Source organism: Coffea arabica, chromosome 11c, assembly GCF_036785885.1.
Source record: "Coffea arabica cultivar ET-39 chromosome 11c, Coffea Arabica ET-39 HiFi, whole genome shotgun sequence".
NCBI lineage: Eukaryota > Viridiplantae > Streptophyta > Magnoliopsida > Gentianales > Rubiaceae > Coffea > Coffea arabica.
The window spans coordinates 33,121,419-33,193,507 of NC_092330.1; the positions used below are offsets into that span (position 1 = coordinate 33,121,419).

The window sequence follows — 72,089 nt, forward strand, 5'->3', positions numbered from 1 at the left end:
CACCAGTCATTTTCACACTCCGCTTTCATTTCTTAAGCTCTCCCTGCTTCTTAGTCAGTTTGTGCTTCTTTTCCTCGGTTCGCTTGGCTAGTTCGTGTTGCTTTATCTGTGATACCCCGAAAAGTATGAGTGTGAGAAACCGAAAATTTTTATATATTTTCTCGATATTATTTTGTTTTCTTGTCTATAAGTTTGTTTTCTTCAATATATTAATTTTATATACATTTTTATAAGAAAATATAGTTTTCAAATCATTTTCTTGATCCAAGTCAGTCCACGTTAATTTTGAAGTGTATTATGAACGTGGGACCCGCTAGTGCGGTAAATGCGATTGTTTTTTTTCAACTAGTTGGTGAACCATGAAGTTAATTGCAAAGACTAAAAGTTATTGGGGCCATAGTGTGAGACTTAGCAAAGTAAGATATTAGTAACCTTGAAGCTTCTAAGGTCTTCCTAAGCTTAAATTTGATTGGTGGAGGAAAAGTAACCTTTGACCCAAGTGAAGACTAAGTCATCTTAAAGCCATCTTGGAGCTTCATTCTTCTCCATTTTTTTTTAGCTTGTTGGCTGAACACAAGAGAGAGAGTGAGCAAGAGAGAAACTTCATTTGTTCTTCAATTTCTTGCCCAATCTTGAATTCTAACCAGAATTTTTGCAAAACCCTCCATCAAAGTTGTTTACTAAGGTAGATTAAAAGATTGAGTGGAGTGATTTTGAAGGGCAAGCTCCAAGCTACTACCTTTCTTGTGGTTTTAAGGTATTTTGCCTAGAACATCCTCTTTACTTCAATTCATTGTTTATTAGTGGTTTTTAGTTGTTTTAGATGTTGTTTTGTGGAAGATTAGCACTTGAATGCATGAATTCCAGATTAGGGTTCCAAACAGGCCTGTTCTGTCCGAATTTTTTTGAGCATACTAGAGGCCGAATTAGCCTTAGGTTAAAACATGAAAGTTGTAGAGAATGATATTTTATAGTTGCCTGTAAAATTTCAGCTCAATCTGAGCTCGGTAGCCTGTGAAAAGTCGGAAATACCCAGACTGGTCTAGGTAGGAGTTCAGCAAACAGGGTTGTCATTTCACCCAATCTGATGTGAATTTTCACCATGCTCCTTACCGAATTAGATTTTGGCCAAAACATGAAAGTTGTAGCCAATGGTGTAATATAGTTGCCTGAAAAATTTCAGCTTGATCCTAGCACTGTAGCTTGTTAAATGACCGAAATACCCTTGACTGTCCGTGAAACCTGTTTCGCGCCCAGATTTCTGTTTTCGTGTAGTTTTCCATTTTTGACCATGAAAATGCATGATTTGGCCTTGGATTAAAACATGAAAGTTGTAGGGAATGATATCTTAGAGATGTCTGCAAAATTTCAGGTCAATCGGAGCAACGTAGCTTGTGAAAAGACTGAATTACCCCTGCTGCCCTGTTTCTACCCGAATTTGATAATTGCGTCTGTAATTCGTTATTTTGGTTGGGAATACTTAGGAATTGGTTGTTGAGGTCTTCTTATGAATTGTAGCCGTGTATCTTAGCTTTCGGATGGCTTTGGAATCACTTGATTTGGACTTAGGGAGCCTGACTTATGATGTTTCAACCAGAATGCGGTTTGTGAACCTATTTTTGCGGTTCTGGTGTAGTATCTTGCATTTTTTACCTGGTTACACTCGAAAATGGACTGAATAGCCTTCTTCAACATTGTATCCCTATCTCTTAGCTTCGAAACGGTGTATCTTACACCTCGATCCGATAATCGTAGTGCCAGTGGTACCGAAACCGCAAACTGATGTCAAAACTGTTTTTATGGTTTAGAACTTAACTTTTCATTTCCGGACATTTCCCTAGCTTGAATTGTACTTGTACTACTTGGAGCTCATTGAACGGCTATTGAATGAATTTATTTGTGTGACTTTGGGACTGGCTGAGGAAATAATGAAGCCTTGACGGCTGGAAAAGTAAGCAAATTTAGTGGAAGTGCTGTCCGAACTTTGAAAGGACTTGATTGCATTGAGTTTGTGATCTAAGACTTGGATTTGAGCAAGGCAATGATATATGATGGTTGGTTCCTGAGCCGTGGAGGTGAGTGACCCTAAACTGTTTCCAAAGTTATTTATGAATCGTTTCTTGCACTATTTACTTGATTGCATAGCATGAGTGCTTGCATGTGGCCCATGACATGTTTTGGCTTAAATGAGTACTTGGAATTCGTGTGCTGAACACCAACGTCTCCACCTCTGTGTACTGTTCATCTGGAGCAAATGGCTCCCCCTCTGACTGTTTACTGTTAAATGTTTGTTTGGAGCGTTGGGTGTTTAAGTACAATGATTTCACTGGCTCACGAGAGCAATAAATGTACATTTGATCTTGGAATCATGACATCACTGAAATGAACGACTGTGAAACTGATTTGCTTACTGATTTTATTGGTTACTCGCTGAGTTTTTAGCTCACCCCCAAAATGTTTTATTCCCCTCCACAGGGCTCGTGACGAAGGAAGGGCTTGTAGTACTTACTCATGCGAATGGATGGCTTATATTTTGTACAATTTTGATTTGGAATTTCCTCTGTATAATAGTTGGTATCAAGGATCGGAGTGGCGCAGCGGAAGCGTGGACGCTTCGCTTATGACATGTAATTCTTGGGGAATTTGATGTAATATTTGGGATTTATATTGCAATTTAATTGAGGACTGTAGTGAACGACTAATGTAAAATTTAAAATTTTAATCATATATACATGTTACCATTCAAATTTAAAATTTGAATTTGTGGAGATAAAATTGAAAAAAAAAACACACAAACATCGCAATTAAACCACTATTCTTAAAAAGTTAGATTCTCGAAATATGACTAAATAATTGGGATGGAGAGTAATATATCTTCTACTTAAAATTTAGTGTACAAGTTTACTCGGTCTTGTTCTATTCAAATATAAGCAAATTCTATTATCAAACTAGTTTAATAGGAAAAAAAACCACTTGATACATTATTTTTAAGTATTTGATGAGACGTGGTTATCAACATCTCTAAATTTGGAAATTTACACTAATCCAAAACACAGTAGTAACATGAATACATGGATAATCTAAAACTTGATACTTTTTACGGGATAGGTGGAGAATAGAGTTATCAATGGATCAGATCTTGGTCTAAACCCGATTTGTTTTTCCAGATTCAAAATTGGTAGTAGATCCGTTTACGGGATGCGTGGAAAATAGAGTAATCAATGGATTGGGTCTTGATCTAAACCCGATCTATTTTTGCAAATTCGGAACACGTAATAGGTCCATTTTACTTCAATTGGTTTTATTTATAAGCTAAATGGACCGGATATGAATATATATGTTGTCACCCGTTTGGATCCGGATTCAATTAGTATAAATATTTAATTAAAAAATTTATAATATTCATTAAAATTTATTGCTAATCCACTCATTTATTTACTGAAAGAGATTTTCTATAAAACAAATAATTATTAGAATTAATCCAGTCGTATTGTTAATGTTGTGCTAATAAAGTTTATGTTGAAATAAAACCTTGAAATTATTAGAAAATTATTATATGAAATTAATTTCAAAATCTAGATACACTGGACCTGGATCTGGATCTAGCCAAGTAAAGATCCTAAATTATATATCGAGACCCGTCTATATCCAGCTCCTGCTCCGCATCGTTTATTACATGTTGGAATCGAGTCCGAAATTACGTCACGAACTAAATCTATTAGCTAAGAAAAGTGCAGAAATGAATTATCTGGATTTGTTAGTAGAATAAAGGGAAAGAATTATGAAGATGAATAAGAAGAGCAATAGGGAGAAGGGGAAAAGAAAAGATCTGGCAAAGAGACAGGAATTTGGTATTGAAGATCAGGAAGAAAGATACAAATTCGGCTACAACTTCGCTATCCTTTCCTACTAACTGACAATGGGTATTTAAAGAGCCCGCGCTGGGTTGATCTGCTGGTGGAAGTAACCTCCTTAGGTGAGTTTCATCTGGATTCGATTCCGGACAGCAATCCAGTTGTTATCTTCTTCAGCATCGGTCGGGCTTGCTCTGCTGAAGTGTTGTGGGATTAGTCGGGTGTAGATTCGGATACTCACAGTGATTACAAAAAAAAAAAGGCAATGGGTATTAAAAGACCAATCCCATACCTACACGTGGTTTCTTCCACTAATAACTATTATAATGATCAAAATGCATCCCTTATTAGTCCAAACGACACCCTCTCCTTCTAATTTTTGACAAATTATTAATTCCGACTCGAATCCAACCTTGACATCCCTAATAGGCAGTAAATCACTAGATCCTTAAAAAATACCAAACAATTTAAAGAGTGGCTTGTTCTATTCTGTACCCTTAAGACACAATATAAAACAATTTAAAGACGTGGGATTGAGCGTTGCTCGAAAAAGTTTAAAATTTTTTAGCTAAATTTAGAGGGAGATAATAATGTTTAAAATTTAAAGTGGATTCATTATTTGTACTTTGTATGCTTATCCTATGCCCTAAAAGTACATAACAGAAAAACCTTAAAGAGTTAAACTAACCATACTAAAATAATAACATCTCTAATTTCCATGATTAATGAAACATTAGTATCTCTCTCTTCTTTTTTAATTAAACGATAATATAACATCTCCAATCTCTATGCTTTCACTTTCTTTCTTTCGAAATAAATATTATTTAACTCGAGAATGATGACGCATAGGCATGCGAGAGCAAACTAAAAGAGCTGTTAATCAATCTCTAAAATACTACGGTATATAGTACCTCTAATCTCTGGGATTTATTTATTTAACTATGTCGTGCCTCTCTTTCTAATTAGTCAAACTAATCAGCTGATAAAAATTCATCAGCCTTCTGATTGGAAATCGTGTGAAAATTTGATTCTGAAGCCCCCCACAAATCACATCTCGTTTCTTCTGTCAAATGATTCTAATCTTCTTATTCCAATCTTCCCAACTTTTGCTATAAATACCACATCTCCCAAAACCCACCACCCGGGCCCCTCGGGAGTCTTATCTTCATCACCTGAAGACCGATCCAACTCACAAGCCTGAGACAAAAGGAGTTGCTGTTTTCCACCCATCAATAGCTAGCCAGCTGAGCTCCGATGTAAGTCTTTTCCGGTATTCATTTTTTGGTTTTTGGTGTGGTATTTTACGTTGCTCCATGGAAGATTATTTCTCCTTTTCTTGTTTTTAAATTTTCCGCTAAATTTATGGAAGATTCTATTTTTGGCCGAATCTGCTGTTTCTGTTTTTAGTAATTTGTATTGGTGAATAAAGGAGAAGGGCAGAGTTAGTTTTAGGCTAAGAATAGAAAAGCATTGCGGCAGTTGAGTGATCTGGAGTTGCTGTTTTCCTTGTAAACCTCATTATGGATATGGTCTTTCGTCATCTCCCCTCATTTGTTTGGTTTGGCATTGGAATGGATTTCATTCTATTGAAGAGTTAACTCAAGTTGAAACATAAGTGGGAAATGATAAGGGATAAAATTTAGGGTACATTACGTACAATCCCCTTGGTTTTGTCTATTACTATATGATCCCTATAATATTTCAAAATGTCCACTTTACTTTCCTACGACTTTATGTAAAGTGGAAAGTTAACAGAAAATAGCCTATGTAACGTCATTAATTGGAATACCAATAGTGCCCTTGCTTAAATGTTAAATCAATCGATGACTTAACTACTTTGTATAAAAGCATAGGAGGATTATGTGAATAAATGCTAAAATCACATAGGGGTAAATAATCATAAGGGGGTTACAAGGAAATTAAAATTTTACCACACACACTTTTAGAGCATATTTAATATAAATGCCGTAATTGATTATGCATTCTGTCCATTTTTCACTTTACATAAATCTATAGGTGAGTTATGTGGCTATTTTAAAACCTTAGAGGAGGCCATCTAGCACATGTAAAATCATAGGAGGTATAATTAATTTACCCAAAATTTAATGATTTCATTTTGGTTTACCGATCACTAGGTAATTAGGTATAGGTATCCTTAATTTTAATATACACTGTCGATCCTTAGACCCATTTACCAAAATGAACAATCTTGCTTCCAGCTCAAAATGAGCAACCTTCGTTGGTATCATCATTATTATGTCCTTTGCCCTTCTGTAACTCTACCAATTTTTTTCAAATAATTGTTATTTTGGACTTCAATCATTTGGGGTGCAAACCCTGGCTTGGAACCTAGCTTGGCCCAACCAGTTAAACCCTCAACTCCTCTGCCTTGAAAAATTGTTCATCAATTTTGGTAAACTCGGAAGAACCGCTGCTGGTTCAGCTGTTAACCTGATTGAACCGAGATGATTTGTAGTGAATTAATCAGGTCAATGGCCCAATGCAATTAAGACCAAATTCCTTAAAATTTGCTGAAATTACTCTTCGCTGCATGAATGACTAAGTTTGAATTGTATACCTTACCGGTGATGCTTGTCTTCGACTAATTAAAAACACAATTATTGAGTTTACCTTACCATTTCTCCCGTGAATTCTCTACCTAGAAATCAGTTCAACGTTTCTTTCTTTCTTGTTTTTTTCAAATTTTCTATCTAACTTGTCTTTTACTTTTAGGTAAGCAAATATACATCTATTGATTTTTACTAATTTATTCCCTTTGCTTGTTTTTCAATTTTGACCAATTCAAATCTGCATATTTGACAGCATTGGAGTTATGTTATTTTCTACTTGTTCTAACATTTCAGTCAAATAGCTTTTCCGTGCAAAAAAGTGAACTGCAAAGGAGATGGAAAACAGGGAGAAACAGTACAAAGCTCATGTTTTGGCTATTCCATTTCAAAGTGCGGGCCACATAAATCCTATGCTTCAGTTATGTAAGAAACTCGTACGTAAAGGGCTGAAAGCCACACTAGCCATCACCAAATTCACCTCCAAAGTTTCGTTTCCAAAATCAGACAAAGTCCAGATTGACATAATATCAGATGGCTATGATGAAGGTGGCTTCTTTTTCACTGACCCTGTCCCAATCTCCATGGCTCGCTTTAAAGAAGTTGGCTCACAATCAATTCTTGAACTCCTGAAGAAGTATGAATCCTTAGGGACTCCAATTGATTTCATCATCTATGATTCATTGCTACCTTTTGTGCTTGATCTTTGTAAAGAAATTGGTTTACCTGCAGTGGCTTCCTTCACTCATCAATGTGGTGTAAACTACATAATGCACCAGTTCTCTCATGGAAAGCTGACTAATCCAGTCACTGAGTTTCCAGTCTTGATTCCAGGATTGCCACCACTTGAACATCAAGATCTTCCTTATTTTGGCAGTAATATACCATATCATTTTGCATACGTATGTACGCAGTTCTCAAATGTAAATCAGGCGGATTATGTCCTTGTCAACACATTTTGTGAGCTGGAAAAGGAGGTGAGTCTTGTAATCAGAAATTTTGTTTGATTCAGGTTCCTTTGTACTTGTATTTGTATCTCTCTGTGGCTCCATCACTTTCTTTTCTTCTTTATGTTAAACATATATGTCTGCTTGTTGTCTTCTTTAAGGAACCAATCTTAGATGTCTTGGTGTATGAACTAAATTCAGTATTTCTCATGAGATAGACTAGATACTCAGAACAAAACAATTTGTGGCTTAACAAAGACATGTTCTTTGTTGAATTTCTTCAATCTGAAGGGTGTGCTTGATTTATTTCTGTGCTGGAAATTGCACAAGGCAGTTCCAGAGAAATGCAGGTGGGCTTTTTACCGCTTTTCAATGGGTTCCTAGTTAGGCCATAAACAGAATCTTTTGACTAGTTGAAGCTGCTGACGGATACTACTCACTAAGGAGGTTCATTAAGTGAAAATTTTGCAACTAAAATCAGACAAAGTTTTCAAACATACTATATCAAGCATAGGACGCAGATCATTCATAGTCTTTAGAGTATCCAGAAGTTCATCTAGACTGATGAATTTGTGATTTTGATATTCCTTAGCTTCATGGAATGATGATGTATGAATGGTTTGACATTATCCTTCGTTGCTCATCTAACTCATTCAACGCAGAATCATGTTGAAGCTACAAATAATTGTAAAATTTGATCCCCCCTCTGTTATATTTGGCACAGGTGGTGGATGAATTTTCCAAACACTTGCCAGTTCTGACAGTAGGGCCAACAGTTCCCACTTTCTACCTGGACAGGAGAGTTGTAGATGACAAAGAATATGGAATCGCTTCAGCAGACAATGACCCCTCAATATGTTTAAATTGGCTAAATAGCAAACCAGCCAGGTCAGTTATTTACGCATCGTTAAGTAGTGTGAGGTCTGCCAGTTTTGGCGAAAAGCAATTAGAGGAACTTGCTTTGGCTTTGAAGAACAGCAACTACTATTTCTTATGGTCTGTCAAACATTTTGAGGCTGAAAAGTTGCCAAAAAATTTTAATGAAGAAGCATCCGATAAAGGTCTCCTTGTCCCATGGACTCCGCAATTGGAAGTACTTTCGAGCGAGGCTGTGGGGTGCATTCTCTCACATTGTGGTTGGAACTCATCACTTGAAGCTATAAGCCTAGGAGTGCCAATAGTGGCAATGCCACAATTTATAGATCAACAACCAAATGCTAAGTTTATCCAGGATGTTTGGAAGGTGGGGATCAGAGTGAAGCATGATAGGAATGGACTTGCAACAAGGGAAGAAATTGGACGATGCATTAAGGAGGTAATGGAAGGAGAAACAGGAAAAGAAATAAAGGAAAATGCTATGAAGTTTTCCAATTTGGCTAAAGCGGCTGTTAGTGAGGGTGGAAGTTCAGATACAAATCTCAATTACTTTGTAAGCAAGATGACGAGTTCCTCTTGATCATCTTGTCATTGAGAACCCTATGTGGGTTGTATTGTTTATCTATTTAATCTTCATTGACTTGTATTTCGTGATATTTACTATGAATGAATTTTAGCTAGCATTTTTGTCGGACTAGCAATGAGATGTGCATTGCCATGTTAGTCAAGACATAATGCGCAATGGGTCTTCTGCTTTACTCTTATTCCATTTTTTTGTCTCATTTTTGTTATATTGCTATGTTTTCTTTATAAACATTATATTTTAATTCTTTTTCATTTTCTTAAAATCCAATAACTGATAACTGAGTAGTGACATTTTTTAATGAATTTAACAAAGTTAAAAAATCAAATACACAGAAAATGAGTTTTTTTTAAAAGAATTTTCTGCTGTATTTTGTGGTTTCCTATTATATATTGCTTTTTGAAACCGTTGTATTTTTTTACGGTGTTAGTAGTTACTCCTTCCGTCCCATTGTTAATGTCATATTTTCACTTTTTACTTATCCCAAAATTTGAGTCACTTTGAAAAAGGCAAACCACTTTTAAAATTATTTTTCAGTTATACCCTTCTATTGAAAAGTCAAGATTGCACTAACCAATATTGATGGACCCAGCCTAGGGATGGCAATGGGGCGGGGTTGGGGCGGGGGACCCCTCCCCCGTCCCCCGCCCCGTTGCCTATTAGTTCCCCCCGTCCCCCGCCCCGTTGCCTATTAGTTCCCCCCGTCCCCCGCCCCGGCCCCCCCTCCCGCTCCCCCCGCCCCGCCCCGCCTTGCCCCGCTTCCCCCGCGGGGGCACCCGTGGGGTTAATAAAATTTTATTATAATTAAAATTTAATAAATAATCAAGTACTAAAATATCAACACATCACCAAATTATTATTCATTGTAATTTTACAATTGAAACTCATAAAAACAATCAAACAGAAGTTATTTGAATACAATCCAATATGATGAAATAATTAAATAAATATAACTAAAATAGTCAAATTTTCACTTTTAGTACAAATGCAATCACTAATTCATCATTGTGTTTGTGCTTTTTTTTTGAGAAAAAAGTGTTATTCTATTAAGTGTAATTAGAAATTTAGTATAAATGTATTAGTAAATTTAATATAACTAATTAATAAATTCTATTAGTAGACATGTATAATTATTCATATAATTGATAATATCAATTATATTACATAAATTAATATACATTATATAATACATCTAACTAATAATATCATTATCATAATTTTATAACTAATTAACTTACATATAATATATAGTCATTTATATATATATATATATATATATATAATTTTTTTTTTGCGGGTGGCGGGGCGGGGGATGGGGCGGGGGAGTATACCCCCGCCCCCCGGCCCGTTTCTAAGCGGGGGGAAAAAATTCCCCCCCGCCCCAACCCCCGCCCCAACCCCCGCCCCGTGAGCCCCCCGCGGGGCGGGCACCCGCTCCCATTGCCATCCCTAACCCAGCCATAACACATCATCGGAAGTTATACCCTTCTGATTGTCTTTGCCTTTTAGTCAAAGTGACTTAATGGCAAGTGGTCCCCAACAGTTTGTTGTTTTACTTCACAAACAACAAAAGGTACGATTGGAAGAGTCAGATAAGTGTATCCCCATAATGCTATTGTACATAAAAAATATGTTTTCCAAAAAACGTTCTAACAAAAGGTACGATTGGAAGAGTCAGATAAGTGTATCCCCATAATGCTACTGTACATAAAAAGTATGTTTTCCAAAAAGCGTCCCAAATTTTGGGACGGAGGGAGTGTTTCTTTAATAAAGAAATACTCCCTCTGTCCCAAAATTTGGGACACTTTTTGGAAACACAGTGATGTATAGTAGTATTATGGGAACACACTTATCTAACTCTTCCAATTGTACCCTTTGCTGTTTGTGGAGTAAAACAACAAACTGTTGGGAACCACTTGCCATTGAGTCACTTTGACTAAAAGGCAAAGACAATCAGAAGGGTATAACTTCTGATGATGTGTTATGGCTGGGTCTATCAAAATTGGTTAGTGCAATCTTGACTTTTCAATAGAAGGGTATAACTGAAAAATAATTTTAAAAGTGGTTTGCCTTTTTCAAAGTGACTCAAATTTTGGGACAAGCAAAAAGTGAAAATATGACATTAACAATGGGACGGAGGGAGAACCAGTATACTATAAAAAATGGGACATAGAGTGGAATATGACGTGAGATAAAAGATCGGTTACACATCATCAAGAGCTGAATTTTAAGGGAATCACAAAAGGTGTGTGAGGGCTTTTTTGAGCAAGTATTATTGTACGTTCAACAATTTAGCAAATTACATATACCTTCCACTTAAAATTTTGTATACAAATTGAGTCAGTCATATTGTAATCAAATGTAAGCAAATTCGATTATGAATCCAGTCTAACAAAAAAAAAAAAAAATCACCGAATGCATTATCTCTAAGTATTTAATGAGGTTATCAAACACTTCTAAATTTTGAAGTTTTCACTTTAATCCAAAACACAAGCTAGTAGTAATATGAATACATGGATATTATAGTCTAAAACTTGATGCTTTTTATGAAATGCATGGGCTGTAAGGCTGTTAACAGATTGGGCCTTAACCTAGATTCGATCCGTTTTTTTAGGTTACAAATAGGTGGCATATCCATTTACCCGAATTTGTTTTGTTTATAAGCTGAATGCGCTGGTTATGGATTTATATATTCCGATTTATTTTGAATCAGGATTCGATTAGTATAAATATTTTAATTAAAATACTATGTATTAATTAATTTTTATTACTAATCCACTCATTTTTTCTCAAAAAGATTTCTATAAATCAAATAATTGTTTGAATTAATCCGATTGTATTGTTTATATTTAAATAAAACTTTAAAATTATTAAAGAATTATTGCATTAAATTAATTTCAAAATCTGAAAATACCTAACCTGAGTCCCGATCAAGCCAAGTTTGATTTCTAAACTATATATTGAGACCTGTCTAGATCCGATTCCAAATCGTTTTATTACATGTCGGATCCAAATTTGGAATTACCAATTCCAACTAGAATCCGACCTCTTGACACTCTTTCGTGGGTAAAAACCAATAGATCCTTAAATAATATCAAAAAAATTATAGAATTAAACTAACGATAGTAAAATAATAACATCTCTAATCTCCCTGATTCGTAAAATATTAGTATCTCTCTCTCTCTCTTTTTAAATTGAATAAAATTAACATCTCTAATCTCCATGATTTCAATGTCTTTCTTTCGAAGTAAACATCATTTAATTCGAGAATGATGACGCCTTGGCATGTGAGAGCAAACTAAAAAAGCTACTATTAGTCAACCTCTAAAAGCCTTAGATACTTAAGTATCTATACTCTTTTGGATTTAACTATTGTTTTCTCGAAGTATAGGTCACTTAAATCGGGTCTCTTTCTAATTAATCAAACTAATCAATTGTTAAAAAAATCATCAGCCATCACCTTCACAGTGGAGTCCGCTGACCGTTGATGATTCAAAATCGCGTGCAAATTTGATTCTAAAAGCCCCACCAATCACATTTCTTCTGTCAAATGACACTAATCTTCTGATTCCACTCTTCCCAACTTTTCATTTAAATACCACATCATCTTCCTGACTCTCTCCCCTGAGTCTTCATCACCGAAAAAACCGATCCAAACTCACAAGGCTGAGACAAAGAAGGAGTTGCTGTATTGTTTCACAACCATCAGAAGCTAGCTGAGCTCCGATGTAAGTCTTTATATAGCTCAATGGAAGATTACTTCTCCTTTTCTTTTCTTCCTTTTAAATATTCTGCTAAATTTATGGAAGATGCTATTTTTGGTCGAAGCTGCCGTTTCTGGTTTTAGTAATTTGTGTTGGTGAAGAAAGGAGAAGAGCAGATTTTAGTTTTAGGCTAAGAATGGAAAAGGTATTGCGACAGTTGAGGTAGTTTGCGTCAGATTGTTGGCGGTCCGGATTGGGTTGTGGTTCACGCGAAAAAAAAAAAAAAAAAAACTGAACCATTTGTCTTTTGCTTTAGGTGGGGGTTAAAAATTTGAGTTAAGTTACTCCATATGTGAATCGAGTTCGATTTAATAAGAATTAGTTTGAATTTGATTTGTTAATTAATCAAACCAAACTTATATAATGTTTTGTATTTTATAAATTTTTAAATTCGACTCGAACTTGATTTTATTAGCATTTTTATGCTAATTTTATTAACATGAAATGAGAATTTATAAGTAAAAATTACAGGTTATTGGAGCCTGATTTGATCTCGATTCGATAAAAGCTGGCCTAAGTTTGGTTTGAAAAATTAATAAGCTAAACTTGAACACATTTTCAATATTATTAAAATAATCAAATAAATTTAAACATTAAATTGTTGTACTTGGTTGGTTAGACTCATTTATTGTGCTACTTTTGAGAGTCATCTAAGTTGGGCCACATTTGGTGCGACCCATTTTAGGCCCAGATCTGATTGATCTGGAGGTTTTTATATCTCCTTAAGAACCGGCTTCTATTTAGCTTTGGGCCACGTTTGGCTAAGTCTTGATAACAATAATGGGTATCTACATACAGACAACGCTTGACAGTTCAATTATCCTATTCCTAATATTTTGATTAGTCCTTATTAGGTGTTTGATTCGTATTTCGGAATCAAAATTGGAGCCTCAATTATAAACCTCATCATGGATGTGGTTTTTGTTCATCTTCCCTCATTTGTTTGATTTGGCATTGGAATGGGTTTCATTCCACTGAAGAGTTAATCAACTTTTGTTTTTGAAGCAAGAGTTAATCAACTTGAAGCACAAGTGGGACTGTGGGACACGATAAAAGATAAAATCTATTACTTTCCATTTTGGTCTACCGAACAATAGGCATAGGTATCCTTAACTTTAATATATATTATTGATAGAGATAGCAATTAAGGCGGGTGCCCATGGGGGCTAATAGGGCAGGGGCGAATTTTTTTCCCCGTTTAGAAATGGGGCCGGGGGGGGAGGTAGTATACCCCCGCCCTATCCCCCACCCAACCACCAATTTAAAAAATTAATAAATACACATATATGTATATAATTATATATAATATTTAACTTAATTAGTTACAAACTTATAATAATGATATTATTAGTTATATGCATTATATATTGTATATTAGTATATGTAATATAATTGATATTAGTAATTATACTAATAATTATACATGCCTACCAATAGAAATTATTAAGTAGTTGTAATAAATTTACTAATACATTTATATTAAATTTCTAATTACACTTGAAACAATAACACTTTTTCTTAAAAAAAATATAATAATGATTTGGTGATTGTATTTATAACAAAAGTAAAAACTTGATTACTTTAGTTGTATTTGTTTTGTTATGTTGGATTGTTTTCAAATAACTTTTGTTTGATTGTTTTTATGAGTTTCAATTGTGAAATTATAATAGATAATAACTTTATGATGGGTTAATATTTTAGTACTTGATTAATTGTTAAAATTTGATTGTAATAAAATTATATAACAAATTTTTATTAGCCCTGCGGGGAGAGCAGGGCTAGACGGGGAGAGCAGGCGATGGGGACGAGGGGAATTAATGGGCAGTGAGGAGGGGGGCGGGGGAGGGGTCCCTCACCCGAACCCTGCCCGATTGCCATCCCTAATTATCGACCCTTAGACTAATTTACCAAAATGAGCACTCTTAATTCCAGTACAATTTTGTCCTTTTGTAACATTACCAATTTTTAGGGATAATTATTTATATTGGACTCCAATCATTTGGGCTGCAAACCATGGTTGGGAGCCTCGCTTGGTCCAACCAGTTAAACCCTCAACTCTTCTGCCTTCCTGTCTTGGTAAGTACAAAACCTGATAGGGTTAAAAATTGTTCAATTTGGGTAAACTCAGAAGGACTGTTGCTAGTTCAGCCATTAACCTATTGAACCAAGATTATTTGTAATGAATTTGGTATTGAACGTCTGATCCCATTGAGTTTAAGTCGGAATTATATGCCTTACCAGTGCATGCTTGTCTTCCACTAATCAAAAAGACAATTATTTTATTTATCTTGTGATTTCTCTCGCAAATTCTCTACTTCACTAAAAATCGCTTAAACTTTTATTTGTCTTTTTCAGTTTTCAATCTAGCTTTTCTTTTACTTTTAAGTGTGTAAAGATACATCTATTTATTTTTACTAATTTATTTCCTTTGCTTGTTTTTCAGTTTTGACCAATTGAAATCTAAACATTTGACTACATTGGACTTGTGTTAGACCTACTTATCCTAACATTCCTGTCACAACTTTTAGAGTACAAAAAAGTGAACAGCAAAGGAGATGGAAAACAGGGAGAAAGACTACAAAGCTCATGCTTTGGCTATTCCATTTCAAAGTCCGGGCCACATAAATCCTATGCTTCAGTTATGTAAGAAATTCATACGTAAAGGTCTGAAAACCACACTAGCCATCACCAAATTCACCTCCAAAGTTATGTATACAAAATCAGACAAAGTCCACATTGACATAATATCAGATGGCTATGATGAAGGTGGCTTCTTTGTCGCTGACCCTGTCCCAATCTCCATGGCTCGCTTTAAAGAAGTTGGCTCACGATCAATCATTGAACTCATGACGAAGTATGAATCCTTAGGGACTCCAATTGACTTCATCGTTTATGATTCCTTGCTACCTTTTGTGTTTGAATTCTGTAAAGAAGTTGGTTTACCCGGAGTGGCTTTCTTGACTCAACAATGTGGTGTTAACTACATAATGCACCAGTTTTATCATGGAAAGTTGTCTAATCCGGTGTCTGAGTTTCCAATCTCGATTCAAGGATTGCCGCCAATTGAATCTGCAGATCTTCCTTATTTTGGTAGTAATGTACCATACCATTTTGCATTGGTAGCTGCGCAGTTCTCAAATATAACTCAGGCAGATTGTGTCCTTGTCAACACATACTATGAGCTGGAAAAGGAGGTGAATCTTGTAATCAGAATTTTTGTTTGATTCAGGTTCTTTTGTGCTTGCGTTTTTGTCTCTCTGTGGCTCCATCACTTCTTTTCTTCTTTAATACTAATCATAAATGTCTTTTTGTTTTCTGTTTTAAGGCAACCATTCTTAGATGCTTTGTTTTCTTTTTATTGACCACTGCAAAGTTTAGTTCATTGACAATAAACTGGTACTCATGAGTATTTTGGTGCATATATGTCTCCGTGTATGCACTAAGTTCAGTATTTCTCGTTAAATAAACAAAATATTCAGAGCAAAAACAATTTGTGGCTTAACACAGAAAGGTACTTTGTCGAATTTACATCAATAAGAAGGGCTTGCTTGATTTAATTCTGTACTGGGAATTAATATTCAGAGAAAAAACAATTTGTGGCTGAACACAGAAAGGTACTTTGTTGAATTTATATCAATAAGAAGGGCTTGCTTGATTTAACACAGGCAGATTGTGTCTTGATTTAGTGAAAAATTTGCAACTAAATCAGACATATTTTTCAGACATACTATATCAACCATGGGACGCAGATTGTTGGCAGTTTATAGAGTATCCAGAACTTTATCCAGACTGATCAATTTGTGATTTTGTTTTTCCTTGCCTTCATGAAATGAAGATGTATGGATGGTTTAACATTATCCTTCCTCCCTTTTTTAACGCAGAACAATGTTAAAGCTACAAACAAGTGCACAATTTGATCACTTCCCTGTTTTATTTGGCACAGGTGGTGGATGAATTTTCCAAACACTGTCCGGTTCTCACAGTAGGACCAACAGTTCCTACTTTCTACCTGGATAGAGGAGTTGTAGATGACAAAGAATATGGAGTCCTTTCAACACAGAATGACCCGTCAACATGTTTAAATTGGCTAAGTAGCAAACCAACCAGGTCAGTTGTTTATGCATCGTTAAGTAGCGTGGGCTTCGCCAGTTTTGACGAAAAGCAATTACAGGAACTCGCTTTGGCTTTGAAGAACAGCAATTACTATTTCTTATGGTCTGTCAAATCTTTTGAGGCTGAAAAGTTGCCAAAAAATTTTAAAGAAGAAACATTTGATAGAGGCCTTCTCGTCCAATGGACTCCGCAATTGGAAGTACTATCGAGTGAGGCAGTAGGATGCATTCTTTCACATTGTGGTTGGAATTCAACACTCGAAGCCCTGAGCCTAGGAATGCCAATAGTGGCAATGCCACAATTTGCAGATCAACAGCCAAATGCTAAGTTTATCCAGGATGTTTGGAAGGTGGGGATTAGAGTGAAGCATGATAAGAATGGACTTGCGACTAAGGAAGAAATTGGACGATGCATTAAGGAAGTAATGGAAGGAGAAACAGGCAAAGGAATAAAGGAAAATGCTACGAAGTTTTCCAATTTGGCTAAAGCGGCAGTTAGTGAAGGTGGAAGTTCAGATACAAATCTCAATGACTTTGTAAGCAAGATAACGAGTTCCTCTTGATCATCTTGTTCCTGAGAACCTTATGTTGATTGTGTTGTTTGTCTATCTAATCTTCACTGACTTGTATTTCGTGATATTAATTACCAACAAAATTGAAATAGCTTTTTTTTTCCCAAGCTGGCAATGAGCACTTGTATTGCACATGTTAGTCATGACAAAATATATTATTTTCTTAGACTTAACTGAAGGGTTAAAAGATTTATGTAGAGTTTTAGGTGCATGACAAAATTATAAGTATGGATGTTATATCTTCTACAAGATTCATCTTTTTGTTGTACACTTAAATTTTTGCATTATAAACAATGTTGACCCATATGTTCTTGAGTACCCTAATTTGACTGCAAGAGTCTCAGTGTAAAACTCAGTTGTAGCCCAAATTTGACATTAGCAATAACATATTCTGTCTATATTAAGCAGGCACTAATATATTTGATAGTAAAAATCTACCACAACTATGCTTTTTCACTATAGGGGCCACAAATTCATTAAAAGTTGGTCACTTAAATCAATCTGTTGGTTTAAAGCATTAGCCACAGCCATTTGTTTAGTCCAAGGACATTTAGGTACTATTCAGTACAAACTATTAAGCTTTCATGACCACGACTCAAATATTGCAGATAACCCTTGCGCAGCTCATTAATTCTTAGAATGTTCAACAGTTTTTTGAAAAAACGAAAACGCCATTCAAAAAGGGCTTAAGCGAAAATTTCCATTTGTTGTATTCTATATGATCGTTCAATTATTAGCTTAGGAACCTTTACATCCATAGAATGCATATCCTAGAATGAACTATAGGTATACATTCTAGTATTGACTAAAAATATTAAAACACTCCTTCCCTTTATTAGCAGTTAAATTAGAATGGTGTGGCTATAAACTTTTTGATCTGAAAATAAATTAAGGTTCTATTTGATAAAGCAATTCAGTACTTAAACTTAATATATTCAGACGCGTTTGATAACAAAATATTAAACATCTGAATTAATTAAGTGGTATTGAATTTTTTTAGGTAAAAGTTGTTTTCAAAAATAAGTGATAAACTATTCACTCATCAGTGAATGTGATATACTCTCAAATGTATTTGATTTAATACTCAACAAGTCAATAATTTAATAGATTCAGATTTCAAATTTCAGTTTTCAGATTTCAGTTTTATCAAATGCACCCTAAGTGTCTTAAAACGAAACCGTCGAAAGCTAGCTAGAAATACTAGGGTGTGAGAACTATTTGCTTGTAAGGTAGTACATCAAAAACATGAAACTTGACTATTCTCAACGGATTTAGTTCTTCAAACTATCTAATTAAGAAATATGTGTATGATGACCGTCTTTTTATTGATCTAATAAGAAGCCGTAGAAGTCATATTTTATGTCAAAACCCTCAAGTTTTTGTGTGTATGTGATGGTATGGGCATCAAAATCAAGGCACCCATGTCAAACACAAAATTTATAAAAAAATTAAAAACTAAAAATACAATTTCAAGCAATAAAAGGAGCATATTTTCCATAAAGGCTTTCATATGTTTTCCACAGTGTGATTCTTTTCAAACTTACCACATTTGTATAGGGGTCGCACAATGATCTGTTACTCATTATTACTCACATATACTCTTAAGAGTTAGAACAATCACTCGGATTGAAAGACGGACCAAATTACTCGATGCTTAAATCGAATTCGATTTAGTAAGCGCTTGTTCAAGTTTGGTTCGCCAACTAATTAAATTAAACTTGAATAATAATTTCTATTTGATAAATTTTTAAGTTTAACTTGAGTTCGGCTCGATTAGCATAGAAATGACATTTACATGTAAAATATTTAAACCATTCGACCTTGACTCGATAAAAGTTCATTTGATCTCGATTGGAGAATTAAACAAGTTAAATAAAATTTGAAATTCGTCAACATAATCAAACAAGTTTCAATAATAAAATGTTCGATTTGTTTAGACTTATTTATACCCTCGCAATCAGGGGATTGTAAGAGATGCTCTCCCATGCAGCTGTAGTATATCTCGTGTTGTCGGAAATTTTTTGAGTCAATGCTAGCTGCATAAGGAGTAACTAATTGAATGAGACAATGATTGAGGCTGTGTAATTAATTAATTGGTTGCTAGCTCCTTTTTGAATTTGAGAACTTGTGCCTGTAATCTTTTGTGCCTCATTTTGTCTATCTTCTTTTTTGCCCCCCTTCTCCTTTCTCCTTATGCTTCCATCCTCTATACTTAGGGGTGTTCATGAATCAGGTAATCAATTCATTTATAATTTCGCTGATTTTTAATGGTTGAAAGTAAATGATCAGAAACTCTTTCCTAGCACTCTGTAAGCACAATGGTGGGCGGGAGCTTGTGATTTTAGTTGGTTTTCTGATTCCAAAACTCAAAAATTTGTGGCTTTGTCAAAACACAATCAAGAACATTTTTGTGGGCAATTTATACTGTAAATCATGCATCTCCTTTGTTTAGATCCTTAAAAACAGCGCTCATTTTCTAGCTGCTGATCTCAAAGCATCGATAATACCCTTGATTCCCAGTATAGTTGAATGTACAAATATCACAAAATTGTCTTTGATTAAGGAGCATGTTACTTGTTAGGACAAGAGTATCCTTGTTTTTTTTTTTTTTCCCCCATGTAGGGGTGTCCTGATCTTGTGGATCAGACTAATCCCCTGCGGCTGGCAAAGCCCTGCCCAAGGATACCAGCACGTTACCAACGAGGGTCAAACTGAGGACTTGCCGCTAAAGAGCGGACGACGGAACTAGACGAGCTGCCCGTTGGGGGGGACAAGAGTATCTTTGTAGCTTCTGCTAAATTTATGAGTGGAACATTATGCGAAGGCTAGGTGGTAAGTGGATTCAGGGCCTCATAAGTTCCATTTCACTCCATTTGAGAGTAAAATTGTCATTCCAAAATTTTGTTTTGTACCATATTACAACTTATTTACATATTATTTATAAGTTATTTATACCCTATTTCAACTTATATACATCAAGACAAATTTGTTTGAAATGAAACTTGTGACACCCCATCCCCGTAGTGGGGGGCATTGGTGTTCTGCTAGCCAGAGCATCAAACTTGGGAAGGCATCTGCACAACATGATAGGCAAGTAATTGGACAGATATAGTTTATGTAAATCATGTGATTCAAATTTTATTGCACTATCTCATCGTCTCACCAATTCAAAAATTAAAAATATGACAAAATTTGGATCACACGATCTGCAAGACACGAGTTTGTTTGGATAGGAGTTTAATTGGATGATTTATTTGAGATAATTACTATAGTGCTTTTTGTAATGTGATATATGTGAAATAAAAAAGTGATTGAAATTTGTGAAGTAAATTTTTTTATTTCCAATCTTCCTAATCTAAACACACCCAGTCTATCCAAGTTTTTGCCAACATTGAAGGAGGAAATACAAGAAGACAAAGTAGACGATTCTCTTTTGAAGAAGGGGATCGGGTTTTGCCTTAAAACTAGTTAAATTGGTACTATTGACACTCTAAAATGAGTTTGAGGCACCCCACCATTTTTTTTCTATTGGTCAACACGTGCCGCCACATCTGACAATGGAGATGCCTGGAAAGTCAGAATGACATTTTTTTTTTTTTATGGGAACAAAGAAAAACGCGTCTTTTTTTTTGGGTATAAGTCACCTTTGTTCGTTATGGAATTAGAAAACTTGAAAGTCACTTTGACTCAACAACCACAATTTGGGAATATTTGGTTCTATTATTCTTTTCGTATGTCAAAATGATGTGAACGGAGATTTTATGCTCAATCCAGGACAATAAAAGATTCAAGTATATCTTCCAAATTCCAGCATAAAGTTCAAAATATTTTAACCTTGGATGCAAAATTAAATGCAGATGTGATCAGAAAAATTAAAACAACATAAATTAAATAAGAATAAATACCACTCCATTCAACAGATTTACTTAATAAACGGATTAAATAACTTCAAGTGTATTCAATAGATTTACTTCTAGCTTGTTTGTGGTTCCCTTTCCGTTTCCAATGGATTACTCAATCCTTTCGCTGTTTTGAATTTGTTATTTGGGAACTCGTTAATACATTTAATTTACACCAAATTTATCAATGGATTCGCACATTCACATTTTTTTTACACCTCCTGTATTTAGACATTTTTTTAAAAAAAATTAATAATACTCTTCTCACTGAGCATCATTAGACAAACTTTTATTATCTTAGTATATTTATAATCGGTGCCCACTATTCATTCATTATTACTAAACCAATTTATACTAAACCAATTTATTCATTCATTATTACACCAATTCATTATTATTACTATTCATTTACTATTTCAAAGCAAAAACTTGCATTTACTAATTCTTGGATGAGGACACTTTTCCGATTCAATTTGCTTTACTAATAAACTAACGTGTGGTATCCAATTTTAAGTAGTGTCACACTCCTTAACAAATCATTTTTTGTCATGTTATTATGCATTACTCCCTCCGTCCCATTTTATTGGAATAGAAAAGAGATTTTGGCTAAAACAATCTACTTTGCAAAAGAACATTTTTTTTGCTGCCATTATTTCTCTCTAGTATTATTATTGATTGTTATATCAAAAGTTCCTTTCGTTTTTTTTTTTTTTGTTATTTGCAATTTTATGCATGGTGTTCTCCTTACTTTGTACATTTTAAAAAGTTTGCAAAAATTCAAATTCTTTGACATAATGACCATAGTTTATCTAACTATAAAACTTCCACTGGAAAGCAACAAAAAAAATTTTAAAAATAATTCTCTTGCAATTTTTAACGCATCAAAAGAGAATGCAACCCTTTAAAAAGAGAGAGAGAGAGAATATGGCTAGATCATTATTAGTACCAAAATTAATTATTATATCTTTACATGAATTACAACAACAATATTGATTTTGCACCATTCAAGCCATAAATTAAAGTAATTATTAGCTTAGACAGCTTGTATTCACTGATAATAAAGTACATTAACTAAGACTATTTTAAAAAAATTAAAAATTAATTATATTCTTTGATCGGAAAGTAAATTATAATTTGAGACAGATGAAAAAAATAAAACTATCAATATAGAACGAAGAGAGTACTATTAGTTATGCAATTTTGGTTAACTCATCCTGAATTTTAGATGGTTGGCCGGTTTAATCCCTGAATATCTGGCAGTAATTTATTACTGGGCCAGAAATGACGTCGGAATGTTGCATAGTTGGCTTTGAGAGGTCATAATAGTTGCCGTTATTGACTTGCCTCTGGCGGACAGGAAGATGGGGCAGCCAGGCAGCGTAGTTAATAAAAACCACCCATAAAAAGTCATTATTGATAGCTTTGATTTACTCGGTTTGAGATCATAAGCTTAACATTAGTTAGCTTACCATTTATCGCTGACATGGAATCAATTGACCGAATAATTTGTTACTCCTTCCCCGTGTTAAAAATATCATACTTTCTATTTTAAAATATTTGTCACGGTAAAAAAAATTAAAATATTTTTTAGTCTTTTATTTCAATACAATCCTTCCCTTTAATCATATGTATGTCGCAATTTAAATTTAAAATTTGAATTAGTGGAGGTAAGAGTGAAAAGAAAAACACAAATATTACAATCAAATTACTATTATTAAAAAATTGAATTTCTAAAATATGATAAAAATAATTTATTACGTATAGAATGTAGCCATACATCCTTGTAAGCGTGTAAGGTAGATCCCTCATTTGGTACCCATAAGACGTGATAAAATATGATATGGTTAAAATACGCCATGTAGCAATGCCATGTGGTATATTAAATCAGTCATGTCTCATTAAATAACTAAATCAAATATTGTCAAGTATGTATTAGACATGAACAATCCACTTTACTTGGTGGGATAAAATTCAGCGGTGGATCTACTCTGACCAAAGAAAAATTTCATTTCTATGCACAAAATTTTTAACAATTTTTTTTATCTTATTAATTTATAAATATGCTCCAAACACACAATACTGAAAGCAGAGTCCATCACTTTAATAGTGACTAAATGTAGAGTTGTCAATAGTAAATGGAATTTAGTCTATTGGTATTTTTTCTATACACAAAAAAATTTGTCTTCTAATTTAGTAGCTTCCTTACATCCTAGTGTCTTCTTTGTTTTTCCTTTTATTAATAATGTGTACCGCTATACGTAAATCTTATACACACTAATAAATAAATAAATAAATAAATATATATATATATATACTATCACCATTTAATCCATGATATATGTGTAAAAGTTGAAATTTAAATTTAAATTTTACATAAATATCATTTATCCAACGCTGACAGTATATACATTATTGGTGTAGGAAAGATTAATCCATTTCAAATTACTAATTTTGCCTATAAATGATTGTCCAAGACTATTTACAAAAAACTGTGTTTTGATTGTGCCCCTACTGAAAATTTCTCCTAGCTCTGTCATTGATATTGGTAAACCACATGGTACTGTCACATGGCATACCATGATTAATACCTTCTCGACACTAGACCTGGAAAAAGGCTGGTGGCCACAAAAAAAAGCCACATTTACGTGATTTGTTTCAAAAAAATCCAGATAGGTGTGTTGTGCACTCGTTTGATTCGATTGTGGTTTAATTCCCTCCGGTTATCCCTCGGCCTTCTTAGATCTGCCTCTTCCCCTTTAGTGTAGGATAGATTAGGTTATACATCTATCGTTTTTGAAAAAAAAAAAAAAAAAAAGACACTAGGCCTGGAAGGATATAGTAGTTGATTTTGGGTGATGGTTTGAACTTTGATGGCATAGATAGGGCTTAAACATAAATTGACACCGGCTAATACACAAATAAATTAATATGCCGATTCGTTGGCAAATATGTCAGGTAGTACGTAGACTATTTTTTTATGACCTTCACAGTTCACGCAATCTTAATATTCTTTTGATTTGGTAGGCTCCAATTCCAACTCCGTTTTTGTTGCTATCACTTTTGTTCTGCATACAGATCAATCACTAATCTGCTAGGTGATCAGATGGGGCAGACTGCTTCTTCTAGCTCAGCATATGGTTCTGATCGCTATGTGTCTGCCTGTCTTGAGGTGTTTGCAAGACTACAAAATCTGGAGGAACAATTTAAGAACAAGAAATTCAATCTTGCCTTCCTTCTAGAGCAACCCAATGGTGATATGTTCAGCAGTGTCAAGGATCAAATGAAGACCTTTGCAGACGAGTATCATTTCTTGACCATGTTTATCAAATGCTTCTGCAAGTTCAGCTATGAAGGCAGGAAGGAAATGGAATCCCAATTTGCCAAAGTTGCAGCTGAGTATCAAGAGATTGGAAATGAGATAGTCTCTGTTCGTGGATTTGTTAAGGTTTCGAAACTGGCTGATGTGTTTCCCAACTTGTTGGAAAAGATTCAGGTTTTGAAGCCAGAGATCGCGGAAATCTGTGATTACCTGTGGAGACACTCAGTTGAACCGGAATCTAGCTCAGATTCTTATGATCTGCCATTCAATGAGTTACTATATAGTCTGCAGATACTCTTGACGAAAGCTGACCTGATTGATCCTCCCAAGGGACAAATCAAATCCCTCTCAAACAAGCTAAGCAACCTTGTTGACTTTCTCAAAAATTGGAAATTGGATGATTTCGAGCTGAAATATCTTCTTATTTGTGCTAGAGTTACATCTTTCCAGGGATTGAATCTCTGTTGTTTGTGCTGGCTCAAGAAAACGGATCCAAACGTGACAGGAGAAATTGGAATTGCTTTTTCAAATTTGAAACAGAAGATTGATCCGGCTAATCCGGAGTTCTTGAAAATGATGATCAATATCCTGGACTATAAGCTCGACAAAGTGAACGTGAGAACATTCATTTATCATCTTATTCAGTTAAACTTTGATGTATATTTACTTCCCGAGAAGCTGAGATTCCTGATATTAGCCTTTTTCAAGCTAAGAATGGATCCTGTACATTCACCATTTTTCAAGCTAAGAAAGGATCCTGTATATTCACCATTGGTCTTGCCAGATATTGCTGCAGTTCTTGGGGAAATTGAATCTCTGGTGGAATCACGGAGTAAAGGAAGCGGAACTGACTTTCTGGCTTTCAAGATTGCTGCAAGGATTTGTCTTCTTCGTGAAGATATTTTCTTCATCCAACAACTTCTCACCAGCAGGTCTGAGTTCCATGAGATCGACTCTTCTGCTAGGTCATACTTTCTCAATGACACCAGACGTCGAGTGGAAGACATTCATCAGACTTTGGGATTGCTAAGAAAAGGTCTTGAAGGTCTACCAGAAGGAGACATGGAAAATGGAAAGGAAACTGTCGAGTTCATCGAAGAAGAGGCTAAGGAGCTGGAATCACTCAAAACATCCTTAGAAGCCAGGAAGATATCACCGGTTGCAGCAGGGAAAGTGATACTCAAGCTGCTCGTGAGGAGCTTGGTTTTCAGGGCAGATGCATATTTAATGGATTTAATGTCCAGTAATGCAAATTTGATTCTCCCTGCAAAGGATCAGATTGGAACTCTCAAGTCCCTGATTGCATCAATCAGAAATGTGCCAAACAAACTCATTTTCTCGAATATTGCTGGCAAAGTCACGGAGGATGAAAGTCTAATTATGATACATATTCAAGAAGTGGCTAGGGAGGTGATACATTTCTATCATTCTTTTCATGCGGCCAACGTCACAGAAGACCTGGAGAAGGAACTGAGCACTTGGCTTTCTGGATTAATAAAAAAAACTATGGGAGCGGTTAATGGCATTGATATCCCATTACCAAAAATGATTTTTCCCGAAACAAATGGACTGGGATTCATTAACTTGTTCTTGAGAAAGCTGACAGAGTTGCTTAGAAACAGGTGTGATTCACTTGTATCTGTTGAGAGACAAATTGAAGAGATTCAAGAGAATCTAGGATTCCTGAGATCTTTCTTGGGAATGCAGGACATTAGGGATCAAGAATGGAACGATATTGGTAGACGTACAGTGGATGCAGCTTACAGGGCGGAATTCGTCATTGACTCTATTGTGGTGGGAAATGGTGCTGAGCTAAAACATTTTATCAGGCTTCATCTTGTCTCAGAAGACATTAGACTTGTGAAGATGCAGGTTGAGGAGAAGGCCATTGGTGTTGGAGTCCAGAATGCTATTGAGGGTATAACGCGTGAGATTCCACAGACTAGTACAATTGGAGCTGATGAAGACGTGTTGGTTCTCAAGGATCAGCAACAAGTGATTGTTAATCGACTTACAAGGGGATCATCGCAGAGAGATATCGTCTCGATTGCTGGAATGGCAGGAATTGGTAAGACTACTTTAGCTAATAAAGTGTACAATGATCCTGAAATTGTGTCTTACTTCCATGTTCGGGCATGTTGTTGTGTTTCGCAAGTTTACACAAAAAGAGACCTGTTGCTTGAGATTTTAGGACACATTATTGAGCTTACTGATAACATCCTTGTAAAGCCCGTTGAAGATTTGGAATTGCTGTTGTCACAAAAGCTGAGGAGAAATCGTTATCTTGTCTTTATGGATGACATTTGGGGTATTGAAGCATGGAATCAGTTGCAGAACTCATTTCCAGATGACAGAAATGGAAGCAGAGTTCTGATAACAAGCCGCCTCCAGGTTGTTGTTTCAAAGGTCACAGATGAAAGCCATCTTTTGAATCTTCGTCCACTGTCAGATGATGAGAGTTGGGAATTACTGAGAAGGAAGACATTTTTCAAACAAGGCTGTCCTGAGGCCTTGTTGGAAATCGGGAAGGAAATTGCTAGAAAATGTAAAGGATTACCGCTTTCTGTTGTTGTGGCAGCTGGTTTCCTTAAAGCAAAAAACATGACACCCAAATTCTGGAAAGAAATTTCAGACAGTATCAACTCGCTCAAAGATAATGATCCACAGAAACGGTGCATGGACATATTGGAACTTAGTTACAATCATCTGCCAGACTACTTGAAATCCTGCTTCCTTTACTGTGGAGCATTTGAAGGAGACAAGGAGATCCCAGTTTGGAAATTAATATGGCAGTGGATGGCCGAAGGGTTTGTACAGGAAAGTGATCTGAAGAGTCTGGAGGATCTTGCTGATGATTACTTGAAAGATCTGATTGGTAGGAGCTTATTGATGGTTGCAAGAAGAAGATCAAATGGCAGAGTCAAAGCATGTCGAATTCATGACACGGTACGCACTTTGTGCGTGTTGAAAGCTAAGAAAGAAAACTTTTTGTCCTTGATAACCACGGATGATGAACCTTATGCTTCTTTTGACGATATTAGTGATTTTGATGATTTCGATCGTTCAAATTCTGTGACATATGAGGAATATCGACTAAGCTTTTCTGTTAGTCGAAAGCTCTTTCTCACGTCAAATCCTTCAGGCCCAAATGTCCGTTCCCTACTGTTTTTTGCCACCACAGATATGGATCCAAGATGTCTTTATGATGTATCATTCATTTTCAACAACTTTAAACTTCTTAAGGTGTTGGATTTGGGTTGCGTGAATATGGGCAGTTCATTTGCAGCAGGAATAATGTTGCTTCTTCTGTTGAGGTACATAGCAGTTGCCGGTTATATGGACTCCATTCCATCATCATTAGCCAAATTACAGTATCTGGAAACGTTTATTGTGAAGGGATGGAAAGGTAAGGTTTTTCTTCCGATTACCTTCTGGAGCATGACAAGGTTAAGGCATGTTCATGTAGATGATCATGCTGTCTTCACCTTGCCAAATGAAAAGGTTGGTGGTTCCTCTCAATTAATCAATCTGGTGTCACTTTCCACACCCTCCCTTTCTTTTGGGGATACAGAGGAAATCATTGCGAGGTTGCCTAACCTTAAAAAGTTGAGTTGCATCTTTCCAAAATTGAGGAATCACTCCACAAGCTGCTATGAATTTCCAAGATTGGGAGATTTAACTCTGCTGGAGTCACTCAAGATACTTTACCGTGGCAAGACTCTTGATACAGGGGAATTTCACTTTCCCGTGAATCTTAAGAAGCTCTCTCTATCAAATTTTTATTTGCGGTGGGATCACATTTCAACGATTGGAGCACTGGAAAATCTTGAGGTTCTCAAGTTAGTTTCAATAACTTTTGAGGATACTACATGGGAAATGGGGGATGACGAGTTCTCAGAACTCAAATTCTTGAAATTAGACGCTGTTAACATTGTTGAATGGAATGCCTCCAGCGATCACTTGCCTAAGCTTCAGCAGTTGGTGCTACGGAAATGTGAGAAGCTCAAGGGAGTTCCCGTTGATTTCGTGGACATATCTACCTTGCAGATGATTGAAGTGCAGCTCTGTTGTGAAGCAGTTGAAAAATCAGTTGTGATACTTAAGGAGGAGGAAAAGCTTCGATTTGGAACTGAGGATCTGAAGGTCCTCATCAGTCACTAAATAATGATTCCAGGTATTTCTTTATTTAACCAGAGAACTTCATTTTATTTATCATATTTTTGCAGATGTACTTCCTGCAATTGGTTGAGGATTTTGGCTTCTACTATCTGGTTTAGTTTACTGAATGCTTCTTCAGGCTTCAGAAACTTTTGGTTGCTAGTCTCTATGTGATAATTTGAGTGTTGAAACAGCCATTTAGCGGTAGATTTTTGCTCCAGTACAATTTTCACAGATACACAGTTTTGTCCTTGATCCTTCAATTGCTACACTCCCTAGACTTGCCTGCAAGAGCGTCCTTGTGTCATTTCCCCATTGATTTAGTTCCGGAGTGATTTATGGTTCTTATTAGTGTTTCCAAATTCATTGATTGATAATTTTGGCAGAAACTAGCTCTATACTGCAAGGACCTGAAGGAAAACTAACATGAGCGTGAAAAATTCAAATTTAATGAGAAGAAACAGAGGTATACAGAGATGGTAGGATTAGCTAATGTTGAAGAGAATGCCGTATTTTTGGAAAAGTTCTCTTCTGCAGGTTCGATGAGTTGTCAAAATCCAATAATCATCATCAACTGTACAAATAACCATTTTAAACGAAATAAGATTCCTTTGAGAGTTGGTTCACCAAAATTTAAGATGCAACTCTTTGCCAGCAAGAATCCCAAACATATATGACCAAATTAGGCCCTGATTTGCGGCAGAAAATCAGCCTTAGATTGTTCAAACGTGTCTACACGTAAGCGCATATGCTAGACGGACAAACTTCATCTCAGGCTAAATGGCATTTGTCCCTTGTTTGCACACAAAATAGTGGACGAATACGGTGAATACAACTTACAATCAGATGAGAGATGTATTGACTTGTCAGAACAGTAGCCACAAAGTGATGGACATCTCTTTTGCTTCACATTCTTTGGCTACATGTACTTTGATATGATGCTAAAAGCTGGAAATGGAAAAGACCAGTTGCAGTTCACATATAAATCTCTGAAACCATAAAAAGGAGAAGCCAAACGACTCAACTTTGAAGTATCTTTCATTTTCACAGCATCAATTTTTGTTTTTTATTTGCCCTCAACTTTGATATGATGCTAAAAGCTGGAAATGGAAAAGACCAGTTGCAGTTCACATATAAATCTCTGAAACCATAAAAAGGAGAAGCCAAACCACTCAACTTTGAAGTATCTTTCATTTTCACAGCATCAATTTTTGTTTTTTTTTGGCCCTCCTGCTTTTCTTGTGGGAAGATCAGGAAGTTTTTTGATTGAGCATTTCAGCCTTTTAGGCCTAATTAGTGCGCCAATATTTGTAGTTGATGAAGCCCAGAAGGTGATGATCAACAGAGAAACAGGAGTCTTAGAAAATCCTGGAACAGAATGGGTAGACAATATTACCTCAGGTTCTGGTAAGAGCCATAGCAATTTTTCTCTATTGTGGACATTGTAGGGTTCAGCTTTCTCTTGTACTAAAGTAAAAAATTGATGTTCCAATACTTATGTGAGATTAAATTGAAATCGCATTTCTGTAAATATTCATGTTTCATCGTAGTTTGGAAAAAAAAAAAAACATAGACATGCTTCTGTATTTTACTTTATCCGTCTTCAACGTTATAGTTTGATAAGCTTCCAGTTGAGCAAATCCCTCAAACAGTCCAACTTTTTTACTAATTCATGTTAGGTCCTCCATCTTAAAAATAAGACATAATGGGTCTTTGAACAAAATTTTTTGGGTTAAATTGGTCCCTATGTGGCAGAACAGTCAAGAAAATTCAAATCTCACCACTACTTTGGTCTAATTTTTACTAGGCTACTCCACCATATAGGGACTAACTTGGCTCAAAAAAAAAAAATTTGTTGAAGGATCATTCTGTCCTATTCTTAAAATAGAGGACCAAGCATGAATTCGTGAAGTATTTGGGGAATTTGCTCCTTCCAATTAAAACAAATAGCCAACTTATATTATTAATTGGGCATGTTGATAGATTATCAAGTTGCTGCTGCATACAACAACTATTTCAAGGCCAAACTTAGCATGGAAAAGAATCCAAATTAACTGTATCTGAAGACAATAATATGAATCCAGAAGCTTGCATAAATTTCAAGCCTTGAAGCTACTTTCTTGATAGTAAATTCACATATGAAAACTTTTCAATGGAATAAGAAAATGTCTCATTTTGTAACATGGCAGTCATAAGCCATAATGCTGCATTGCAAGAACAAGTTGTCAACAAGATCCTTAACTAGAATACTGGGTAAATAACTGCATACTGCTTATGGTTTCATTTATTATCACATGATTCCTTTAACCTTTCAAAATATTCACATAATCTCCACTATAGTTTTATATAAAGTAAACATTTGACACAAAGGAGTCTTCATAGAGTCGTTATTTGAAATGCTAGTATTGCCCTTATTCAAATAACAAACAAAATTTTTGGAAAGGACGGGGAGGAACAAAGTTTCATAAAATTAGAGAGGAATTTTGTTGATACACATGAAACAATAGGGGGATTAAGCAAATATTATAATTTCATCACACATGTCTTGGAGCGTGTTTAGGTCATTTATTATGACTGGAGTTACATTCTACTCATTTTTCATTTCATATAAAACTATAAGGATTTATATGGTCATGTGATAATATATGAAATCGGAAAGAGAGAGAGCCGAAGGCTTTTCTGCAAAAAGCACATTCTTATAGCCAAGTTCTTCTACAAATGCCTATAGAAGTTTTCCTCAATGACATTTCAAATAGTTTAGTTTCCAATTTCTATTGGCATTTGAAATGAAATATGAAGTGGTCATTATCATGCTAAAATCCTTATAATTTGTAGATCGTCTTTTGGGTATCAACTTTTTTAATTTCAACTGTTTTATTTAGAATCTTAGCTATGCATTTGGAAGCCAAACAAAATAACATAAAAGGGGAGTTCAACATTTCTCAAGAATATTGTTAGATTGAATACGACAAATACCTTGCTTTCCACCTTAAGTAGTCAAAATTTTATCTTTGCATTTCTTAGCAGGAGAATATGTGTTCTCATATGCTTGACCCATTTCCTTGGTTATGCCCAATATGCTTTTCGTAGCAAGTAGGCAAACATTTCATTTTTTTTTTAATTACAATTACTTTATGTTACTTTGCAAGTATCAAAGTGTCAATTTCAAGAATGATCTTCTTTGAAGTTGGTATCATTTTTGGATTGAATATATTATGTAACACGCATCCTTTATAGGCCTAAAAAATATATATTTTTTCCAAGACTTGTAAATGGAAAGAGATAAAAAGAAGGCATAAAAGTCAAATCAGAAACCTTATGTTCACCTGGTTATGGTTATCGTTTCTACCAATTAAGATAGCATATTCTTTTTTCTATCTAGTAATTTTACTTAGAATCATAGCTAGCCTATTCTTTCTAGAGCAAATTAAGAAAACATTAGAAGGGAACTGAACGCGATCTGAAGATTGTTAAATTTCACTAGACAAATACCTTCCTTTCCAACTTAAACTATCTAAAGAAATCCAAAAATTTCTCTATGCCTTTCTTAGTCCAACAGAATGGTTATTCTTTACCTATTTCTTAGATTAGGCTCTACATGCTTTTTCTTCCAGGTAGACTGACATTTTGCTTTTTCACTACGACAACTTTTAGTACGTGCTACAAAAGGCCAAATAAAACTCATCGTCTATGCTACAAAAGGCAAAAAAAACATATGTTCCCAAATTCATATCATTCTTGAATAGCTATTCTTTCAAATTCATATCATTCTAGAATTTGCTAGCTCATATAAAACGCATCCTCTATAATACAAAAAAAAAAAGAAAAAGAAAATAGCATAGTTTTTGAAATTTGCAACTCAAAGTCTTCTTGACAAGAAAACCGACTCTTGAGAAATTTGATTGAGCATTATGGCAGAGAGTGTTGTAGGCTTTTTGATTAACCAGCTCTCAACCTTACTTGCCCAAGAGACCACACTTTTGGGGCGGCTTAAACCAGATGTTCAATTTATCAAAGATGAACTCAGCAGTATGAAAGCTTTCCTCAGAGAAGCTGAAGCAAAGGAAGACAATGATTCTCAACTCCAAGAATGGGTAAAGCAGGTTCGAGAAGTTGCTTATGATACAGAGGACGTTCTCGATGATTTTACATTCCGCTTTGATCATGGTTGTGCGGACGGATTCTGTGGCCAGGTTGAAAAGATCTATAACTCAATAAAGAATCTGAAAGCAAGCCATCGAATTTCTTTGGAGATAAAAGAGATCAAGGCCAGAGTTGGAGAGATTTCAGCAAGGCATCAGAGGTACCAGTCCCTGTATGGTACTCAAGAAAGAGCCTTCAGCACTTCTCGTCAGGCGAATGCAGATTTTGACATTCGTGCTCAGTCACTCTTCATTGAAGAAGCTCAACTTGTTGGGATTGACAAGCCAAAAGCAGATCTCATCTCAAAAATCCTTGATGATCATTCCCAATTGAAAGTAGTTTCGGTTGTGGGAATGGGAGGGCTAGGGAAGACTACCCTAGTGAAAAAAGTCTATGATGACACTGCAGTGAAGAAACAATTTCAAAGCCATGCCTGGATAACTGTTTCTCAAAATTTTCAGTTCAATATCATCATCAAGGACCTGATCCAACAATTGTACAACGAAATCAAACAACCAATCCCTCCCCAAGTGGAATCCATGAATGTTATTATGCTGAGTGAATTTGTCAAAGACTTCCTCCGAGAAAGAAGGTACATCCTTGTCCTTGATGATATGTGGAGTATAGATGCTTGGGAAGCTATCAAATGTGTATTGCCTGACTACAATACTGCTAGTAGTGTTGTATTGACAACACGAATAGCTGATGTAGCTTCTGCATCTTGTTTAGGATCACTTGACTTCGTCTATAAGATGAAGCCTCTTTCTGATAAAGAGTCTTGGACTCTTTTTTGCAATAGAACATTTCAGAGCAATGACTGTCCTCCAAATCTAGAAGAAGTTTCTAAAAAAATAATGAAAAAATGTGAGGGCTTACCTCTTGCAATTGTTGCAATGGGTGGTCTTTTGGCTTTGAAGGATAAGGGAAAGACAGATGAATGGGAGATAATTCTTCGTGGCTTTGGTAGCGAAGCAGATGGTAGTGGTAAGTTTGACAAAATTAGAAAGGTACTCTTCCTTAGCTACAATGATTTACCTCACAATCTCAAAAGCTGCCTATTATATCTAAGCATCTATCCAGAAAATTATTCAATTATTGTGGATGATATACTTGTGAAATGGATAGCACTAGGATTTGTAGAAAGGAAAGAAGGAATGGCATCCACTGATATCGCTATGAAATATCTGAAAGAACTTATCAATAGAAGCTTAATCCAAGCTCAACAGATACGGGAAGATGGCAAATTGCAGAGATGTGGTGTTCATGATTTTCTGCGTGAAGTCATTATCTCAAAATCTAAAGAACAAAGCTTCACAACCATAGCCACTGGATATTACACAAGATGGCCTGACAAAGTTCGACACCTAGCAATCCACAAATTCACTGATAATCCACAAGACTTTGGCAGCTTGAAGTGTCTTCGGTTTGTGGAAATATTTGGGTATGAAGATCCTCTCACAACTTCATTTTTATCCAAGTTTTTACGTGGTGGCCCTATGCTGCTAAAGGTGTTGGATTTAGATGGAGCTGAATTGGACAACATCCCAAAGGAAGTCTTCAAACTATTTCAACTCAAGTGTCTTGGTCTTTGTAGAACCAAAATTAAAATTATTCCAAAGTCTATTAGGAAGCTTAAAAACCTTGAAGTTTTAGCTCTGATGGAAACCAGCATAAAAGAGTTGCCTGTGGAGATTGTAAAGCTAAGAAAACTACGTTCGCTTTCCTTAGGCGGAAGTGGTGATTATTCAAATAACTTTGCAGCCTGGGGTGGTAAATCTCCAGATGGAATTGGAAAGCTTCTTTCCTTGGAGGATTTGAATATCATAGAAGCAGACAGTGATAAAACAGTAAGGGAGATTGGCAAGCTCATGCAGCTACGGCGATTATCCATCACAAAGTTGAGGGGAAAAGATGGAAAGGAGTTGCTCTCCTCCCTTCTGAGGCTGACCAACCTTCAAGAATTGTGCATCTCTTGCTTTAAAGAAGATGAGACCCTTGATTTCCAACATTCTATCTCTCCGAAACTTGGATTCCTTACATTACTATGGTTGAATGGGCGTTTGGAGAGAGTACCACAATGGGTGATATCACTTCAATCCTTGAGCATCTTACGCTTGTACAATAGTGGGTTCAGAGAAGATGAGAATGCAATAGGCTCCCTTGGATGTTTGCCTAGTCTAGTAATACTTGGTCTCATTTTTGCTTATGATGGGGAGACACTGTGTTTCAAGAATGGAGGATTCCGAAAACTCCAGACTTTAGAGCTTATGCAATTCAAAAGATTAAAATGGATGAGAGTGGAAGAGGAATCATTGCCTAGTCTCAAAAAATTGAACTTGGTTGGTTGTAAGCTGATGCAGGAGTTGCCTTCGGGCATCCAAAATTTGACCACACTTCAATGTCTTGGATTTTATGATATGTCCGATGAGCTAATGCAGAGAGTACAGAATTTGGATAAACAAAGTGAAGATTATCAGACAATTGCTCATATCCCTGAAGTTTGCACTGGTTACTGGATTGATGGTCGATGGGAAAAAAAGTTCCTCTAAGAGAAGAGAAGCTAGAAACCAACTCTTGCACTTTTCAACATTCATTGATATCCAATTCAGTCATCTCTTCTATCGGCCTTAGGTAGCATACTAGCTTTTCCTACTATTTCATTGAGTTCTCGTTTACCTTTTTCCTTCTACAACTTGTTATATTTGTATCAAATCATATCATGAAATTTCAATAATCAACCTCAATTCCGCAAAATATGTACATGTACATTTATGGATTTATATTTTCTTTTCAAAGTTACCTCCATCAAACATGTTCTGGTTATGGTGCTTGTGTAAATTGAACTTGAAATGTGTAAATTCTATTTCATCATGATATCAGACATTTATCTAATTTTATCCCAAACAATGTGTTTGAGAACAAGTCATTAAATGCTGGGATGTTTTCCAATTTTTTTTTTTCAATAGCAATGAACACAGTTTAGAACCTATTTCAATTCATGCGATTCAGATACCACAGGCCATCTAAACTGATGGAAGAGTTGCCTTTGGATTCTATGATATGTCTATTGAGCTAACGCACAATGTACAGGATTTAGATAGATAAAATGAAGATAAACACAATTTCTCAGCATACCCTTGAAGACAAACACAAGGTACAGGATTAGGGTAATGGTGGCAACTGATCCCAAACCTCAATGGACCGACACGAAATCTAGGCAGGATGGGTTCAATATATGTATGGAATTGAGTGTAGATGGGACAAAGCCCAACAATACCCAATAAGAGATGAGAATACACACATAGGTATTACATGGAAGTTCCATGGACCCAATCTATTGAGTTTTTTGTAAATAAATAATTTATTTCTGAAAATTTTTTCTTGAATAAACATATATTTGAATTATATGTTCAATGTACGTGAGTTTCCATGGTAGAACTTTATTTACGAGGCAAGATGTTGGGCTATCAAACCAGCAAAAATAAAATTTCTACACTAAAAAGTGATTCCGCTCACATTAGATGGAGCAACAATTCTTCTTTCTAATAAGTGGTTCATCATAAGAACAATCAGAATGGAAGAAGCCCCCAAAACATTGCATTAAAAGTTCAATAAAGAATAGCAAACTAAGATCAAAACTATTATGAACTTCCATGCATATTTGTACAGGTACAGAAAAATATAGATATGGATACGTCTTCCTAGATTTAGCCTTTCAACTTCTTTAAGAATGTTATTTTTAATCGTCGTCTTCAAATTGATTTACTTTACTCCCTTGGCAGACTAGACAAGAGTAGCTAATTGAAATAAGATTACAAAATTAAGCATAACAAATCAAAATATGGCATGGAGAGAGACCAAAGTTAAGAAACAGAAATCAGAAGCAGTTTTCAGAATTACAAATTGCTAAGTAATCATGAGGTAATGAATGCGATACGTATCAAGCGAGAAACTTTGCCAAAACTGGCTGCCTTGAGTGTCAGAAGATACCTACATGGCCGCTTGAGTGTCTCCTGTCCACATTAACAACTGGAGGGCTAGACTAGCAGTCCTCAAAATGGTGGAAGATAAAGACCTTCAAATCATAATTACCAATGTCAATATTTGATTCATGAATTTGCCTGGCTGACTCCATGGTAGACTCTGATGATCGATACACCTGAATAGTCTGCAATGTAGGAATTTCTCCTATCTCATATGGGATTTCCTTCAACTTTAAGCAGCCATTTAAGACTAATTTCTGAAGATTAGGGAAGTGACTACTTGAGGAGATCCATTCCGGAAGATCCGTATATGACAGTTTCAAGAACTTCAGGCAAGGAAACCCATGATCACTTGTTTCCCATTGAGGTCCATTGGAGAAATTATCTTTGATTTTGAGAACCTCAAGGCTTGGTAGCAATTCCAAGATTGACATTTCATTCCAGTTTACAAGGCTACCGATCAGAGTAAGCTTTTTAAGACTTGGTGGGAACATATGTGGATGAGGAAAGCTCCAAGGAACCATACCAAGGGTTTGATATTTAAATTTGAGTGCTTCAAGATGATTTAAATGTGAAAGATCAGGAAATGAAAGAATATCATTGCCCTTTGAGAAAGTCATATGAAGTCCCAACTTTCTAAGATTTGGAGTCCTTTCCAAAACTCTGTAGATAAAACCTGCAGGACATATTTGCGAAAGCGATTGCAAATTTTCAAGGATACCATCTTGTCTCCAAGGCAAACTGGCAGCAATTTCCATCCGACTATTCCTAGAACTTGAAGGACGATCACGATCTTCCATTGTCCCCATACCAATGATCTCATCTTTCTGGGGCAGTTTCGTTTGAAAGCAATGTGGACATATAGCCGACCATCCCCCAGTGGAACACTTCCTTAGGTCTTTCAAATGTAGTTCCGCTGAAACTTTTAGATGCCTCAGCTTTTCCATCTTAAAAATAGCCCAGGGTAAGATAACTTTCCCCCCTCTTTCTCCATCAAGAATGCAGGTTTCTAGGTTCCAAAGTTTGAACAGTGTTGAAGGTAGGGCCTTGAGCCTCCTAAGATGAAGTGCCAAGTCCCTCAAGTGAAGCAGGTCATTCAATATTCGGTCAGGGAAGTGGTCGAGTATAAAGTGCCTTAAATCCAAGGTGTTGAGATATCTGTATACTGCCAAAGTATGCCAATTGAACACTTCATGATCTGAGACATAGTGAGATTTGTATGTATGGAAGTATTGACAATGTGAAAAATGAGGAAAATGTCCCTGATACATAAGAAAGCGTTCATAGTCATTAAAGGGAGCAGCATTTCGTCCACACTTACATTTTGGCAGCACAAATTTCTTTTCGTCAGTTTTTTTAAGGCACAATTCCCTCAACACGTCATGCATATTACATGATTTTATTCCTCCATCAGACCTTCTCTTTGCTACTGTAACAAGACTTCTATTAACAAGATCCATTAGGTAATCCTCTGCTACATCCTCTAGTCTCTTTCCTTCAGTTTCCTGAATAAAGCCCTCTGCAATCCATGATTGGAATAGCCTCGTCACAAGGATATCAGAAATTTCAGGAAGTGATCCTAGATACAGAAAGCAGGTTTTCAGCTCAGATGGCAGGTGCTTGTAACTCAATTCTAATGTATCCATGAATTCCTTCGAGCTACTACTGATGAAGGACCCCATATTTTCATGAACCTTCCTCCAATATTTTTCATTGTTCTTTTCCCTGACAAGAATTCCTGCTATAACAACAATTGCAAGAGGTAGACCATTACATTTTGCAACTATTCGATTCGCTATTTCCATCAATTCCTCAGGGCAGCTGCTGTCACCAAATAGTTTACAGTTAAATAGATCCCAACTTTCTTTTTCATTCCGTGTACGTAGACAGTGGATGAAACCATTTTCTCTTACTCTTACAGCCTTCTTAATTCTACTGGTCATTAAGATCCTACTAAAATTGTTATCCTCTGGAAAATATATCTTCAATTCATTCCAGACCTTAATGTCCCACACATCATCAATCACAATCAGATATCTATGCCCCTTTAAGCATTTATACAACTTCTGTCCCATATCTTCATCACTCATACCAAAAATTGAATTGTTACGACTCATAATACAGCGTAAAATTCTACACAGTAAGTTTCTCATTTGAAATACTTGAGACGTACTAACCCATGCACGAGTATGAAAGTGGTATACAACTGACAAATCATTATACAATCTTCTAGCCAAAGTTGTCTTACCCATTCCTGGCATCCCAACAATGGAAATCACTTGACGTCGCTGTGGCCCTCTGGTCAGCTTGTCTTGCAGTTCTCTTGCCTCATCCTCAAATCCAATCACGATCTCACTGTCTATTATGGAATTTCCATCTATTCCGGACAAGTTTTCCTCCTCTTGCGAGTTCGTCAATCCAAGAAAGGTATCATCCCTGTGGCCGTGTATTTCAACAGATCTTATTCTTTCTACTAGATTACGAACAATATCCACCGGTAAGAACAAAGGAATGCAAAGATGAAAAGACGCATCTCTGATCATAGCATCAACTATAAGCAAGACCATATCAATAGCTGGAACAATATCCATGGCTAAATCACAATCTTCTTGCGGTGGAAACAAAAATGGTGCATAGCCATCAGTGGAAGCTTGCACTGATCTGAGGAAGCGTCCTATCGATTTGATATCTTCACCAAAAGAAACGATGGTCTCGTTAGAAATGGATCCTCGGTCACAAAGCAGCACCAGGTCCTCCAGGATGAACTGGACAGCCTTGCAAGCCTTAGCAACACTTTCGAAACTGATGTACAGCTTTTGAATACTACAGATCTGAGGCAGCTCCCTATCCATTTGGTATCTTCACCAAAAGAAAGGATGGTCCCGTTAGAAATGGATCCTTGGTCACAAAGCAGCTCCAGGTCCTCCAGGATGAACTGGACAGCCTTGTCAGCCCTAGCAACACTTTCGAGACTGAAAGCACGGCACTTCAAGACTATAGATTCTGTTCCCGTCCCCTGAATTTCTTCTTTTTGTTTCCGTTGACATGGGCTTGACTAAAAGAGTGGAGAAAAACTCAACATCAATTGTCTAACGCTTTGCAAGGAACTCAATTATGGAAATATCCATATACATAATCCAACATTTTACCGAGTCAGCCAAGGGGATGGGGCCGATATACTTTGCGCAGGGATTCCTGGAAATTGCGCCAAGTCAAAAATCAACTTCTGATACAAAAACAAAAATAAAATAAAGATTCTAATAAGCAATCCATGTAGCGGTATAAAACTTCAGGAGCTAAGTCCATGCTCCTAAAAACAAAATTAACCTAAAATTTTCTGCATGCATATGTCCAAAACTATAAAAGGGTAGGCTACTCAAAAAGTAAATATTGTGCGCCCACAAATAAAAGGGATAATTTCAGAAACCTCCTCTAAAGTTTTTGATAGTTTCACTTGGCATTGTCAAACTTTGATAAATCTGAGTTGCCTCCCTTACTTTAAATTTTTGCATCATTTACAACCCATTTTAAAATATAATATTAATAAATTCATTTTGAGAAAGTATATATAATCCCATTCCAAATTAACCTTTTTATTATCTTTCATTTTATTACCAAAAAAATGAGTATATTAATAACAAATGAAAAACAAAAAAATATATGAAGGTTTATTCTGATTGGACAAAATATAGTGCATTTTTTAAATATCAAGAGTTAATATTTGAAAGTTTATTTGAAGTTTTGGCAAGTTACAAAGACAATTTTTTTATTGTAAAGTGTTTTGAGTTAATTTATGATTTTTTATAAATCGTTTACATATTTTTGAATGTTCTAATTTTTTTTCAGATAGATGGCTTGAAAAGTAAAAACATACAATATGCTAAAAGTCATATATAAGCTTGTTTGTATTGTTTTTAAGCTGGTGCAAAAAAGTATTCTCATAGTTGTAAATTATTGCAAATTGTTTTTAAGAGTACTATAAATCATTCATAATTTTAAATAATTTAACATTTCTTGTTCGAACCAATGACACGAAAGATCTTGTTATCAACTTTTAAACTTTCATTAAAGAACTACATCAATCAATTTACAAAAATTAAGGGATAAATTTGGTGTGTTATAATAATTAAGAAATCACAAGAAAAGAGCAAATTTGGAATGAAATTGTATTCTCTTCCCCAAAATGAGTTTTTCAATATTATATTTTGAAATGAGTTTCAATTATTATAAAAAAAATTTAAAGTAGGAGAGCCAAGTGAGATTTTTCAAATTTTGGAAGTGTCAAAAACCTCAAGAGAGGTTTCTAAAATTATCCCCAAATAAAAAGGTAGTAAAACAACTTATAGTTGAGTTAGAGGCTGAAATTGTGTGTGATTTTTCCAATTTGTGGCTCATTGCTTTCAATTTTTCTTGGGGGACGGGGGGAATGAGTATTTGCAGTTGGGTTATTGTGGTGGGGTTCCATGTTATTTCAGAAATGGGGTAGATATGGTTAGGAATAGATACAATTTGTGTGGTTGTTATACTTTCTCAATAATTTGGTATACATTCACATAATTTTATTATATTTCATGATTTAACGTAAAATCATATAATTTTTTGTTATACGTTATAAAATATAACAATGAAGTGTAAGTGTACACCAAACTATTGAAAAAGTATAATGCCTATTCTTAACTGTACCTATCCAAAACCCATGTTTTCCTAATGAGATGTGTCTAGTCAATTATTATCCGAACAATTAGCAACACCTAGTGGGATAATTTCTTTTCCTGAATGTCTACTAATTGGACTGGCCCGGGAAAAAGCACTGCACTTACTCGTTGTTTTTAATGCTTTGCCATGACTTGACATCCTCTTTTTTAAGTTTGATGAACGTCTCCATGTGAAATATTAAGCTCATGATTGATCACTTTGGGGGAGAGATGCCCTCGTCGCTCTTGCATCATAATTCATATCAACTTTTTCTGCAACTTTTTCACGAGTTGCAGAAATGTAGGACCCAATGTAAAAAATCAAGCAGACAACGAAAAGCAGAAGAGACTTCACTAAACCAATTATGAGCTTTCTGGGCCATTTCAATAATGCTCTTTTGGGAAAGAGGAGGTGAAAGAGGAAGGAATTAGTGTATGAGCTTGCCCCTACTGGCCATTAAGTTAATTGGCGTATCTATTTTGAACCCATGTTTTCACTCGAAAGTTATTTTGCTCAACCCATTATGATTCGCCATATTAGCCGTGTCCGATACAACTCGGCCGAGTTATAATCGGAACGGAGAGGCCAGTATGACATCAATCCCTGAATCGTGAATAATTTTATATCCAAAATAACTCGCTCTAATTCTGCTAATATTAGTTGATACAAATCTATGATGCCTGATATCGACAAAAATATCCAAGTCAACTCAAAGTTGATTCGAATTTTTTTTTCAGATTGTGCCTTTTTTTATATTTTCTAATTTTAGTACATTTTTTAGATTTTTTGAAAATTTTTATATGTTATAATGTGTGTATCACCCGATATCCAACAAATATGCGGCAACGAATGTGAAACAATCGCAATTGCGACCCGCGATGGTGAACCATGCAATCCATGGATTCGAGACTTTACAATTCTTCCCTCTTAATGTTTAAGAGTGCGACTTTTCTTCCCTCTTTAAGTAATTTAATGAGAGTTTTTTTCTCTTCTAAAATGTGAATGCAATAAAACTACCTAAGAAGTGCCATTGGTAGACGTCTGATATATATAGTCCTATGTGACCAGTAGCCCTGCAAAATGTAGAGGGTGTTAGCCAAAACTTACCAGAAGACTTGTTATTTTGTTCCATGAATGCTTTTCCGAATATTACAGAAACATCATGGCTTTGCATACAGGCAAACCTTTTGACAAAGATTTTAAGGATGAAGTTAGCATAGCCATCTTTAATGGATGTACAGTAAAGACATGTGCCATGAATTGTCCGATTTCTAATTGGAGCCGAGCAAAATACGTAATTGTGAATATATATTATTAACACACATACAGGAATGATTATAAAATCTTGTATTTATAATGAAAGAAACAAATTAATTCCAAATCTTGCGAGTGTTACTACTACAACATAAGAGCTCTAAATCATACTACAATCATACGGATACACGCTTACTGTAAGAATCCAACATATGCAAAGTATAGAAGCCTTAAGTAGTTTATCATGCTTCAGCAGAACAAGAAGGCTGAGAGAGGAGATATGGACATTCTCCAATCCATTAGAGTGGTGAATTTTTCCTAGCTTGCAATCACTTTTTTCTCTAGATTATGGGTTTCCATTGCAGCAAATTAAGTTTATGAATTCCAAGTTTTTAATAGAAAGAAAATCAAGCAGTGGTTGAAGAAGGAAAGAGAGTGAAACAAAAGGTTGCACCCTCAAAATTTCGGCATACCATTCCATACCACGAATTCTTCTTTTTATCTGTTTCAGTATCTAACATGTCATTGCCGGACCACTACAAAAAAGCAATTGAGGTAATTGTTCACACAAATTAAACCGCAACAAGAGTAAATTTGAAGCAAGAAATAAGAGAAATCTTTATCTGCTAAGCAAGAAAAAATATGATAGCCAAGTGTATAACAAAGGAAACAGACATTGAATTTATCTATTATTTGCTTGCAATTTTGACCACTGTAATTTTCATTTCAAGTGTAAATTCCCTGCAATTTTGACCCCATGTAAGTACAATCTCAATTTTCTTCAACCATGTACATAGTATAGAAATTTCGAGGAAAAGAAAATACCAAAATGATGCAGCAATATCTGAAAAATCAAAGGACATACCTCATACAGCGTATATCGCTTATGAGTTCCAAATCTCGTCGAAAAGCAGTCTCCTAAAACCAGAGAGAGAGAGAGAGAAAACCAGCCAGACAGAAAGCTGTGAAGAGGAGAATTTGTTTAAATAAGAGGGGAAGTTAGAGAGGCGAGGGGAAAGCCGGGGGAATGGAGGAGGAAGGAAAAGATCTTTATCAAAGTGACCTCGCACAAATTTAAACTTCTGCTTTACGAATCTCGAATTCAAAAGAGAGAGAGAGAGAGATTAAAATCAGAAATATTGTTTCATTGTTGAGTACAAATAGAAGGTAATTCCATTAATGACACCAGATAGAGTTACATGCCGTTCAAAAAATATTACACTATTCAGTATTCAAGATGATTGTCATTGATATTGCTCAACTACTCATGGTTATCATTGACAACCGCTCATGCCCGTATCCTTTTTTCCCCTCTCCTTGCATGATATTAATGACAGACCAAGACGGTTCAGAGATTAGTGAAACTAAATAGTTAGTACCTCAATATCGGCACTAAACTCACGAATAACCCCTATTGAAGAAACAAAAAAATCTTTATTTTTAACTTAGGAATCAAATTGTAACATCATGGCTTTTCTTCTTCAAGGATGTGTACGGATTTGATAGATGACTAGTAGAGGCAGCCACGGATTTAAGGGGGGGCTGGTGGGGGCTTAAGCCCCCCCCCAAGCCGCCGGAAAACCCCCTATATATAGGGGATTCCGGCGGCCAGCATGTACAAGAATGTTTTCTAAGCCAACAGTATTCCCTCTAACAACATGTTTCTATGTATTTAATCTGACTTCCCCTTCCTTCTTCCCGATCCCACTTTCCCTCGCTCCTCCCTTTCTTTCTCAGAGGTTGTTGAGATTGGGTCTATCTTTGTCTTTGTGTAAGATTTCCAGGTTGCATATGTAGTGGTATTTGTTGTTTTACATAGTGGTAGATGAATAATCTTCAATTCTTCAACGTCATTTATTACTGCTTGCTAAATAATAGGCTAAGCTGGAGCAGGAGAACAAGATAAAATATTTTACATGGAGATTTATTGTGGGGGAAAAAATTATCTTACAGCAGCCATCGATGTTTTTTTCCCCCTTATTTGCATAGCATGTCTTGATCCAAAAAGTTCTTTCTCTCAATTCAATGTGCAGAAACTACTCCGTCTTGCTGATTTATATCCTGAAAACTTCTCAAGTAACGATTATTTATATCTTGAGTCTCAACTTCGAAATTATATTTATAATGTGCAACGCGATCCTCAATTTTCAGAAGTTGGAGATTTGGGAAGTCTTGCTCAACAAATGGTTAAAACTGGTAAAAATACAGTTTTTCCATTGGTTTATCGTCTGATCCAGTTGGCATTAGTTCTACCAGTTGCGACTGCTTCTGTTGAAAGAGTATTTTCTGCAATGAATATTGTCAAGACTGATTTGCGCAACAAAATGGGAGACGAGTGGATGAATGACTGTCTGGTTGTATACATCGAGAAGGATATTTTTGCAACAATTGAAAATGAGCAAATATTGCAGCGTTTTCAACGGATGAAGACTCGCAGAATGCAATTGCCTCCTCTTCGTTATTCGAGTGCAACAACTACCAATACTTCAAATGTTAATCAATAACAAATTTTTGGGTATGTATAATTATATGTTTTTATTATTTTTATAATTATTGATTCTAAATTTTACTTATTAAATATATTTATTTCGTCACAAAAAAAAATTTTTAATACACTTCAGCCCCCCCAAAAATAAATTTCTGGCTCCGTCCCTGAGTAGAGGTCATTAATAATAATAATAATAATAATAATAAAGCATTAAAAAATTATGGAAAAAATCCACTTTTCATCCTCAAACCTTGTGACCAAGACACATTTGGTCCCCAAACTTTTCGTCAGAATACATTGAGTACATGAATTAATGATTTTTTGCCACATTTAGTCAAAAAATGGGAATTTACTCAATTTGGACGGTGAAGACCACGTGGCTGTTAACAAATGTTCAAATATTCAATTTATAACCAACACAAGTTAGCTTTTTGTGGACAATACACAATTCCTTGAACAAGTTGTCCATTTTGGTGTTATTTTAAGTTCTTACTTAATGGGCATTACCTATTCAAAATACTAACTTTTGTGGACATTTTACTCTCAAACATTCAATTTATAATAAATATATAAATATTTTTAAATAAAATTCAAAAAGTGTTACAGTAATTTCTTACGAAAAAAAACTAGTAGGTTATCTATTTAACATAAATTAAATATTTTTTAAAAAAGAAATATCCCATAAAGTGCCAACTCTTTATGGTTTTTCTCTATTACATGAACCAAGTATCAGGTTTTTATGGGCATTTTATTCTGAATCATTTAATTTATGTTAAATACATAAATATTTGCAAATAAAATTCAAAAGGCGTTACACAAATATTTTTACGAAAGAAAAACTAGCATGTTTTGTATTTAATATAAATGAAATATTTGAAAGTAAAAAAATTTTTTCATAACATACCAGTTCTTTATGATTTTTTCCATTATATGAATAAAGTACTAGCTATTTATGAGCATTTTACTTTGAATCATTTAATTTATATTAAATACATAAATGTTGATAAGTGAAATTCAAAAAGTGTTACACTAATATTATTATGAAAGCAAAACTAGTAGATTTTATATTTAACATAAATTAAATACGTGAAAGTAAAAAAAGAAATTACCCACTTTTTACTAGCTCTTTACGGGTTTCTTCTATTATATGAATAAAGTACTAGCTATTTATAGGCATTTTACTCTGAATCATATAATTTATGTTAAATACATAAATGTTTGTAAGTAAAATTTAAAAAGTGATATACTAATATTTTTACGAAAGGAAAACTAGTAGGTTTTGTATTTAACATAAATTAAATACGTGAAAGTAAAAAAAAAAATTGCCCATAATATATCAGCTTTTTATGGGTTTCCTCTATTACACGAACAAAGTAATTTATGAGCATTTTACTTTGAATCATTTAACTTATATTAAATATACTGGATTGGAAAAATTTTGTTGAATCACTCCATTAACTCTGCTAATCTCAAGCAGCTTTTCACTTCATTAACTCGGTGAGAAAGGGGAAAACTTGGAGAAGAAAAGCAGTGGGTTAGAGAGAGAGTCAAGTGTGGATTTGTGTCTGACTTGTATTGGCTATAAATTGATATTTGGACATTTGTTAACAGCCATGTGGTCTTCACCGTCCAAATTGAGTAAATTTCCGTTTTTTGACTAAATGTGGCAAAAAATCGTTAATTCATGTACTCAATGTGTTCTGACGAAAAGTTTGGGGACCAAATGTGTTTTCGTCACAAAGTTTGAGGATGAAAAGTGGATTTTTCCCAAAAATTATTGAATAATAAGGATTCTTGAAGGGGCAAAAGCAGAGTACATCAGACGGATGGTGCTAGTTAAACTAATTAGGATTCAACAAATCTCTCCATCACATTAGATGATGTCAACAGCCCCAAACCTTGATTTGGCATCATTTTTTCTGTCACATGGTTCCTCGGTGTACCAAAGAATATACCTATAAATCCTCAAAAGAGGCCCAGAAAAACTATCCCTAATACGATATCAGATTTTACTCCAATAACTTGGATAAGTATCTTCTTTATTTGTTCAATATACTTACGCCAATTAAGCTTGTAATTTTAAAAAATAAATAACAACTAAAAAATAAAAGCCAAACAAAATATGGGCTTAATAGTTAATAGTCAAATAATCAATAATCACCAAAAATAGTAGTAGTATACAAGTAGTAGCAATGCTACTTTAATTCTCAGCTATTGCTGTTAATTAACTAAATAAAAATAGTACCCCTAGTTTTGATTGTCAATTTTTTGGAAATTTAACTTTTAAGAGTAGTGCGTTAACAGTAACAATGTTTTATATACTCCACTTTGATAGACCAAAATTCAAGTTTTGAAATGTATTTAACGTTGCCTAAAGGAAAACAAGAGGCAAGAATGCAAAAATGAGTAGTAGTTATGTTTTTTTATGCTAGCAATAGCAGTAGACGAATGGCTATTTAATTTTGGATAATGTTGTTGTTGACTTCTTGTTGTTGTTGTTTTTGTGCTATGCTTACATTGGTGGTGGTGGTTTTTTTTTTGGTGGGGTGGGGGGGGGGGGGGGGGGGGGGGGGAGCTAAAGAATCGTTGTATTTGCTTGTTTATGACCCTTTAGCTATCAGTGTTATGAGTCCTTCCCTGAGCTCAAAGGCAAATAAACCTAAGGGGGCCTCCAAGTTCTAGTAAATTTGATTTGTCTCCCACAAATAATTGACAATTTTTTCTTAAATATTCTTTGAAATTTTATGCTTTTGCCAGTGCCAAAATTCAAAATTATTTTATGTTATTATACATAGATTTAGATGTATTAAAATTCGCCCCCTCAAAGTAAACTTTCTAATCCCATTCCAGCCTAAGCTATGCATATATATAGAGCAGAAGATAAAGCTACTTTTGTGCTGATAAACAATTTTGGGCATTCAAAAATGAGAAACACACACTTTCAAATAAGACAGAGAATATAGTGTATATGCATCAATCTAAGTTTAAGAGTACCTAATTTCTAAGATAGCGTAACTCGAGTATAGTTAAAGAAATTTGGTGACCTAGTAGACTCGAAGTCTAACCAAATACTTTAGGAGTAGTTGGCTACCAAGAAAGTTTTAAAACTCTATTTGAATGTAAATCAAGGGATCAAATCTTTTAATCTAAACCTGCATTCTAAATATCTTAACTTTTTTGAAAATTTCTCCAGCGGATGTGTAGGCCGTTAGTGGTTTAGTCTCTTTCGGATTTCCCTTTGATCTCTTTAGATCCCCTCTCCCCGTAATTTAGTAGGAGTAGGTGTAGAAACTCTCCATCCTTGAGGTTGTGGTTGTATTGATAGATAACTCATACAGATCACAAAAATAAGTTATTGAAGAATAAGGATTCTTGCTTGGGCAAAAGCATAGTATATTGAGACGATGGTGCTATCCAGATTGATCATTAAGGACTCTTGCTAGGGTACAAACAGAGTCAATTGGAACGATGGTGCTACCAAAACTGGTCGACTAATGAAACTAGTTTAGCCATAGCATGCTAATGTCTTACAATTGCTTGACCTTTGATCGATGATCAACAAATTGGGGCATGCAAAAATCTGAAGGATGGCACTTTTAATTGGAGGAAAGAAGTAATAGTAAAATGTACTACTCTTAATAAAGTCTTCGAAGTAACCTAGTTGGTTCAATGGGTTCCACCCAAACTAGTGGGTCATCAAAGGGTTCAATCTGTCCATCTTCAACATTGTGGACACCACCCATGTCCTTCCCACCCCCTTTTTCAGTCCAGGCTTCTATCCCATCATCAGTGAAGTAGTTGCAATTTGGCTTGACTATACTAGGAAATCTAGTGGCATCCATCGAGAATGCACCATCATGTCCAACAAAAATGGCCATATGCCCCAAATTACCAACTTTTTTCCATCCCCTCTTGATCAAACCCATCTGCATAACTCAGAAAATTATTAACAGATAGAGCCCCGTCACTTGCAACTATGAGTAATTCGCCTGCCGATTCCACTAGACGTGTCTGTCGAAAGTTGATCAGTTCCCTACCAACGTGACAACAACATTGAGCTACTGGAGGATCTAACATATCCCATACCCGAATTTGTCCTCCATAGGAGATTGCATATATTTTTCCTTTGTAATAAACAGCCTGGCTGAAGTAGACTGCAATTTGCGTTTCTATTCTTGTCCAAGTCGTGTCTCCAGGTCTCCATAACGAGAGAAATAAACCAGGACCTCCAACTACAACCACCGCAAAGTCTGATGTCTCCGAAGGACTTGCTGATGAAACAGCACTCACTACATTCAAGAAAGGAGAATCATTGAATTTATGTAGAGGGAATTTTGATTGATTAGGGAGTTCAATTTGAGCCCGTGAATAAGGGTACAACAAGCTCATGTCTCCTGAACGTGATATTGTGATCAGCCATCCTCTTGACTCGATGCATTTTTTGCCTTCTGCTTCGGGTAGCGGCATTCTTCTCCAAATCTTGCCTCTGAATAGCCTGTATAGTTTGAGATCATCAATGAGCAATGGAACTGGAGGCCATGACTTGAGAAAATCATCAACACTTGCAGCTGATCGCCATGAGGTACAGACCTCTAAAAGCCATAAAGTCTTAAATCAGTTGTATCCGTCTGGCTATTATGATTATCACATTGGGTCCGACCAATATGATTAGGTAGGGATTAGGTTATAAAATTTATAATGTTATAGTAATTTGGTAGTTAGATTAGGGTTATTATGAGTAGTTATAAAAGCAAAATATGATTAGATGATAAGTGTAAAAATTAATTATTTGTAAAGGTGAAATTGAAAGTTCAAAAAATGATCAAAATTGTTTATATCAACTGCTATACCTCTGATTTTATATATCATATGAATATCAATTGAGTATGTCGAGAAATTTCTAATATTATGATGATTTTTAAAAAAATTCATAAAGGGGGCATTTTGTGTATGGGATTTCTGTAAAAGGGGTGTTCGTATTTAGCAAATGCGAACTCTCCCTGAATTTTCCAACCACCGAAATACAAAAAAAAAAAAAAAAAAAAAGAGGTCAAAGACCTCGCATTCAACAAATGCGAGGTCATTAACCTTACATTTCTTAAATGCGAGTTCCTCGCCCTAGAAGCCGTGCGTGTTTCATCACGCGAGTGATGAAACTGGAGCCAATATTCACTATTTATCATCTTAAGATTATTTCCAAGAACATGAATCTAGATTTTGCCATGATTTTTCTTTTTGCTTCAGTTGTAATGACATTTTCCCTTGCTTTATGATTGCACTGCAAATTATAAAATGATTTACAATTTGCAATGAAAATTTCTACAAATTTTACTACTTAAGGCTCTAAATTCATACCTAACTGGAAAAAAAAATCTCATAATATTGCCATCAATAATTGATAATAATTTGGGGCAATAAATCGTAACCGAACTAGTAGGCTTTCGGCTTTACTGTATCTAGCATCCGATAAATATTATGCCCAGAAAATTATATTCAAAATGTGCTTTTTTTTAAAATTAGGAGCAGACAATCATTTTTGTTTTTCCATTGACATTTATCATAGAGGAATAAATCCTTTAACTCACACGAGTTAGAAGTTAGCAAATGTGAGCTCCCAGTACAACATTTTATGTACTAGTAATACTTTGTATATAAATAACAAAAAAGTTATAGATTAAAAGATTTGATAATTATACGGTTGGAAACACCTAATTTTATTATTAAAACATTTTGTAAAGAAATAACTATACATGTATAGTTCTGCATATGGTTGGAAACAAACTCTGGCTTTGTGTTCAGATTGAGTACCTCATATTTGCAAAATGATTATTTATCAAATGATTATTTATCTTATAGATTACAAGATATACTTTGCCATAAATGTAAAAATTATAATCACATAATAATTATTTCCAAATTAAATGAGAAAAGATGAGAGCAAACCACATATATTTAATGCACCGACTAAGATATTTGACAAAAAATGTAGTTGTTTATTGTAATTTATTATGATTAATTTTTTTTAAAAAAATTTTTTTGACAAAGTCTCCCCTTAAAAGTGGCCTAAACTCTCTGCCAGCAAACCTAAAATAAACAACATTTAATCCAAGCAATATTTCCAGCAACGTGTCCAAATATTAAACATAAAACTACTAAAAGTACCACACATTTCCTCCCCCACACTTATAATACACATTATCCTCAATGTGTATTCTAAGAAAGGAAAGAAACACAAGAATAAGAAGAAAGTACTCCCTAGTGCAATGCCGAGATCCAGATCAGCCAAAAATCACAAACCACTACTCTGTGTTAAACATCTAACATTGCACAGATTAAAAACAAAATAAGATAGTGATCCAACATCCAACATTGCACAGATTAAAAACAAAATGAAAGAAAATCCATGCACAAATAAGATAGTGATCGTAATGGTGCAGCTTCAATCGTCATCTTCATCTGCACCACCACCCTGAGGTGCAGGAATGCCTAAATGATGCTCTATGTTTGCCAAGCGAGTGTCCGTCCTCTGTAACTGGAACTAAATATCTTCCAAGGTAGTGAAAAGCCGTGGCCAGTTGGATTGAGGACGATGCACCGGGGGAGGTGGTGGAGGGGCAGAGGTGGATGGACCAGCATCATCTCCACCATGCCTTACTTTAGAACGCCGCTCGATAAGTGGAGGAAGGAAAGCAGCCACGTCGATGCCCGTGTTCCGTAGCAAGGTAAAAGATAACTAGGTACTGGGGCGGATAACTTGTCGCTCAGCTCCAGCTAGATTAACCCCCATCCGTTCAAATACCAATGTGAGTAGTCGAGGGAAAGCTAGCTTGAAAGAAGTAGTCCGACGTCTTACTGTTGACCGTATATAGCTGATGATGATATTTGGCAACGAAATCTGAGCGTAAGAGGTCTCCCGATTGTGAAACATATAGTCCAAAAAACAGATATCACTCTTCCTGACCTCACTGTGGCCCGTCTTCTTGGGAATCACATTGTGCGCTATCATATAGATGATGAGATGATGTCTGACATCAAAAATTGTAGCAACAATCGTCTTCTTCCTCGATGAACGGAAAGGCTGGTACTGAAGACCGAACCTTGCCATAGCATGTGCCGGATCCCATCTTTTGTTTGGAGCAACGAAGCCTTTTTTCAAATCCACTGCAGGACCTTCGTCACGACAACCCAAAAAGGCTGGTAAACGCTGCCTTGACAAGACGATGCGTGCTTCTCGAACAAAGGACTCAACCTTTTCACCACTATGCTTCGCCTTGTTAATGATATTAGCATAAAATTCCAACACAAGCTCCGGATAGTAGTAATCGGGTAGTCGAAGAATTGGCTCCCAACCAAGTCGGTCAAATGCCTCCGAAATATGAAAGGCAGTCTCTACTTCGGGGCTCAGATGTTTTTCGAACAAGAACTCCAAGTTGGCATGTGTTTCATACCACTCCTGGTGCTGCAGAGTGGAAAACTTTGCGCTATCAAATATTCGTGGCTGTCGTGCAGTTCTCCCTTATAGACGTCTAGGAGCAGGTACAGGCGAAGGAGATCGTGCTTCCTCTCCAATTTCTTCACCTTCGTTACTAGGGTCCAAGTTTTGTTCAGCCTCCTCACTGCTAGAGGAAGAATAAACAGTTTGTTTTTTTTTTTCTTGCCATAGTACCTAAAAACAAATAAATCCAGCAACCCATAAATCAATATGGCAGATATTGGACACACCGTGAATAATGTATATTGACAAATCAAAAACAGCTCAAATAACCTTACATGCATATCTCTAGTTCACGAAGAATCAATTAAATATTCAACAAGATCCAACAATAGAGATATTATCGTAAAGTTGCAAAAAATAGCCAAAGTCACCAATTTGATCAAATTATGTAACAATTATATCACAATCAATGAAATTAGGATTAATCATGATTATAGCAAGCAATAATTAACAACAATAACACGTAAATAGCTGTAAATATGGTTAAGCAAAAATTATCGTTATGACTCACAAATTCAACCAAAGTGCTCAATATACACGATGCACATACTAAAATATCATCAACTAAGCATTATTAACCATACCGAATGATCACTAGTAGGTTAAAAACATCGTAGGCAAATTTTCTAATTTTAACCAAATTTGAACTCATAATCTAAAACCACCAATAAACCAACAAATAGAGAACATTTGAACTTGTATACATGTTTAGATAACCTTAATCAGCATAAATGAGGCCAGAAACATCTATATACATCAGCAAAAATTTGAAATTAAAAGATGTCAGAAAGCTCAGGAAATTGAAAATTATGAATTTCGAAAATATGAATATTCGATGAAGAAACTTACCTCAATCACGTAGAAGGAAGTTTGATGATTCTAAATACGTAAAAAGCCCTATGAAACAATTTGACCTCCAATTGAAGAACTTAGCGAATGAAAACTCTAGCCTTCAATCCCTTGGTTACCGAATTTTGAGGTGTTTGTGATGGATTTCAATCGGTTAGAAAGGTTGTATGATACTCAAAAGGTGTTGGGTTGATAGTTTTAGTAAGATTACGTTGCCAAAATGAAGATTTGGAAATTGGGTGAGTTTGGAAGAGAGAAAACACGAGGAAGAAGAAGAAGAAGAATGCTGAAGGAACTGACCACGTCTGCATTTTTATGGTCGAGGACTCAAAACGCGACTATAATACACGATCTCATTCTCGCGTATTTGTGGTCGCGTTTTATTCTTTGAGGCCGCAGGTTGTAATACGCGACGAGACAATACGTGACCACATGGTCGCGTATTGTGTGGTCGCGCTTTCTTCTTTGCGACTGTAGCGTGTAATACGCGAGAACATAATACGCGATCACATGATCACGTATTATGTGTCGCGTTTGCTTCTTGTTAGCCACTGATTGTAATAGCGGGAACGAATACGCTACAGCAATAACGCGTATTATGGTCGCGTTTTTCACTTTTTTGCAGTTTCTGCAGATGCTCATACACAAATAACCTTTTGACTATTAACTCCAAAATCAAGGAGTGCATTTTAAAGCACTTGTCTAATAATTTGTACCTTACACATGCAAAATGATAAATACATGCATTCTACCCCTTTTTAGGAGATCAAAAACACCTTTAACACAAATCGACCAATTGAGTTGATGGGTCAAATTTCGCCTTTTCCACCTCAAATAGTCATCTTCACCTCCGGATTATCAAACCTACAACACAGCTGTTGAACATTCCAGCTTAAACGCATGTATTAAACAAAAAATCATAGCAGATTAATAGATGTAACTTAAAATAAGGCCGGAAAAACCTCATATTAGAAATTTTGTATGTATAGTCCTTGGCTCGACTCAAGGTTTCGGATTCTTAGTTCAAGAAGAATCTGTCATCCATTTCAGTCTAGGGTTCGGATTCTTAAGAGAAAAGACGTCACTGTATATTTTAAGGAAAGTTTCTAATTTTCCTAAAAAAAATGATGCATAGGATATGCATGATTAATTTGAACTGCTAATATTCGGCAAAATGATGAATATAAACAAAAAAGTAATGAATATAAAAGTATATAACACTGAGTTAAATATTCATACAAGTACTACACAATTAGAGTTTTGAATATCAATGATGTCCAAGTTTTTCATGAGTGCCACGTCCTCTGGATTTGTATACTCTTTGTGTTCAACGTGGCTGGTCTGGCATCACTATATCGACTTGAGTAATCTGTGACTCAAGTCTAGCATCAACAGCTTGGGTACTTTGTCCTTTATCTATACCTCCTATATGTTGTTCACCACTGCCAAAATGTAAGCTTGTATGGGGGGTTAACTCCACCATAGGCACTGGGGATCTGAAATGGCCAATGGACCTAGATGTGCCCTGATGTTTAGTAGCCTATGACCTTCCATCAAATCCAGTTTGGATGGTGGGTTCTGGTGATCGGAGTCTGCGACGCCGTCCACCGCCATGCTGACCTCCGTGAACATTCCTAGGAGCTCTTTCAACGCGACTCGGGTCTACTGGTTGTGGAATTTGCTGTGGTACTAGTGGAGGGCGAGATGCAAGTCAGGATGCTTCCCTTACAGTTTTCAATGTCATGGATGCAAAGTCTTTCATTGCATTAAAATAATTCGTGTGCTGTTCGTCACTCTGTATTAGAGTGGTCTCAGCCATGTAATATACCTGAGACATAGCATCTATCTGGAGTGCAAATATTGGGTATAAGTGAGGAATCTTAAAAAATTGGATGAACGAAGAATCTATTTTAGTAATTGTAAGGAAAACTTACTAAATATTGTGCTCTAGCGCTATCACCCTAAAAGCCCTCCGAAAAACGGGATGCCTAGTAGGATTTGAAATATATAGCACTGTCCGCTCGCTATACCACTGACAATACTCATTGGATGGATATGTAAGATCTTCAGATACAGCACTGTCTTCCACATGCATATGCCGATCAGTCCACATATCAACATATGCTCCATGCGTAGTTATCCTGTCTCATAACTCGATTCGGAAGATGTGGTTCGACAACTTCCCAACATATAAGATACGTGATAGATCTCCAAATGTCGTGCCCTGCAGTATAATATGCAGGCAGAGAAGCGAGACCATCGTCCGAGTGTGGCTGCCATATAAACTGCAAGACAATAATTATTTCATGATATACATACAATAAATGAACACAATAATTATCCTCCGGTACACAATTATTTAGAAAATTTGGGCAGCATCTCCCCTATAACTAGACAAAAACTCCCTGCCAATCAATTTATTTTGACAAGCTACAGCATAATCTTGTTGCTATACAACCAACATATAAACAATGATCAAGCATCTTACTCAGATATAACGGCAAAGAGCAATTACAGTGACCTGAAAGGAGTAGTTAGTGTACCTCTCGAGCACGTAAGCCTGTCAACTGATCTCGAAATATAAATACAACATGTCTTGCTACTCTGTGTACATCAAATTGAACATTCCACCTGCAAGAACAAATTTCGAATGTTGTGTCTTAAAGGAAACAGTTGATTCGTATTAGTATTATAGAAATATATTTGATATATATACCGAACTCTATATGGACCAGGATAGTGCTCTAACGGCTGCACTCGATCAGGGCGCATTGTTGGTATACGTTCCCACGCTCATAGTTGTAATTAAGTTATTTTTGAATATATTAATTGACCATGTAATAATTTTATAGTTAAATTTAGACACATTCAACGAGAGTAATGTACCTGCAGCAAAATTAATGGTCCTGCAATGACTGATCTAAAAGGAGATGTGGCGCTACACAATGATCAATACAGAGTTGTTAATATCGCATTACCCCAACTATATTGCTCAACAGTTTCCAAATCTCGTAGTAAGGGCATATACAGCAGCGGGACTTTATTACCAGACTTATCTGATAATAAATGACCACCTAATATCAGGAGCAGGTATATGCGGGTCCGTTGTCTACATTGGACATTCGAAGTATCGGGTGCCAACTCTATATCTAATACTCTAGATAAACACCCCAATTTGAGCCATTGCCCATCAAAATTTGCCATCGTTGGAGAAAAAATCAATCAATTCCTCACATAAATTTCTCCATTCCTAAACACTATAAGATGTATCTATCCCTATAACTGGAGGACCATCTATAGGTAGACCCCACAGGACCTCTACATTCTGTATGGTAACCATAGTCTCTCCAACGGAGAGATGAAATGTATGAGTTTCGGGCCGCTATCACTCCACTAAACTAGTGATCAAAACATGATCAAGCATCATATATCCACAGTCAAACACCCCTTCAAAACCAGCCAATCGAATATAATGCCAAACAGTATCAGGGATAGGTGTATGTTCTCAAAAATCCCTACCACATCGTCTGACATCAAGCTGATCACCTAGAATATGCCCGTGAAATATAGAATATGCCCGGTGTGCATCCTCTCTTCTGGTTTTAAACAACTTAACTGTTCGATGAAATGTCATATCAATACAAGTCCGGATAGGCAAATGACGTACTCCTCTAAGTATATTATTATAACTTTCGGATATGTTGGTTGTAAGAATATCCCAACGATTCTCACTGTCATGTGTTAGACACCACTTTTCAGTTCCGATGTTAGACAAATAAGTCCATGCGTCTGAAAACATGCTCCTCAATTCTAGTTTGAATACCCGCCACTTGCGCAATTGTCTGGCTCTTCCCATTGCCCAACACAACCTTTTAAGGTGCAAATTTTTGAAGTGAGTCATTAGGTTACTCCTAACGTGTCGTAAGTAAAACCTATGAAAGGCCAAAGGTTCTTGGCAATAGTCAAAATATATCATGGCATAGATGATACCTCCATGCCGATCTGAAATGACACAAATAGGATACCGATCACGGGCCACATGGTATCTAAATTGCTCCATGAACCAAGACCAACTGGAAATAGTTTCTTCGTTAACAATTGCATAAGCTATCAGAATAATCTTGCGTAATTGCAACAAGTAGTTTGTCTTTATATTCGCCACGCAAATGAGTGCCATCAACACATATAATCGGTCGACACATGTGAAATGCATCAATAGTCGGTTTAAAAATCCAGAAGACATACTTAAATATCTTTACGCGATCCGTACTATCAGAATGGTACAACCACCTGATCACAGATCCCTGATTTGACTGCATAAGTGCACCAATATATTTTGATAGTTCAGCAAAATTGGCATCCCAAGAATCAAATACAAGTTCAATAGCTTTGCGTCTATCGTACCAAACCTTTTTATAAGAAACATCCACCTTCAGAACTTTCTTAACATGACTAACTATGTTCTTTATTTTAAACCCAGGATTATTTTCAATACTATGAACTATGTGTATAACAATAACCGAAGATGTAAGGTTACCATTACTATTACTCATCAAATCACCTAGACAATTGCGGTCGTTGATCCATTTGATTATTTGCCATAATCCATGAGTCTTTTTTTTCACTGCTTGACACACCAGTTGCATGTAGGATATGATGCATTGGCTGCAGTGGTAGTGCTCCTTTCAAATGTAGATTTACATTTGGCAATCCAGGTGTTACTCTTGCTCTCAACAACCCTGAACTCCCTATTATGATTGATAGACCACATTCTAATAGCCTTGCTCAACTGTTGTTTGTTCTCAAACCTCATATATAGATGTATATATTATTCTCCTCACTGAATATCACAATGCGCTCCAACTCACTTTCATCAGTGAGTTGGTTGGCATCGTCTATGTTTTCAAGGTTAGAGAAGAATTCGAATCCTTATGGAGCATATGAGAGGTTGCCAGATGCAGCAAAGGGCTGTTGGTTCTCGAGATCCTGGTGGACTCTACGTCGTTTCATTTTCGATATTTGAGTCACTGCCTAACACATCTACTGACTCAGATTCTTTTACATCTTCTACATCATGCTCCGAATCATCATCTAGCAATGTGTTACAATGACTTGGACCAGCAGTGGAATCGAAGCCACAACAATTATCATGCTAAGGCGATTCTGGATTTCTAAAACTTTGAATCGAGTCAAGACCTTGAACATATTCAACATCCGTTTTTAAGCATGATGTGAGTCGTAGCTCTACTGAGTTCTTAACACAATCCCCATGTGACAATTGTGATACCGATGCCGTCTCTGGTACTACTGTACTAAAGTACGATGGAAACCTTGTTGGATCCATGCATGCATGGACAAGAGATATCATCGGACCAAAATTGGTAGTTGGTGGAACAAATATGCTACTAACTCGAGGATTTTGAACTATTTCCTCCTTCTCGATATAAAGTTCAGCGATGTATGAGACAATTTCGTCCCATACATCATATATTATCTCTAGAGTTTCATCATCCACTACTGGAAAGACATTATAAGAGCTACGGCCACAAGGTTGGCGAAAAAATAAATTTAACTTGAACAGTACCCTATCGACCCCCATATATTGATAAATTCTATCTACTAGTTCATCATATCCAATTCTATGCTATAATGAGAATGTACAGTTGAAGGTACGAGACAAGTAACAAATTGACCCATCCTTATAGTGTATTTTACCTCTCCAATAAAGAGACACTCGCAGAGGTCTTTTCACAGACATGTGTGCGAAAATAATCCCTATTTTGGGAAAAATAAATTAGAATTAGTAGTACAAGACTATGTAATAAATGACAATCCCTAATTTTTTACCAATCTAAAAAGGGGTATAATGGACATATTTATCATTTTGCATGTGTGTTTAAAGTACAAATTAGTAAACAAATGATGTAGTCTGCATTGTTGTCCATGAATTTCTGCAGAAATTGCATAAAATTTAACAACGCGACCACAAGGTCGCATATATATGGATGCATATTACATTCTGCGCCCAGCAAGAAGAATACGCGACACAGGTCGCGTATAAATGTCCGCGTATTACAATCAGTGCCCAACAAGAAGAATACACGACATACAATACGCGGCACACAATACGTGACCCTGAGTTCTCGTATTGTGTGTCGCGTATTACAATCACTAAATCCCAGTGAATAAAACGCGACCCCTATTACAGGACCATGAGGTCGTGCATTTAGTGGTCGTATATCACTGAATTGCCAAACACATAAAAATTGATCGGATGTCTGCCCAACTAGTAAATGTGACTGCCGAAAACATTAGGCATTAAGGGCTTGTCAGACTAAGCATGGCAAGCTAATACGAGACAAATCGAAAGAATAAGAACGATTAATAAATTGCCAAAGCAGAAAAGCCAGATCAATTCAACAAAAAAAAATCCCAAAAAACAACAAACAAACTGACAATAAAAAAAAAGATAAATTCATACCTCTTATGGCAAATTGGGTAGGAGGGGGTGGAGATGCGCGGCTTGGTTTCAGCTTGGCAGAAATGGGACAGCTTGGTTTCAGCGGATAGCTTCCGATGACAAAGATGTGAGGGATTTCCTCTGCCGAGATGTGAGCGATTTCATCTACAATGACAATGGCGGAGAACTGAGATGCTTAGACTGGTGTCTACCTCAGCAAAAGAGAAAAGAAAGTGACCTCCAATTTCTGCCGGCTAGAAGACATATTTGAATTGGGTTTCAGACTGAGTACCTCGCATTCGAAAAATACGAGGTACCTCACCTCGCATTCCACAAATGCGAGGTACTCACCTCGCATTCCAAATATGCGAGTTTTGTGTTGCCTTTTTTACTTTTTTCCAAAACATTTCTCATTTTTTCCGGAACAATAACCTCGCATTTGTGAAATGCGATGTCTATGAACTCGCATTTCACAAATGCGAAGATCCTAATGCTAGAACTAAGTTCAAAAATTGCCCACTTGTAGAATAACTTTTTTTTCCATCACAATTTTAGAATTTTCTCTAAGTATGTCTAAGATATCAATTGCATGGTGCAATTGCTTTGATTTCATCTAATCCCTTCCCACGTATATACTTGCAAGTTGCATATCACCGGACTGGACTGCAAAATCTCTTCAGTCGTGTTGCTGTCGTAGTAGAGTAGAGAATGGAGATGGTCGACATGGTGAATTGTTCAAATGGTTTTCTTTTAAATGCAAATATGATCAAAAAAATTTTAAAATAGCATAGATTAAGTAAGAACGAATATAGATTTAAGTAAAACAAAATAGATTAACATAGATTATCATTGAAAATGTCATTCCTCATTTATTCTTCGAAATTTTTTTTTCTAACAAGGAAGGGGTAGGACTTAAAAAGCAAGGAGGAATAAAGGAATTTGAACTCATAACCTCTAATTCCTGTTTTTTTTATTCTTGTTCCTAGTTGATTTCAATTTCAGACCATAATACTAGCTATTCTCAGAGCTTGTGATCCGTGGCCAAAAGTACCCATATGAAGGATATCAAAAAGCCGCTTCATAAACAGGATGAAAGAATTCTATGTATTCTTGATTCTCTAGCTGCAGACAGACATTTTTTTGGAAGAGAATTCCGAAACTTATAGGTTAGCCTTGAAGATACTCATAGATGCCAATATTCTGAAGTGAAAGAACTCTTGGATGCCAATAGCTCAGATACGAAGTCACTCATGGCTGCAATAACTGACCAATTCAACAAATTTGTGCGTCGCATGCAAGGTGGACAAAGTAATTCTTGGCTTGATCTGCACAAAGAATCTTTGTATGAACTAATTCTAGAAAAGTTGTAAGAGTATTAGTTTTTGAAATTAAGTGACGGGAGTTTTTTTGCTACAAATGTTGTAACCTTGTCGACTCAAAGTAATGATATAGACAACGAAGCACAATCTAGTTGATAAGATATTTCACCTCACAGATTCGAGTCATCAAAAAGTAAGTGGGGAATCACAATTGACTAATAGAAATCAATAAAATAATATAAATAATGATAAAGCATTAAAGAGAATTACTGAATAATAAAGGCTCTGAGAGAGGTAAAAGCAGAGTACATCGGAAAGCTGGTGCTACCCAAACTGGTGAACAAATCAAACTAATTTCTCCATAGCATGCTATGTCGACAAAAAATTTGAAATGTGTGAGACAAAGGTAGTAGAATATATGCACTACTCTTAGTAAAGTCTTCAAGAAAAATAATTTGTGAAAGGAAAACATAAAGATTCCTTTGACAACTACAGACGGCTATAAAGCATTGATAGTGTTGTAATATAAATCAAAATCTCAATCTAATTCCTAATTTCTTAAAATTTTTGGTGTTCACAAAAAAACCTTAGCGCCTATGATTAGGATGACATGTTTATTGTTTTAGGGTGTATGGAGACAGAGTTGGTTCAAACTCATATGATAAATCTCTTCTTCCTCAAGGTGTCTGCTGGTTGGGATTTGACAAATGATAAGTACATCAAAAAGATGGTGCTACCATGGTTCGAAGACTCGGTCGAGTCGTCACCGTCTAGACCTAGTCCGAGACGAGACCGCGACGAGACCACGATGAACTCGTCTCGCCTAGAAATCGGCCGAGACGTCACCGCAACGAGTTGTCACGGTTGAGTCACACCGAGTCACTCCAAGTCACCCCAAGTCAAGTTGAATTCAACAAAAAACTTTTAGAAAAAAAGGATTAAAAAAGGGAAATTCGGGGACCTCTCTACCGCCTATATCGAACCATGGCTAGTACTGATGATCCTTCATACGGGGAAAGAAATGCGAGTGATGGACAAGTTATAAAAGATTTCGTGGGGCCTTCTTTAGATTAATCATAGTGGTTCCCTATTCTATTTCCAGAAATAATTGGGACAAGCTCATCCGAAACACCGGACATAATTGGGAGAAACACTGGGACCGCAGCTCAATTACATCGACCCTTGGAGTAAAAACTACAGCTAGATCCTAACACATAAGAAGGAGAAGTCAAAGGTTGAAATCATTCATTGGGAAATAGAAACAAATTTGCCACAGTACTATTACGTGAAAAGATGCGTTTTCTTTTCCTCCTTGAAGGTACTACCTTCACTTTACTTTGAATGTACTATCTTGAATTTGCCACGTTAAACATACTACCTTTACTTTACTTTTCTTTTCTTAGTATTGTCTGATTCTCTAAGCTCTTTAGCTTTGTTTTCGAACTTTCAGGCGGACTTGGTTCTTATTTGTTAGTTCTAACTAAGAAGACATATGAGTAGGCAGAAGTAAGCATTGCGAGAAATCCTCCGGGCAGCTACAATGAACCTGGGATTGGTTGGATGACCAGTTATCTCTGTGCAATTAGTTTCATTGGTCTTTTTGTGTTGATTCCACTCCGAAAGGTACATGTTCACGAATGTATATGACATTTGTCTTTATTGTTGGTTTTGTTCATTTTTCTATATCTTTTGTTCATCAGATCTGCTGCAATTTGTTAACTTTGACATCTTTTTTGGTCAAGTTTCTAAAATTTTAATGCCAACAAGTCTAGATTTGCAAATAAGAAAAAAGAATCAATAAAATCGCAGAAGTTCCACATATAACTCTTAATCAGGTCATTATCAAAATATGGCATAAATAACCATTTGGCAAAGACTGAGACGACTCAACCGAATCGTCACCGTCTTGGCCTAGTCCGAGATGAGAACGCGACAAATCGAGACCGAGATACTCGTCTCGCCGAGAAATCAGCCGAGACGTCACCGCGACGGGTTGTCACAGTCGAGTCACACCGAGTCACTCCAAGTCACCCCGAGTCAAGTTGAATGCAACAAAAAACTTTTAGAAAAAAAATTAAAAAAGAAAAATTCGGGGACCTCTCTACCGCCTATATCGAACCATGGTTAGTACTGATGATTCTTCATACGGGGAAAGAAATGCGAGTGATGGACAAGTTATAAAAAACTTCGTGGGGCCTTCTTTAGATTAATCATAGTGGTTCCCTATTCTATTTCCAGAAATAATTGGGACAAACTCATCCGAAACACCGGACATAATTGGGAGAAGCACTGGGACCGCAGCTCAATTACATCGACCCTTGGAGTAAAAACTATAGCTAGATCCTAACACATGAGACGGAGAAGTCAAAGGTTGAAATCATTCATTGGGAAATAGAAACAAATTTGCCACAGTACTATCACGTGAAAAGATGCGTTTTCTTTTCCATCTTGAAGGTACTACCTTCACTTTACTTTGAAGGTACTACCTTGAATTTGCCACGTTAAACATACTACCGTCACTTTACTTTTCTTTTCTTAATATTGTTTGATTCTCTAAGCTCTTTTGCTTTGTTTTCTAACTTTCAGGCGGACTTGGTTCTTATTTGTTAGCTCTAATTAAGAAGACATATGAGTAGGCAGAAGTAAGCACTGCGGGAAATCCTCCGGGCAGCTACAAGGAACCTGGGATTGGTTGGATGACCAATTATCTCTATGCAATTAGTTTCATTGGTATTTTTGTGTTGATTCCACTCCGAAAGGCACATGTTCACGAATGTATATGACATTTGTCTTTATTGTTGGTTTTGTTCATTTTTCTATATCTTTTGTTCATCAGATTTGCTGCAATTTGTTAACTTTAACATCTTTTTTGGTCAAGTTTCTAAAATTTTAATGCCAACAAGTCCAGATTTGCAAACAAGAAAAAAGAATCAATAAAATCGCAGAAGTTTCACATATAACTCTTAATCAGGTCATTATCAGAATATGGCATAAACAATCATTTGGCAAAGTACAAATTGGTATCATATTAGCTATTATTGATAGGGACAATGGATAGAGTTGTGTGGCTAAAAAAATATAATGATAACGCTATTTATTGTCATACTAGTAAGCGTGGGGCGGCATATATACATAACACAATCGTGTACATTAGTTTCAAGTCATGTGCTATTTGTCATATAAGAGAATGTTGACAATATTAAACCAAACTAATTAGCATTTGATGTGGTTAATTAAGTGTTTTAATTAAATAGGGGTTTAGTGTTATTTGTGGTACAGGAATTAGTTTCACAATGAATTCGGTCATTTAGTCCACATAGGCTTATAGGCATGCACTATCACTCAAAGGGGTTTTTTTTTTTTTTGAATTTGGTATGTATTGTTACTAGTCTATATATATATATATATATATATGACGATGGTTAACAAAGAAATTAGAGAGATATGAGAATTGCTTCCATTGTACGTGTATATTTTAGTGCTAATAGAGAGGGACATTTTGTATTATCTTCCAACTTATTATAATACATAATCATCCTGGTGATCATGATCGTGAACTAAAAACTATAGGAAGATGGAGAGCTAAATTATATGTTTAAGTTAATCACCCATCAACAAACAAAATGCCAAAATTCTTATAATAAATGAAAAAATGATCATTGTTGCAAGTTTACATTATAGATTAGATGTTTAACTTACTAATATAATAGAAATAAATTATTACAATTATGAAATGTCAGAAACTGCTTGTTGTATTTTGTGATGTATTTTTAATTATTTTGTGATGTATTAACCATTTATATTGATATGTGTAATAGTTACAATGACGAGCAAGGATATTGGTTGGAAACATGGTAAACCCGTGGGTGGGAATAGAAAAATTGTGAGATGCAATCATTGTGGAAAAATAATGCATGGTGGCATTACAAGGTTGAAAGAACATGTCGATCATGTCACTGAACCTTGTCCAAGGGCCTCAAGTGAAGTTAGAGATTTAATGAAAATGCATCTAAAGGTTGGTAAGATTCAAAGAGCTGCAACAAAACAGAAAAAAAGAAGAAATATTGAATTCTCTCCAACAAGAAAATATGTATGGTACTTTCAACATGGTTGGCGACGAGGAGGACGAAGTCTTTTTTGAAATTGATGAAGAAAGTCGGATGACGTTGGAAAAAAAATAGATGAAGCAAGCAATTAGAGAGAGCCAATACTTGCAATTTTTAGACGAACAATGAAGGCATTCGGTATCTAGGAGTCGACCTTCTATGTTTATGTTAGGTATGATTTGTAAACTAAAATATTATAACAAATTTGATATCATTTTATTAAATATAATTAAATAAAGTTGCAATTTAGTCATTCATTTTTTATTTGTTAAACATTGTGAATTTTAGGGAATATGGTTGTTGGCACTTCAAAACCAATGACTTCTAAAAATAAAAGAGGATTGTCACGTAATTTCAGTGTCAGACAAGCAGATGAAATGACAAGCAGAGGAATTGACTCACATATGTTTCCTTCGAAACAAAAATCAGTCAAATCAATATTTGCGACGAAAAATATAAAAAGAGTTGCTAAGGCAGTTTCAAAGTTTTTTCATTTCAATGCTATACCATTTCATGCAGCTGACAATCCTTATTATCAATCGATGATTGATGAAATTGCCAAAGCTGGTTCTGGTATTAAAGGCCTTTCAGCTTATCAAATTGGAAATGAATATTTAGATGAAGAATTTGAAGAGCTTGAGAAATATCTTGGAGATATTTATGATAAATTTTCAACTTTTGATTGTACACTTATGTGTGATGGATGGAGTACTTATACAAAACATCCAATAATAAATTTTATGGTATACTGTGATAGGAACATGATATATCATAGTTTAGTTGATTGTACCAATGTCAAGAAAACTGCTGAATATATTTTCAAGTTAATGGATGAGGTAGTAGAGGTTGTGGGAGAAAAAAATGTTGTGCAAGTTGTGACAGATAGTGAATCTAGTATGCAAGCAGCTGGACAACTGTTGATGATAAAAAAGAAAAAATCTTTTATGGTCACCTTGCGCTGTGCATTGTATAGATTTGATGTTGGAGGATATTGGCAAAATAGATAATGTAAAAGAAACTATTGCTCAGGGGAAAAAGATAACAAGTTTCACATATAACAGTGACAAAGTAGTGAATCTGATGAAGACATATACAAAAAAAAAAGGGAATTGCTACGTCCAGGTATCACTAGATTTGCAACTGAATTCATTTCTATGGAAAGTCTTCTTCGTCATTCTACAGAACTGAAAAAAATGTGCACCTCAAATGATTGGGCAGAGTTTAATAACACTACCAAGAGAAAAGCAGAAGCTATTAAAGTAGTTGAGTTGATACTGTTAGAGAAGTTTTGAAAAAAAGTTAGAAATGTGTGTGCAATAATGGAATCTCTGGTCAAAGTTTTAAAAACTATTGATCAAGATAATAAGCTAACATTGCCAATTATTTATGAGGCAATGGATAGAGCAAAAATGGCTATTCAAAAGTCGGTGAAATCTTGGAAAACAATTTGGGAAGTGATTGATAATAGATGGTACAATCAACTTCATCGGAATTTACATGCGGCAGGTAATTTAAAATATTATATCCAATTTAAATATGTAATATATATTTATTTATTTTCTAATTTTGTTATTTTATTGTATTTAGCATATTTTTTGAACCCGATCCTTCAATATTCTGGAACTTGTGAGTTTAATCTGGATGAAGTTCAAAAAGGGTTAAAGAAAGTCATTGCAAAGTTGGAGCCAAATTTAGATGCACAAGTTGATTCAATAAATGAGGTATTCTTTTCATTATTTTATTTATTTATATTAATCAACAAATTTTAAAATTTTAACACCTGTGTATACATTATTTTTGTAGATCAAAATTTTTGCAGACAAAAAGGGAGGCTTTGGAAGTGCTGTTGCAGCAAGAGCATTACCAAAATCTTTACCAGGTTTCAATTTAATTCATACTTACATAAACATCTAAATCATATAAATGAAGTTAATATTTTTATAATATTAAAATAATAATAATAAATGAATGTTATTATTACTTTGTTTATTTAGCTGAATGGTGGCTTAACTACGGTGAAGATACACCAAATTTAAGGAATATTGCAGTGAAAATATTGAGTCAAACCCGCATATCCTCTGGTTGCGAGTGAAATTGGAGTACATGGTCATTAATTCATACGCAACCGTTTGGCAGTTAAAAAATTGCATAAATTAGTTTTTGTGCATTACAATATGCAATTGAAGGTGAAAAATTTGATGCATCAAAGAGATACTGATGATTTCTACAACCCAATTGACTTGAATCACATTTTTCACCAAAATGATAAATTGGATGATTGGATAAGAGAAAATGAACAACCCACATTGCTTGAAGATAATCTAGATTGGTTGGATAAGGGCATTCATCAAACTGAATTAGAAAGTAGTGAATATCAAGAACATGACAACGATGGTTTTGGTGATACGTTGTCCCAATATATTACTGAAAGAAATAAGAAAGGTTTTGCTGAATCCTCAAGTAGGAAACAAAAAAGTAAGACTAAACAAACTAGTAAGCAGACTGTTCCGTCATCTTCAAATAAAAGTGACAACAGTAATAATGATGATGACAATGGTGACAATGGAGATGGAGGGAACAATTCTTTCAGACATAGTGGTTACAATCAAGATAGCCAACAAACAGGAGGTATGTCATGGGCTCAAGGACAAGATAATTATTATGCCACCCAAGATACTGATCTTGGCTATCGTCCTGGTATAGAAGCACAACGTCAATTCCTCAATGATTTAACTCAATTTTCAAGTGAGGATACTTTCTCTCACCATTCAGGGTCACAAAGATATAGAGGAGTCAATGATCAGATGCAAAATTTGGGTATACACCCAACTTATGAGCATGAATCTAGTCAAAACCGTAGTACTAGTCAATTGGGATATAGCTATGACCAATCATATGGAATCACTCCTGACTATTATAGTGGATATCGGCCATTTGACAGATTTGGACAGGTCGAAAGGTCTACTAGCATTCATGGTAGTGGATACTATGAAAAAGAAATAGATAAGTCTCGTGATGGTTCTTCTTTTGATTCCAATAACATTGGATTTTATGGTCATGATTCTACTGCATCATATGGTACCAACGATAGTGTTAACTATCGAGGGTTTGGATACTACCATCAGCAAATCATCTCCAATCCAGAAGTTCTTCTGTCCAATGATTATGGAACATCTAGTCAATCCTCACATCCAATAAATATACCAGATAACTCGTATACACTACCAACTCAAGGTCCTATGCCACTTCCACATCTGTTTTACCATTCATCGACAAATGAGGATGATTTTGAACCATATCGTCATTCTACTTGGTATTAACATGTACGAAAATATAAAGTACTAGTATATCTTTTTACATATTTACCTTTTATCTAATATGATTTTTTTTTTGGCAGGAGATTGATCAAAATATTCCAACTTTATGCTATAAATAAATCTTTAGTTTGTATTGTTAATGGTTGATATTACTTTTGCAATTATTAGTTTTAAAATTGTGGTCCATGTTGTTTTGATTTTATTTGTGATGCCATTGTTTTAAATAATTAAAAGTACTTATCGTGTTTAATATGTATAAAATAGTACATTTTACAAATTTTCTTTTGCTATTTTTTTATTATTTTTGTTTAGCATTTTTTTTATATTATTAACAGTTTTTAGAATATTAAATGCTTTAAATTTGTGTCTCACCGAGACCGCGACCGATATGTCGAAACCAATGTGGAACGTTCTGGACCGCGATCGTGACTTTGAACCATGGATGCTACCCATGCTGGTGGGCTGATCAAGCTAAAAGATTGGACATCATCAAATCGTTCAATATGTCCATCTTCAAGATTGTAGACACCCATGTCCTTTCCACCCCCTTCTTCAGTACAAATATAGGCTTCTATCGCAGCATCAATGAAGTAGATACAATTTGGCTTAATTATATTCAGAAATCAAGTGGCATCAAGCGAGAATCCGTCATTATGCCCGACAAAAATAGCCATATCTCCCAAATTATCAATCTCTTTCCATTCCCTCTTGATCAAATCTAGCTGCACAACTCGAAAATTTGTAACGCCGTAAGTTTGCTCATCGTCATCATATTCAGCCCCGTCCCTTGCAACTACGAATAATTCACCTGCTGATTCCACTAGACGTGACCTTCGAAAGTCGATCAATTCCCTATTTATGGTAAAATAATATTGAGCTTCTGGAGGATCTAACATATCCCATACCCATATATGTCCTCCATAAGTGATGGCATAAAATTTTCCTTTGTAGAAATAAACATCATTGAAGGCACCATACTGTGCTGATTCTATTCTTGTCCAGGACATGTCTCCAGGTCTCCATAACAAGAGAAAACGACCACCACCTCCAACTATAACCACAACAAAATCTGATGTCTCTGATGGACTCGCTGATAAAACAGCACTCGTTGCATTACAGAAAAGGATCAGGATTAAGATCATGTTCCGGGAATGTTGATTGATTTGGGAGTTCAATTTGAGCGCGCGAAAAGGGATGCAACAAGCTCATGTCTCCTGAACTTGATATTGTGATCAGCCATCCTCTTGACTCGATGAATTTTTTGCCTTTTGCTTCGGGTAGTGGCATTCTCCTCCAAATCTTGCCCCTAGATAGACTGTAGAATTTGCGATAATCGGTGTCTTTCTTTTCTGCTAGCATGAGCAATGGAACTGTAGGCCATGACTTGACAAAATTATCAACACTTGCAGCAGCTCGCCAAGAGGTACAAACACCTCTGAAAGCCATAAAATCTTCCATCAGTTGTATCCGTCTGGCTATCATGATCAACAAATCAGGAAGAAGCTCCGACCAATCTGAAATTTCCATGTTTATTGGTTACGTTGGCTCTAAAAAAGATGACGAAAAGATCGTGCACTTTTATCCCGTTACCGAGTTAGTACAAGTTGTTAATAATGAGTTACAACTTCTTGTGAATTTTGTACACCGATCATTCAAGAATATATTCGCTCTCGCGCGGTTCCGACCCGAAACTAGGTCTGTATTAGTTTTTATACATAACTGGTGGAATGTGAAAATCAGTTGTTAAATTTAAGTATGCGTGGATTTGGAAGTCAAAGAATCTCAACTAAATTAGACAAGGATTCAGATTTCCAAATATTTGTTGGAGACAGAGAATAGGGAATTAGTTTTCTTAATTAGTTTTTTTTTTTAGTTTTTTTCACTTTTCTAAACCTTTAGCTAGTTGGATTTTGACATGTCTCTCTCTCTCTCTCTCTATATATATATATATATATCAATCCTTTTGATTGGAACAGTGTTTGATTTCGAGAACTTTTGTGAACTGAGCCAATGAAAGAATAGGTAAATTGTAAGCAAAACAGAGAGAAAGCAATAGAAGAATAAAAATAAAAATAAAAATAAATTAATGAAATGGGGAGGGTGCTAAACATGAAATTTAATTATTTCCGATCCTAAGGCTTTTGCAATTGTCAATTAATTGAATTGAAGCACACAATACTGTATGTATGCATTAGTACGAGCTTATCCTCCTCCATGGGTGATAATTTGGATGAGATTATCACTGGTAACGTCTCTTTTTCACCCAGATAGGCATACTTTAAATGCTCGGGCAGGGGTTTCAACTCCACTTCAGGTGCCTGCACGATAGAAGGTAATAACTTTAGGTGTGATTCAGGCACGAATATAGGAGCAATATCATATCTTAGAGGACTTTGGCCTAGTGAATGCAAGGCTCCAACCATTCTTTGCAAACTGATGTCTAACTCCATTTCGCAGGCTGCTTCCAGATCCAAATGTTTGGTGATTGCTATCTCTAATTCATCCCTACCATTAATCTCAAATACTTCTTACACCAAAGGATCAATTACACTCACAGCAAAAACAGCATTAGAATGACACGGATATTTCATGGCCTCAAATATATTGAAATGAACTATTTCTCCATCAAATTCCATCGTTAGGGTGCCCTCACTAACATCAATTTTTGTACGAGCTGTGCTTAAGAAGGGCCTCCCCAACAAAATTGGTGATGGATTTGGAGAACGTTCATCACCCATATCAAGAATATAAAAATCAGCAGGGAACACTAAATTGTTCACTTGCACTAACACATCTTCTATCACCCTATCAGGATAAGCATTAGTCCTATCAGCCAATTGAATTATAATGCTAGTTTCCTTTAAGGGGCCCAAATTCAGAGAAGCATAAATAGCCTTGGGCATCACATTTATGGAGGCTCCTATATCTAACATGGCATTCCTAATGCTAGTGTTCCCTATTTTACAAGGAATAGTGAACATACCTGGGTCTCCGCACTTGGGTGGAAGTTTTCTTTTAAGCACTGCAGATACGTTCTCTCCCACAATTATCCTTTTATCTCCCCTCAGTTTCTTCCTATTGATGCATAGGTCCTTCAAAATTTTGGCATACCGGGGTACTTGCTTAATTGCGTCAAGTAAGGGGATATTTATCTCCACCTTCCTAAACATCTCCAAAATTTCCTTTTCCTTGTCTTGCTTTTTAGGCCTTTCCAACCTGTTAGGAAAATGTGGTGGGTTAGGCTTAACTGGAACCATTGGGTTACGTATTACCTCTTTATTTGTGCCGGGCGTTCCTTCTTCCTCAAGCTCCTTCTCAATGCAGTTCTC

At 35.6% G+C, this 72,089-nt stretch overlaps 7 protein-coding genes and 1 long non-coding RNA gene across 14 annotated transcripts in view; 5 read left to right on the top strand and 3 right to left on the bottom strand.

The window, feature by feature from the left end:
* The first annotated feature begins 544 nt into the window (after positions 1–544).
* LOC113716706 (uncharacterized) lies at positions 545–2,754 on the top strand. Of its 2 annotated transcripts, XR_011822921.1 has the most exons (3): positions 545–757; positions 1,373–2,075; positions 2,476–2,754. It is a non-coding gene; the product is annotated as an uncharacterized lncRNA (long non-coding RNA). The 2 variants fall into 2 exon arrangements; XR_003454197.2 differs by lacking the exon at positions 545–757 and having other exon boundaries at positions 766–2,075.
* Positions 2,755–4,969: 2,215 nt separating this feature from the next.
* LOC113715532 (UDP-glycosyltransferase 74C1-like) lies at positions 4,970–9,002 on the top strand. 4 transcript variants are annotated; one of them, XM_027239760.2, is made up of 4 exons: positions 4,972–5,110; positions 6,719–7,058; positions 7,154–7,398; positions 8,093–9,002. In XM_027239760.2, coding segments are annotated over exons 2-4 (978 nt in total). In that variant the 5' UTR covers positions 4,972–5,110; positions 6,719–7,057; the 3' UTR covers positions 8,825–9,002. The 4 variants fall into 4 exon arrangements, with proteins under 4 accessions (XP_027095560.1, XP_071927053.1, XP_027095561.1 ...); XM_027239759.2 differs by having other exon boundaries at positions 4,970–5,110; positions 6,727–7,398; XM_072070952.1 differs by having other exon boundaries at positions 4,970–5,110; positions 6,745–7,398.
* A 2,784-nt stretch (positions 9,003–11,786) lies between these two features.
* On the top strand, positions 11,787–17,382 carry LOC113716653 (UDP-glycosyltransferase 74F2-like). Of its 2 annotated transcripts, none has more exons than XM_027241047.2 (3): positions 11,787–12,555; positions 15,035–15,785; positions 16,535–17,382. In XM_027241047.2, the coding sequence occupies exons 2-3, from the start codon at positions 15,147–15,149 to the stop codon at positions 17,264–17,266; spliced, it is 1,371 nt and encodes a 456-aa protein (XP_027096848.1). In that variant the 5' UTR covers positions 11,787–12,555; positions 15,035–15,146; the 3' UTR covers positions 17,267–17,382. The 2 variants fall into 2 exon arrangements, with proteins under 2 accessions (XP_027096848.1, XP_027096849.1); XM_027241048.2 differs by having other exon boundaries at positions 15,120–15,785.
* A 6,708-nt stretch (positions 17,383–24,090) lies between these two features.
* Positions 24,091–30,182, top strand: LOC113717352 (putative late blight resistance protein homolog R1A-4). 2 transcript variants are annotated; one of them, XM_072070746.1, is made up of 2 exons: positions 24,091–28,667; positions 29,038–30,182. In XM_072070746.1, the coding sequence occupies exon 1, from the start codon at positions 24,278–24,280 to the stop codon at positions 28,652–28,654; it is 4,377 nt and encodes a 1,458-aa protein (XP_071926847.1). In that variant the 5' UTR covers positions 24,091–24,277; the 3' UTR covers positions 28,655–28,667; positions 29,038–30,182. The 2 variants fall into 2 exon arrangements, with proteins under 2 accessions (XP_071926847.1, XP_071926846.1); XM_072070745.1 differs by having other exon boundaries at positions 29,966–30,182.
* Positions 30,183–32,562: 2,380 nt separating this feature from the next.
* LOC113716615 (disease resistance protein RPM1-like) lies at positions 32,563–35,343 on the top strand. The gene has a single exon (XM_027241013.2). The coding sequence runs from the start codon at positions 32,563–32,565 to the stop codon at positions 35,341–35,343; it is 2,781 nt and encodes a 926-aa protein (XP_027096814.1).
* Positions 35,344–36,836: 1,493 nt separating this feature from the next.
* Positions 36,837–39,629, bottom strand: LOC113717372 (putative late blight resistance protein homolog R1A-3). Its single transcript, XM_027242193.2, has one exon. It carries the CDS (start codon positions 39,627–39,629, stop codon positions 36,837–36,839), a length of 2,793 nt encoding a protein of 930 aa, XP_027097994.1.
* Positions 39,630–69,383: 29,754 nt separating this feature from the next.
* LOC113716054 (probable F-box protein At1g44080) lies at positions 69,384–70,287 on the bottom strand. The gene is made up of 2 exons (XM_027240354.1): positions 70,026–70,287; positions 69,384–69,850 (listed from the first exon to the last, which is right to left on the bottom strand). The coding sequence occupies exons 1-2, from the start codon at positions 70,285–70,287 to the stop codon at positions 69,384–69,386; spliced, it is 729 nt and encodes a 242-aa protein (XP_027096155.1).
* A 1,001-nt stretch (positions 70,288–71,288) lies between these two features.
* LOC113716055 (uncharacterized) overlaps positions 71,289–72,089 on the bottom strand; it is a 2,100-nt gene continuing 1,299 nt past the window's right edge. The window contains exon 1 of the mRNA XM_027240355.2: positions 71,289–72,089. This exon is cut by the window's right edge and continues 1,299 nt beyond it. Coding sequence (XP_027096156.2) covers positions 71,289–72,089 — 801 coding nt within the window.

What these genes read in the sequence shown, in the direction of transcription:
- LOC113715532 (XM_027239759.2), top strand. Translation starts at nt 6,760, where the DNA reads ATGGAAAACAGGGAGAAACAGTACAAAGCTCATGTTTTGGCTATTCCA. An exon ending in TTTGTGAGCTGGAAAAGGAG is followed by an intron (nt 7,399 to 8,092) that starts GTGAGTCTTGTA and finishes TATTTGGCACAG; the next exon opens with GTGGTGGATGAATTTTCCAA.
- LOC113716653 (XM_027241047.2), top strand. Translation starts at nt 15,147, where the DNA reads ATGGAAAACAGGGAGAAAGACTACAAAGCTCATGCTTTGGCTATTCCA. An exon ending in ACTATGAGCTGGAAAAGGAG is followed by an intron (nt 15,786 to 16,534) that starts GTGAATCTTGTA and finishes TATTTGGCACAG; the next exon opens with GTGGTGGATGAATTTTCCAA.
- LOC113717352 (XM_072070746.1), top strand. Translation starts at nt 24,278, where the DNA reads ATGGGGCAGACTGCTTCTTCTAGCTCAGCATATGGTTCTGATCGCTAT.
- LOC113716615 (XM_027241013.2), top strand. Translation starts at nt 32,563, where the DNA reads ATGGCAGAGAGTGTTGTAGGCTTTTTGATTAACCAGCTCTCAACCTTA.
- LOC113717372 (XM_027242193.2), bottom strand. Translation starts at nt 39,629, where the DNA reads ATGGATAGGGAGCTGCCTCAGATCTGTAGTATTCAAAAGCTGTACATC.
- LOC113716054 (XM_027240354.1), bottom strand. Translation starts at nt 70,287, where the DNA reads ATGGAAATTTCAGATTGGTCGGAGCTTCTTCCTGATTTGTTGATCATG. An exon ending in GCCACTACCCGAAGCAAAAG is followed by an intron (nt 69,851 to 70,025) that starts GCAAAAAATTCA and finishes CTGTTTTATCAG; the next exon opens with CGAGTCCATCAGAGACATCA.